The 72,089-nt window shown below is 37.1% G+C and overlaps 3 protein-coding genes and 1 long non-coding RNA gene across 4 annotated transcripts; 3 read left to right on the plus strand and 1 right to left on the minus strand.

Annotated features, from left to right (window-relative positions):
* The first annotated feature begins 22,829 nt into the window (after positions 1–22,829).
* Positions 22,830–23,281, plus strand: LOC138872896 (uncharacterized). The gene is made up of 2 exons (XM_070151315.1): positions 22,830–22,864; positions 22,975–23,281. Exons 1-2 carry the CDS (start codon positions 22,830–22,832, stop codon positions 23,279–23,281), a joined length of 342 nt encoding a protein of 113 aa, XP_070007416.1.
* Positions 23,282–30,871: 7,590 nt separating this feature from the next.
* On the plus strand, positions 30,872–34,040 carry LOC104221549 (uncharacterized). The gene is made up of 2 exons (XR_011401045.1): positions 30,872–30,944; positions 32,656–34,040. It is a non-coding gene; the product is annotated as an uncharacterized lncRNA (long non-coding RNA).
* A 1,125-nt stretch (positions 34,041–35,165) lies between these two features.
* LOC104221548 (probable beta-1,3-galactosyltransferase 2) lies at positions 35,166–39,274 on the minus strand. Its single transcript, XM_009772613.2, has 11 exons — positions 38,794–39,274; positions 37,687–37,786; positions 37,504–37,577; positions 37,211–37,422; positions 37,040–37,103; positions 36,861–36,933; positions 36,637–36,757; positions 36,321–36,408; positions 36,119–36,244; positions 35,893–36,002; positions 35,166–35,660 (listed from the first exon to the last, which is right to left on the minus strand). The coding sequence occupies exons 1-11, from the start codon at positions 38,907–38,909 to the stop codon at positions 35,512–35,514; spliced, it is 1,233 nt and encodes a 410-aa protein (XP_009770915.1). The 5' UTR covers positions 38,910–39,274; the 3' UTR covers positions 35,166–35,511.
* A 5,454-nt stretch (positions 39,275–44,728) lies between these two features.
* LOC138872897 (uncharacterized) lies at positions 44,729–45,377 on the plus strand. The gene is made up of 2 exons (XM_070151316.1): positions 44,729–44,995; positions 45,129–45,377. Exons 1-2 carry the CDS (start codon positions 44,729–44,731, stop codon positions 45,375–45,377), a joined length of 516 nt encoding a protein of 171 aa, XP_070007417.1.
* Positions 45,378–72,089: the final 26,712 nt, after the last annotated feature.

Raw genomic sequence — 72,089 nt, forward strand, 5'->3', positions numbered from 1 at the left:
GAAAATGGCAGGCGAAGGATTGGGCCAAGTCGTCCCATGTGTACCACCTGTTGTGATCTTGTCTGGTGTACCATTCCAAGGCCGATCCACTTAAACTTTGGCTGAAATATGCCATCAACAATTCATCTCTTCCACCTGCTCCTCTCATTTTGCTACAAAATCCTCTTAAATGCGCTACTGGGTCACCATGCCCATCGTACAGATCAAACTTGGGCATTTTGAACCCTGCTAGCAACTGAACATCTAGGAACAGACATAAATCCTTATAGGCCACACTCACTTGACTTCCTAGCCCCCTCATATCTCGGAACGATTGCTCTAAGCTTTTGACCTTTTTGATCATCTCTTCATGTTCGGGATTTTTGGGCGGCTTCTCGGTCTCTGCCGGGATATCAAGATGAGGGGTGTAAGGATATTGTTCTGGAACTTTGAAGGTGGGTTCAAGGGGATAGTACTAGTTGTCGTGAGTTTGGAACAGGGGTTCACTAGAAGATCGGTGTAATGTAGCAGGTGGAGGTGCCACAAAAACAGGTGTAATTGGTGGAGGAGGGTATGGGACTTGTTTGGGTGGTGCAGCTTGAGAAGTGAGGGAAGTGGCTCCATGGTATTGTTGGTAGAGGGGAAAGGCTAGAGATGAGTTCACAGTGGGAGGCTCCGGAGGTTGGGCTGATGGTGGGATATAAGTAGGGTTGGCGGGATAAACTGGTGGTGGGTGCCCCTTCGCCCAGGCTTGGTACATTTCAGTCATCTGCTGCTTCAGCTTATATATTTCTTCCTTCATCGCATTAACGTCCATTTCTTCCACCTCTTTTGATGGGTCGACAATACTTGTTTCCGGTTCCTGGTCGACCATATTCAGCTTGTCTTTCAATCGGGTGTTGTAGGAGTGAGTTGCCAGAATACCAGTCAACTAACCACCTGCCTGAGCTCAATACATCAACAACAACCTTATTAGAGATTAGGCTTTAACATATTGGTAACCACACATTAGGCATGAATGCACCTAAACAGTTAACCAACTCTATTATGTATTTGATTGGTTGCATGCGTCATCCCGGCCTTCTCTTTCTTTTGATTGCAAACTTCCACTTTTCTTTCATTTCTTTTCCTTCCTTTCATTCTCTCTTTGTTTTATTTCTCTCTTGATTTTTATTTTCTCTCTTTTCTTTCTTGTTTTTCCGCTCTTTATTTCTCTCTTTTATTTGGTTACGTTGAATCCTATGGAGATTGCCTACGTATCATGACCCCGCATGAATCAGACCAAGCGTAGTTCTTGGGGATAACTGTGAAGTAAAACATTTTGGGATTTTCAGTTATATATAAAAAAAATGCTATTACAAAGACTGAAACTAACAGACTCGAAAGAAACTAACAGATTCGAGATACACACTCAAAAACAAACAACCCATATACTCTGATAACAGAAATACAGACTCCAAAACAACTGGAAGACTTTAACGGAAAGAAAGCACAAACTCAAGAAATCACGAATACATCAATGCCTCAATTGTCGCTAGGACCCGTGGGGCATCATTCGGCCTTTCTGCGGGCCGACTCGCTAAATCCCCCTGAAGGTGGTAGAGATCTTCCATTACCCGGTGAACAAAAATCATCACAGTAGCGAAGAACATAGATCTCGTCATATCCTCACAGCTACTGCACTTTATTGCGATATAGTTGGTGACCCTTTCGACTCGCTCTCTTATGACGCCCTTCTCTTGCAACAAATGCCCAATTTGTTCGGTTCTGGATTCCAAAGTTCGTTCAGCTACCTGGTTCTGCTCTTGGAGTTGTTGCAAGTCCCTTTCTAGCCGTGCCATTAAGGCGTAACAATGTTCTCTTTCAGCCTTAAACTTTTTGGCTTGTTTAGCCATTTCACCCTCGAGGTTGCCAATTGCCTTTTCCCAACCTGTGACCCCTCTTTCATATCTTTCTTTCATCTGTTGAACGAAAGCTGCACGCCCTTCGGCGCTTTTAGCCAACCTTGCCCGTGCTTTTGCTAGTTCAGACTCAGCTTTCTACAGGTCATCTTCGTAGTCACGTACCTTTTAAGTGAGGTTGTAAATGAGCCTCTCATCATTCCTGCTTCTGCCTGGGCTCTCGGCTTCAATTTTCAACTGTCGAACCTGAGCTCTGAGGGCCTCATTTTCTCGCACCAATATTCTCCTTTCACCTTCGGCCTCTTGTGCCTACAAATCATTATTGAAGGTGACATTTCTCAATTCTACTTGAAGACCATGGATAATGGCCTTATATTCCTTTTCCTTCTCCCCCCAAGCTAACCTCTCTTGAATTTTATCATCAAAGGTTTGAACATGAGGCCTTTTGGTGGGCCTCTCGGGCTTTGGCTCGTTGTTTACATAAGACATTTTCTCAAACCAAACAGCATAATTTGGATCTACTTCCCCCTTGGCGATGTCTGGTACCTGGGTGCCATTTTTTAGATACCGACAGCTGTTCCAATCCTGCTGAACTACAGCCTCAGGCAATGCAGCTTCTGGATGCAACTCTATGACCTGGGTGCTTATATCTTCATCTTCAGGCACAATCTGATACCTTCCCAATTGCCTCAAGACCCTCTGCGGTGCATATGGTTGAATACTCCTTACGCCCATTATCCTTAGGTATCCTTTGGTAGCAGTCATATAGATGGCTTCTGTCCTTGGGAGCCATCCTATAGTCCACTCGACCTGACCTGCGTCAAGAACTTTCAAATGAGAAACTCATGCTTCAAATCCTTATGGTGTGTTGTAATCTTTTATCCTCTCCTCATAACTAATGATGAAGTTGTTTCGGCTCAAACTGTAACTCATGAATCTGGGATGATGGCGAAGATGCTCGATCAACCACATTTGCAGAATGATACTGCAACCTTCAAAAAAATGAGCCCCTGCTTTGCACAAAGTCAATGCTTGATAGATATCTGCCAGCACCAATGGGGCAAGTGTATAATTTTCCTTGGTAGTAAGGATTTGTGCAATTCTAGCCATACAAATATCCACCGTCCCTTTCTCATTTGGAAAAACCATGATCCCCAAGAATGCCACAATAAATGCGAACCGGCAATGAACTTGCCAAAGGCCGTTGTTTTGTTTATTGCTTAGACCCTTTTCGTGCGTTTCAAAACCAGCAGAATGCCGGAACCTGAAGTATAAGAAATGGAAAGCACAGCACCCGTTGCTCACACGCTCCTTATTTGTCTGTTTACTAATATTCAAGAGGTCAAAGAACTTGTGCACCGATGGAGCCCTTGTAAATATAAGTTGTTGCTTCCTCAAGTCCCGTCCGAATTCAATGTTCCCGGCTATCTCCTCCAAAGTAGGAGTGATCTCAAAATCCGAGAAACGGAAGATATTGTGGACAGGATCCCAGAAAGTTACCAAAGCTTTGACCAGATCTTCCCGCAGTTTGATTTCAAAGATGTCTATAAGAGCACCCAAGTGTTGTTTCACCCATTTATGACCATCTTCGTCTAGATCATTCCACCACATACGCAAGTGTAGCCGAGCATGTTCCCTGACCACTTCTGGCGGTTCCTAGATGGTATTCATTTGTTTCTGTGGAAGATTAAGGTTAGGGTTGACTCGATTTGACCCTTTTGTAAACAGTTTTTTGAAGAAGAAAAGAAAAAAAAAAGAGAAAAAAAAAGAACCATAATCTCTTCCCCTGTATGCCAACTTTAGCCAAATGGTTGTTTTTGCAAATGCGGCCCCTTTCCAATTTCACGCGAATTTTGAGGCCGGGGGAATTATTTTATGACCCCTCACAAACTTGTCCATCCTTTTACGAAAATAGCCTTTCGACAACTGAAAAATACTCTGAGGCTACCTCGGCAAGAATGGTTTAAGACAGAGCCGAAGCTGGATCGGCTTATTTTGACCAAAATCAAGATTGCATTCACTCGACCACTGACTCTCTTTTCTTGTTTTTCTTCTCTCTTTTTTCAAAAATAAGGCCGAACCTTATGTAGGTTGACTACGTATCCCACATCTGGTGAGAATCAGACCTGCGTAGTTCAATCAGTTTTGACACATTTGAAAGAACACAGTGTTTGACTCTTTTTGAAAAAAAATTTGGGCAGAGTTTCAGGACGCTTTTCAAATACCGGGATGTTTAGAACCGGGTTTTATTTCCTTCCCTATATCACTCTTGGTTTTCCCCCTTTTTGGCTTTATTTTCCCTGGCCGGTCAGCATGTAAGCCAAAATAAATGTTCACATAGCACGTAGAATGCATCAGGATGGTCTGTTCTTTCGGACATGCCTGTCTAGACGGACTCAACCCCTGTGTTGAGTCCCCTAAGTCAAATGCACATGATGCAAACAAACGTTCCTACAAGGGATCCGGCATGGGGCTATGTTTTTCTAGGTTTAAATCCTAGGGTTTTTGGTCTAGACTTGGGGTACCCGAGCGGACAACTGGGGCCGAGGAGGCGGCGACGTACCGGGAGCATTGAAGTCTACCCGGCCTTGTCTCTTGCCCAGCCTCGTTCTATTTGGTATAATTTCTACAGAAAAAGCGGGCTACGCGAACGTATGCACCATTTCCAGAAGATTCAGATGGGTGGCGTAAGAAGACAGTTATATACAATCTAGATAATATTAAAGTGGTAAACATATAACATTTAGCACAAAAAGTTCACAGAATACAGTAATATTAACAATAAATAAAACCAAGCAAAATCATATTAACAAGCTCGAATTCTTGAACCCTGAACCAGAGATTCTGGGCTCGTTCCCCAGCAGAGTCGCCAGAGCTGTCACACCTCCTTTTCACTACACCCCCGAGAGGGGTGTATAAAGGGAGTTTTTCCAATTAAAGGACAATCGAAACGGGATTTATTGTCAAAAGATTCAGAGTCACCACTTGGGAGATTTATGGTGTCCCAAGTCATCGGTTGAATCCCGAATCGAGGAAAAACTTGACTCTGTTTAACAGTCCGCGAACCAGAAATTCGAGTAAGGGATTCTTTTAACCCGGGAGAAGGTGTTAGGCACTCCCGAGTTCTGTGGTTCTAGCACGATCGCTTTTGATTATACTTGGCTTACTAAAATTGTTTAATTACTGATTTTAGATCCTATGTGCATCTACCTTTTACCGCTTTTAAATTAAAAATTATCTTGAAACGGGTCACGCGTACGTGTACCCTTTTGTTTGGCGCGACAAAAATCATGTCACGCGAACGTGTCCACAACCACGATAGTATTTTAAACGGCCCTAAAGGTTTCTCTACGAATATTTGCTATTTTACATCTATATTATGAAATTAACACAAGATCCATTTGTTACTAAGCGTCTAATTATAGCTTGCCTCAAATTAATTACCACAAATAATTGAACTAACACGATTTAAGGCCTAGGTGTTCAACTATTAGGGAAGGGGGGAAGGGCGTTAGATGTTCAGAAGCTGAGCCACCTCTATTAGTTAACATTAGCAACAATAAAACTTTGGGCTCAAAAACAAGCCCATGACAAGCGAAGACAGCTAGACCAAATTAAACAGAAGCCATCACTGCGAGAGACGGGTTAATACCAATTCTGCATTTACACTATCAAGCACTGATTCTCTTTAGTCTTATGTTAGCGTCTTACTACGATAGTATTCAGAATCTAAAACTGAAATATTAGTAAATTCGTGGGAATAGAGCCTATATATTTGATGGAAACATGCTGCAAATTTTCACGACAAAAATAATTAGATTAATTCGCCACCTATTTTAGCTCTTCTTCAAAGTTAACAACTTAAACTCCTATTCGTGAGGTGTCCATGCTATTATACTTAAAGAATGAATATCTCATAAACAAACAAACCAATTCAAAACTCTTGTTGAGTTCACAAAGGGCTCAATCAATCAGTATAGAAGAAACTGAGAGCACACTCTGTTTTCTCACATTCAATATCAAATCCTTATATTTTCCAAAGACATGAAACATACATTCAAACCAAACAAATTTAATTAGTTAAACTAGTAGTCCCAGTCCATAATTAATACACACATAATTGATTAGTACTCTGGACTCAAATGTACTCCTGAAAGTCCAAATCTAGCATAATGTTAGAATTCCAACTTCAAGTTTCACATTACATGGCTATCAAAGCAAGTAAGGTACCAAACCCCTATTAAATACAAGAACCTTTTCTTCAGATTTAGAGACTAGAGATTCAGAGGAAGAAAACAGAAAGAGATGAACTAAATAATGAATAACAAACTAAGGCCAAGCTCATCAACTCCATTTCCATTTCACCTTTCAAGTCAAGCAATTCACATTATACAGGTTTTAGAGCATGTACCTGGAATTTGCAAAGAGGAAAAAGAGGTGAGAAGCAATAAACAGCAGCAGCAATATGGCAGGATTCAATACCAACAGCCTAGTTTAACCAAAAATAATATGAAGCAGTCCAAAATAGCTCCCAATCGAACAGCACTAAGGCTAATTTCAAAAACCAACTTCTGAAGACCAAATTCCACCCATTCCACACTCAGATAAGTCCAAATTATTTCAAAAATTGAACCAAATCAAAGATTTCTGAAGAAGTTCAATGAAGCAGTAAAAAGAGCTCATCCGTTTGTATTTTCTGTATTTTTTATCTCTTAAAATCTCTTTTTTTTGTCTTCCTTGAAAGGCAAGAAAAGCTGCCTTTATAGGCAAGCTATTAGGGCAGGCTTAAGGAATTCAAATTTTGCAATTAGACCCTTTTACATTTGCAATATAGCTTAGATATCCCTAGGCACTATCAGATTTTCGGTTGAGTCCTAATGACAGCTTCTGGGAAGCTTCCTATTTCAGTTATAGAGAGATTCTTTACCTAGATTTCCCAATTTACCCTTTTAAACCTTGTTAATTACCTTGCCAACCAAACAAACTTGGGCTCAAAACAATCGGGCATCTTGAATTGGGTCAGAAATGACTCAAAAGCCCAAGGCTGGTTCCAAATCAGTCCAAATGAACATTCAAAAACTCAAATTCTGACCCAAAAAGCCCCAACAACACGAGTAAACAATTTGACTCTGCGTTGACTATTACCTTGACAATTATGAATTAAAAGTAACAAGATTCATTAATAACAAGGTTGACACAGCAAAATCAACCCTAAGCGGGTTTGGAATAATTAAATAAAGATACTAACAAAGTCGTGCTTAATGGATCAAAAGCAGTTAAAGAAATCAATTTGGGAAAATAAAACTTAACGGGAAGCACAAAAACACAACCAACTCTCAAACATCACAATTAACAGAGTTTTAATTGAATCGACCAGAAAAAGGAGGAGAGGTGGACCAAGAAATGAAAGACGGACTTACCAACTGAAACTTGAACCTGGGGCTTAGGACTCCTAAATGGCGTCAAATACTTGTTTTTTTATCAAGGAACAACTCTGCATGTACAGGTTTGGGTTTGGATTTAAAAGCTCGGGCTTCAGATCCTTGAATTTTCCGAACAAATATGAGGTTAATCGTGTGCTCTTATGAAGAACACACGAATAAACTCAGATTCGGCATGAAATTTTGCCAAAACTTGACTTGGGGTTTCTGGGGTTCGTTTCTGATCTAAGATTCGAGGAGCTGGGGCAACATTCGAGGGAAACGGAGTGGGGATTCGGAATGAGGGGGTCAGGGTGGTTCGGTGGTGTAATTTTGGTGGCGTTTGGAAGTGGCGCCGCCACCGGACGGTGGTGGGATTTGGGGTGGCTACTAGGGTTTGAGGGCAAGTTTCTGAGGACGGGGTGTTGGAACGATGAAATGAGGGGGGTAGGGTAGCTTTTCTACATATATATATTAACCCCCCCCCCCCCAGTTTTGATCTGTTGGATTAGGCAATATCAACTGCCCAGATCAAGCTTAATGAAATGGCGTCGTATGGTACTGGGGGGAAACCGACCGGGTGAGGCGGGTCTGGGCTTGGGTTAGATGGACGTTGGAGGGGGATTTCTGGGCCGGGTTTGGCCTGGTTTTTGGGGAATAAATATTGGGCCATGGGCAAAATAGGAGAATATAGCACAAACAACTTCTTCAATTCTTTTTTTTTCAATTAATTCTTTTTCTTCTTCTTTTTTTTCAAAAATAAATTAAAATCTTAATTAAATCCTAGGACCTAATTAACCTGAAAAACACTAATTAAAACTAATTAAAGACTATCACAATTAATCACAAGTAAATTAAACGAAAATTACTAAAATCAAAATTCAAATTAAAGAGTGCAAGTTAAACTATTTTTATGATTTTTTCAATTCTTATAAAATAACTAATTTACTACTTAATTCAAAAATACAAAGTTTAATCCTAAATGCGAATGCGATATATTTTTGTATTTTCCGTTAATTAAATAAAATAAATATGCATAGACAAATGCAAACAATTATCAGAAAATGCCACAAAATCCTCAAAAATTCCAAATAATAAAAAGAAATTATTTTGTTGAATTTATGGGAGTAATTCATGTAGGAAAAAAATCACGTGCTCACACACTGATATTATGAACTTGTGTTTATACTGATAATTCATGCAAAACTTGTATGGTTCTCTTTGAATCAGTGTCATTTAACCATGGGTTTTGTTAAAGCTGTGTGAAATCCCGACTATTCAGGCTCTACCTCATTTTATATGCTAAGCATGCTGCTTCTTTCATGACTTTTTGAACCCTTGATTACTCTTAATCCTTATTTTCTGGTTTAATTTGACCCATTTCTATCTAACGTTTGATCCTTACTTCTTTACTCAATTTGATTGAATTTACCTGCCTTAATTGTTTTTCCTTGCCTTGTTTGCATTCCACTGATTGTTATTGATTTGTTTCCTTAATTAAACTGTTGTGCATTTACCCTTAATTACATGTTTTATACCTAAGCATTACTTTATTCTTTTCCTTAAATATTTAGTATGTTTTACCGTTGATTGAACTGTCCCTCGATTAAGGGAAGATCTTGTTAATTTATGTGTGATTTCCCTGATTTACTACTTAATTGATCTCTTACCTTGTTTTGTTAAGTTTCGATTCCTATATAAACCTCCTCTTCTTTTAAGTTCCGAACAACAACCATAACACGAAGACTAGTTCAAAACTCTCTCTTATACTTAAAATTTTCTGCTCTTTTCTGTTACTTGCTGCTTCTATTGAACTAGCCAGCTATAAGCCAAGGCTAGTTATTGCACTACACTACTCTATACTTTGTGTCTGCTCTCCTTAACTGGTATGTTCTGATTTAATTACAAGTTCAAAACTCTACGTGTCCTATCACTTGGATTTTTGATATGTAACTAGCATGCTTAAATCCTGGTTTCACTTAGCATATATGAGTACTACCTATTCAACTTATGATTAACATGTCTGATGACTTGTCTATTGCTTTTCTAGCATGTCTCAATTTGACTCTACTCCATGTATGATTGTCTGTCTGTTTGTTTACCCAATTCCTGATAGTAATCTACTTTGCTAGGTTGCTTACTACTCCCTAAGTACTTCTGACCCTATGTTCAATTCTGCCTAGTCTAACTATGTTCTCACTGTTCGTTCTATGGCTGTGTAATTGACTCCTAAATCCCATAAAGAACTCTAAAAATGAAACTTCTATGCTCTTGTTGTTACATTAATGTGTTCTATGTGTCCCAATTCCCCATACTCCCTGAGTGAAATCTGTGTCTGAATGGTGCTGTTTAAACTGCTTACTGATTTTTCACAAGTTCACTGTTTCTTTCAAAACTGTTTATTACTAATCAATTTCTATTTTTTATAAAACTTCTTTACTTAATTGAGCCCTTTTCAACACTATTTTTTCATATCAAACCATTTCAAAACTAGGTCAAGCACTCTCACATCACTCATAGAGTATTAGGTTCTGCCCCTCTGGCATGTGTACTGCCTTGAGATTCTTGAGATCTCTCTGAACTCTGGCATGTCAGAGCTGGCCCTTCCACACTGTATTTAAATCAGTTATTGTTGAGAAAAGGTCTAGGTGTGAGCACTGCCCGGGACCTTGAGGTCCTTAGGAAATTTTGACACACCTAGACATGATACTGTCTATGGAACTTTGGCATTTGAGGCTATTGGAGGCTTGGGAAGTCATGTGGGCCTGCTTCAGGCTACCTATAGTTAACTTCTTCTTTCTCTTTAATTATTTATGTAATTTATTCAGCTGGTCTGTAATAATTATGTGTAAACAACATTGGGGTGAGTACTGAAAAAGGGGTAGGTAGTTATATCTGTTGGATAATTGGGGTAGGTACCATGCCTATAGGATTGTGTTAATGCACTTGCTATGTTTTCACAATTTTAGAAATCATGTCTATAGGATCTAGATGGCTTTATAATTAGATATCATGTCTATGGGGTGTAAAGGGATTAAGTTCAGTTTCTGTTACAATAGGTATTTACATTTGTTTCACTAGAAATCATGCCCATAAGTTCCAATATCAGCTCTTAACAATTAGATACCATGCCTATAGGAATTAAAATCAGAAATCATGCCTATAGAACTTAAAATCAATCTAGTTAAACAAATTAGTTTAATCCATGTTAGTTCCTTTGAACTGGTTTAATCATCTGTCCACTTCTTTGATGAGTTTTCAAACACTGCCTTAATTTACTACCGCTAGAAAACATGTCTATAGGACCTCAAGTATCTGTTTAAAACTGTTCCTATTTTATTGCATCAATGCAGATATCATGCTCTTAGGACATCACTATTCTGTGTTTAGGCAAGCCTATAGGGCGATTTAAATTTTGCAACTCTGAAACTGTGCTTTGGTTATTTAAAACTGTCCAGATTCAACAGGTTTAATTCAGTAGGCAAGCTAAATAGGATCTTTTACACTTTGTCCTAATTCAATACTGCATAATCCTTGCTCACCTAGATATCATGTTGTAGGATTTTCTCTTAAATACCTGACTGTTGTTTGAAGACGTGCATTCACTTGTTCTATTTGTGGAGGTGACTGTGAGCCTATAATCTGTTCTTTTTAAATGTTGTCCTACTTGTTCTTGATTAACGCCTAGACTTTTATCCTTTAAAACCTTAGAAAGGTCTAGAACTGTCCAAAAGTAGAGGTCCTAAAATACCTCTAAGGCCACAAGGAAGGGACGGGTAGTGCACGCATAGGACATTTTCAAGGTTGCTAGAACGCTTTAGGCTATGATCAAGGGGAGGGAATTGGGTAGAAAGGGATATGATGACTACGCGCTAATGTCACGTGTAGCCCCTCATTGAGGAGTGTTTACCGAGCATTGTGTGGGGTGCTTCTATAGGCTAACCAACCTAGGACCCCTCTTTCCCAATTCCCAATGTTTAAACCTTACTCTTTATATGAAACTTGTTCAAACTCTTTGAGTCATACAATGTCCAACATGCTTTTATTTGCAATTATGTGTTTCAACTACTTATTTGTTAAAGGACTAATTCATAAGTATAAGTTCGGCGGGGACCCACCATTGTGGACCGAGAGGGGTGCCTAACACCTTCCCCTCAAGGTTATTTCGAGCCCTTACCCTAAATCTCTAGTAATGCAAACTATTCTAAGAGTTAATCGCTCTAGGTGCCCTAACGCAGACTTTCTCCGCGGGGAAAAAAAGGGGGCGTAACATGTAGTATCAGTACAACGGACCCCATATACTGATAAGTGTCGAGCCTAACCTTGGCGAAATAGTGATGAGGCAAGGACACGACCAAACATCATAACTTGTGCAGTTCAACAATATCTAACGAAATAACAATTATAGAATCTAAACAGAAATTAACGGGAAGGGGCAACATGTTATGGGGATACCAGAATAAGGAAAACACAGAAGTAATGGAAATGAAATAATTAAGGCACTATAACTGATAACAATAATTAATCACAACAAACATAAAATAAATGCATGCCATCACCCTTCGTGCGTTTACTCTCAATCCTCACCATGCAATTAATAATGAAAATGTGTACGACATCACCCTTCGTGCTTTATCACTTTTCCTCACCATATGAATATCAGAAATGTACATGGCATCACCCTTTGTGCTTTATCTCTCTTTCTCACCATATGCATCAATATAGATGTAAATGTGCACGGCATCAGCCTTCGTGCTTTATCACTCTTCCTCGCCATATGCATAAGTATGAATGTGCACGGCATTACCCTTCGTGCTTTATCGCTCTTTCCTCACCTAAACGGTAGAAACAACAACATTCCGGCAAAGGAATCAACAATAGAAATAAATACATCCCGACAAGGGAATCAGCTATAACCAATCTCGTTCCAACAGTTGACTTCACAAAATAAGTCTCAACTCGAGCCAATACTCAACAATGGACAAATACCAAGAAAATATCATAAGTCTTGTTCAACATGGATAATCATCAATTTACGCATAGATAGTACATAATAAGAATCACAACGATCACAGTATAAGACTCACGGCATGCTTAACACCAACCTATAGATACTCGTCACCACACCTATACGCCGTACACAAGACTAACACGCAGTAACTAAGACGCAATACCTATTCCCTCAAGCTAAGGTTAGACCAAACACTTACCTCGGATTCCACGGCCAAACTCAAGCCTCAAATACCGTTTTCCCTTTAGAATCCCCTTCCAATTCACTTGTATCTAGCCATAATTAACTTAACAACATCAATAAATGCTAAAGAATTTAACTCCAATGCTTAATTATAGGTTTTCTATCATTTTTCCTGAAAAGTCAAAAATCGACCCCTGGCCCACTTGGTCAAAACTTGAGGTTCGGACCAAAACCCGATTACCCATTCACCCACCAGCCCGAATATGCAATTAGTTTCGGAATTCGACCCCAAATTGAGGTCTAAATCCCCAAATTTGTAAAATCCCTAATTTTCCCAAAATCCCTAATTCTACCATGAAAGAACAAGATTTAGGCCTAGAAATCTAATGGGTATTGATGGAAAAATGAAAGAAATGAGTTTAAGAACACAAACCTAGGATTTGGTGTTGAAATTTCTCTTCAAAAATTGCCCAAGATCGGATTCAATGGAAGGAGATATGAAATTTGGATAAAATCACGACCTAGGTTATGTTTTAAAATCACTGGACAGACCTTCTTCGCGCTCACGAAGGGTCTGTTGCATTCGCGATGCTTTGTGGCCAGAAGGGCCTACGCGTTCGCGATGAGATGCTCGTGTTCGCGATGGTCTGTCCCCACTGACCATTGCGTTCGTGGGCCTGGGACCGCGTTTGCAAAGGACATCTCAAGGACTCCCCCAGCCACCTCCATTACACTATGCGTTTGCGTGTGGCCAGTCGTGTTCACGAAGAGCAATCCCCTAGTGCTTCGTGTTTGCGACCAAGGCCTCGTGTTCGCGTAGAAGAAACCCTTCCCCAACCCAGCTTGTACTTCGCATTCGTGTGAGCTGCATCGCGAATGCAAAGAACAAAATATTAGAACACCAGAAGCAGCAATACAGCAGAAATTCTTAAGTACAAAACATCTTGAAACCTATCCGAAACTCACTCGAGCCCTCGGCCTCCAAACCAAACATGCACACAAGTCTAAAAACATCATACGAACTTACTCGTGTGATAAAATCGCCAAAATAACACCTAAAACTACGAATTTAGCATCAAAATCAAGGAAAAATCTCAAGAACTCTTAAAGTTTCCATTTTCACAACCGAGGGTCTAAATCATGTCATATGAATTCTGTTTCTTACCAAATTTTACAGACACAACTTAAATACCATATTAAACCTGTACCGGGCTCCAAAACCAAAATACGGGCCCGATACCATCAAATTCAAACATCGTTAAATTTCCAAAAACTCTTATATTTTCAGTTAAATTATTTTCTTCAAATATTCATTTCTTGGGCTAGGGACCTTGGAATTCAATTCCGGGCATACACCCAAGTCCCATATTTTTCTACGGACCCTTCGAGACCGTCAAATCATGGGTCCATGTCCGTTTACCCAAAATATTGACCAAAGTCAACTTAAATTCAAATTTAAAGGCAAAATTGGCATTTTTCTCAAATTTTTACATAAGAGCTTTCCGGAAGCGCGCCCGAACTGCGCACGCAAATTGAGGAGAAAGAAAACAAGGTCTTGAAGGCCTCGAAACCCCAGATTGGGTTCTAAAATACGAGATGACCTTTTGGGTCATCACATTCTCCACCTCTAAAACAACCGTTCGTCCTCGAACGGACATAGAAAAGTACCTGAGTTGGGGAAAAGATGGGGATATCGGCTCCGCATATCGGACTCGGACTCCTAGATCGCTGCCTCAACGGGCTGACCTCTCCATTGCACACGAACTAAAGGAAAATTCTTCGATGTCAACTGACGAACCTGCCGGTCTAGAATAGCTACCGGCTCCTCCTCATAGGTCAAGTCCTTGTCCAACTAGACAGTGCTGAAGTCTAACACGTGGGATGGATCGTCGTGATACTTCTGAAGCATGGACACATGAAACACTGGATGCAGAGCTGATAAACTCGGCGGCAATGCAAGCCTGTAAGCCACCTCTCCCACTCGATCAAGAATCTCAAAAAGACTAATGAACCTAGGGCTTAGCTTGCCCTTCTTTCCAAATCTCATCACGCCCTTCATGGGCGACACCCGAAGCAACACTCACTCTCCGACCATGAATTCCACATCACGAACCTTGCGGTCGGCATAACTCTTCTTCCTGGACTGAGCTGTACGAAGCCTAACCTGAATGATCTTAACCTTCTCCAAGGCATCCTGAACTAAATTTGTACCCAACAACCGAGCCTCTCCCAGCTCAAACCACCCAACCGGCGACCGACATCGCCTACCATATAATGCCTCATAGGGAGCCATCTGAATTCTCGACTGGTAATTGTTGTTGTAGGCAAACTCCGTTAATGGCAAGAACTAATCCCAAGAACCTCCAAAGTCAATAACACATGCTCAGAGCATATCCTCCAAAATTTGAATAGTACATTCGGACTGTCCGTCCATCTGAGGATGAATGATGTGCTCAACTCGACCCGCATAGCCAACTCGCACTGCACTGGTCTCCAGAAATGTGAGGTAAACTGCGTACCTCGATCAGAAATGATAGACACGGGCACACCATGAAGGCGAACGATCATACGGATATGAATCTCTACCAACCGCTCAGAAGAATAGGAAACTTTCACATGAATGAAATGCGCTGACTTAGTCAGCCTATCCACAATAACCCACACTGCATCGAACTTCCTCTGAGTCCGTGGGAGTCCAACAATGAAGTCCATAGTGATATGCTCCCACTTCCACCCAGGAATCCCAATCTTCTAAAACAAACTACCAGATCTCTAATGCTCGTACTTTACCTGCTGAAAATTCAAACACCGAGCTATATACGCAATAATATCCTTTTTCATCCTCCTCCACCAATAATGCTACTGCAAATCCTGATACATCTTAGCGGTGCCTAGATGAATAGAATACCGGAAACTATGGGCCTCCTCTAGAATCAATTCATGAAGTCCATCTACATTAGGCACACAAGCTCTACCCTACATCCTCAAAACTCCGTCATCTCCAACTATGACCTACTTGGCACCTATGTGCCGCACTGTGTCTCTAAGGACAAGAAAATGAGGATCATTATACTGCTGAGATCGAACACGCCCAAATAATGAAGAACGAGCAATTATACAAGCTAGAACACGGATGGGCTCAGAAATATCCAACCTCACGAACTGATTGGCTAAAGTCTGAACATCCAAATCAAGTTGTCTCTCACGGAACGGATATACGCAAGGCTGCCCATACTGGCTGACTTCCTACTCAAAGCATCGGCCACTACATTGGCCTTCCCCGAATGATACAAGATGGTAATATCATAGTCTATCAATAGTTCCAACCACCTTTTCTACCTCAAATTTAGCTCCTTTTGCTTGAACAAATACTGCAAACTCTTTTGATCCGTGAATACCTCACACGACATGCCATATAAATAATGCCTCCAAATCTTCTGCGTGTGAACAATGGCTGCTAGCTCCAAATCATGAACTGGATAATTCTTTTCATGAATATTCAATTGTCGCGAAGAATATGCAATAACCTTGCCATTCTGCATCAACATCGCACCAAGCCCAATACGAGATGCATCACAATAAACCGTATATGGCCCTAAACATGTGGGCAATACCAACACTGGCTTCGTAGTCAAAGCTGTCTTGAGCTTCTGAAAGCTCACCTCACACTCGTCTGACCACCTGAACTAGGCACCCTTCTGGGTCAACCTAGTCATCGGGGCTGCAATAGATGAAAACCCCTCCATAAATCGACGGAAATAGCCCGCCAAACCCAAGAAACTTTGGATCTCTGTGGCTGATATGTGTCTAGGCCAGTCCTTGACTACCGTAATCTTTTTAGGATCCACCTGAATACCCTCTGTTGATACAACATGACCCAGAAATGCTACTAAACTCAACCAAAACTCACATTTCAAAAACTTTGCATACAAATGACTGTTTCTTAGAGTCTGAAGAATGACTCGAAAAAGTTTCTCGTGCTCCTCCTGGCAGCGGTAGTAGATAAACATATCATCAATGAAGACAATCATGAAGTAATCCAAACAAGGCTTGAACACACCATGAAAGCTACTAGGGCATTTGTCAACCCGAATGACATCACTAAGAACTCATAATGCTCGTACCGAGTGTGAAAAGCTGTCTTAGGGACATCGGATGCCCTAATCTTCAATTGATGGTAGACATACCTCAAATCAATCTTCAAGAATACCTTGGCATCCTGAAGCTGATCAACCAAATCATTAATCCTTGGCAATGGATACTTGTTCTTGATGGTGACTTTGTTCAACTGTCGATAATCTATGCACATCCTCATCGATCCATCCTTCTTCTTAACAAATAACACCGGTGCACCCCAAAGTGAGACACTAGGTATAATAAAGCCTTTATCCAGCAAGTCTTGCAACTATTCTTTCAATTCCTTCAACTTTGACGGGGTCATACGATATGGCGGAATAAAAATGGGCTGAGTGCCCGGAGCCAAATCAATGCAAAAGTCAATATCCCTATCGGGTGGCATACCCGACAGGTTTGCAAGAAATACCTCAAGAAACTCACGAACAACATGCACATAATCTATAAAAGGAACCTCAGCACTAGAATCACGAACATATACCAAATAGGCTAAACATCCCTTATCAACCATACACCAAGCCTTCATATATGAGATAAACCTGCTAGTAGAATGACCAAGAGTCCCTCTCCACTCTAAATGAGGCAACCCCGGCAATGTTAAGTTCACGGTCTTGGCATGACAATCCAATATAGCATGATAAGGGGATAACCAATCCATCCCCAAAATGACATCGAAATCCACCATATCGAGAAGTAGGAGATCTACGCTAGTCTACAGACCCCCAATAACAACCACACATGAACGATAGACACGATCTACCACAATAGAATCACCCACCGGTGTAGACACATGTATAGGAGCACTCAAAGAATCACGAGGCACAACTAGATAAGGGGCAAAATAAGATGACACATAGGAATATGTGGACCCTAGATCAAATAGAACTAAAGCATCTCTACTGCAAACTGAAACTGTACCTATGATAATTGCATCAAAGGCCTCAACCTTAGGTTCGGCGGTAATAGCATAACATCGGGGCTAGTCCCCTCCACTTTGAACTACATCCCTAGGACAGCCACCTGTTGGCTGGCCTCCACCTCTAGCTGCCTGACCTCCACCTCTAACAGCCTGACCTCCACCTCTAAAACCTTGACCCCTACCTCTAACTAGATGAGTAGGCAGTCGAACACCTGATGCTGGAACCATAGCACGAGAACCCTGGTGCTGAGAACTACTCGAGGCTCGAGGGCAAAACCTAGCAATGTGCCTCATATCGCCACAAGTATAATAAGACTTCGGCTGTTGAGACTACTGACCCTGACAACTTGAATAACTTCCCTAAAAACTCTAGAGCGGAGGTGCACTGATAGGAGCTGGTGGTGCAGTGTAGGGCAACTGATCAGAATACTGCATATGGGAACCACAGCCACCTGGAGCACCGTGAGAAGTCTGAAGAGCTGAATGAAATGGCCGGGGAGGATGACCTCTACCAAAAGAATCCCTGCCTCCAGATGAGGCACCACTGAATCTGCCAGAATGACGAGGCCTCTTATAAGACCCCTGACCGCTCCCCTGAACTAGAACCATCTCAACCCGCCTAGCCACATTGGTCGCATCCTAAAAAGAAATCTCGCTCTCGATCTTCTTAGCCATCTGCAATCTAATAGGCTGAGCGAGTCCCTTAATAAACCTCATCATCCTCTCTCTCTTAGTGGGGAGTATCAGAAGAGCATGATGAGCCAAATCAATAAACCTTGTCTCATACTGGGTGACAGTCATAGAACCATGCTGAAGACGCTCGAACCGCCTGCGGTACTCCTCTCTCTGAGTGACGGGAAGGAACTTCTCAAGAAATAGCTGCGAGAACTAGTCCTAAGTGAGAGTTAGTGACCCAGCTGGTCTAGCCAAATAATAATCTCTCCACCATTTCTTGGCGGAACCTAACATACGAAAAGCAACAAAGTCGACCCCATTGATCTCCACTATCCCCATGTTCCAAAGAACCTCATGACAATTGTCCAAATAATCCTAGGGATCCTGTAAAGATGTACCGCCATAAGTAGTAGTGAAGAGCTTGGTTAACCTGTCCAATCTCCATAAAGCATCCGAAGACATAGCTGACCCATCACCGATCTGAACTGCAACACCCGATAGGACTACTCCAACTGGCTGAGCTGCTTGAGTCTAAAACTGGGGAGCCATCTGCTCCAAAGTACGAGTAGCGGCAGCCTGTGCTCCTCTCCCATCATGAGAGACCGATGGTGCTACAGGAAGTATGTCTGCCTGAGTGACACTCTCCATAAGGCCCACTAGATGGACTAGAGTATCCTGGAGTACTGGGGTAGCGATGAACCCCTCTAGGACCTGAGCTGGGCCCGCTGGAACTGTTTGGGCTGAAACCTCATCATCAAACTCTACCTCAGGCTCCGCCACTGGTGCTGCTGCTCTGGGCTGAGCTCTTCCCCTACCTCGGCCTCGTCCTCTGCCCCTCATAGGAGCTGCAGCTAGGGGCTCGGGCTACTGATCAACTGATGAAGCGGTACATGTTCTCTCCATCTACGAAAGAACATAGTAGAAGTTCAATTAGCATTGAGAAATCAAAACGCACGATAGAGATGAATAGTAGTGAAACTGTAATTAACTCCGTAGCCTCTGGGTGATAAACGCAGACGTCTCCATATCGATCCCTCAGACTCTACTAAGCTTGTCCGTGAATTGTGAGACCTAAGCAACCTAGAGCTCTGATACAAACTTGTCATGACCCGAATTTTCCACCGTCGAGACCGTGATGGAGCCTAACATTGAACCCGCTAGGCAAGCCAATGTTACAGATTATTTTACTTTTTTACTTTATCTTTTAACAATTTACAAGTTAATATAAGGAAATAGCGGAAACAAAAATGCAGAAGAACAGAATTTGACAATAACTTAGTAAAATTATGAAACCACAATAAAACTCCACCTAGAACTGGTGTCACAATCTCACGGACTATCTACAAATACTAAAAATAGTGGTCTGAACAAGAAAATACAAATCTGTCACAAAAATAGACAAAACAGAAAAGAAGCAGGATAGAAGGAGATATCAAGTCCTGCGGATGTCTGCAGGACTACCTCGGGTCTCCACTTAACTAAAGGAAGCAACCTCGATCTACGATCCGTAGGGTCCAGTACCGGGATCTGCACAAAAAGTATAGAGTGTAGTATTAGTACAACCGACCCCATGTACTGGTAAGTGTCAAACCTAACCTCGGCGAAGTAGTGACGAGGCTAGGACACGGCCAAACATCATAACTTGTGCAGTTAAACAATATCTAACGAAATAACAATTATAAAATCTAAACATAATTAATTAACGGGAAGGGTCAAGATGCTATGGGGGATACCAGAATAAGAAAAACACAGAAGTAACGGAAACGAAACAATTAAGGCACTTGAACCCATAACAACAATTAATCATAGCAAACAGAAAATGAATGCACGACATCACCCTTCGTGCTTTTACTCTCAATCCTCACCATGCAATCAATAATGAAAATGTGCACGGCATCACCCTTCGTATTTTATTACTTTTCCTCACCATATGAATATTAGAAATGTGCACAGTATCACCCTTCGTGTTTTATCTCTCTTCATCCCATATGCATCAATATAAATGTAAATGTGCATGGCATCACCCTTGTGCATTATTACTCTTTCTCACCATATGCATAAGTATGAATGTGCACGGCATCACCCTTCCTTCTTTATCGCTCTTTCCTCACCCAAATAGTAGAAACAACAACATCCCGGCAAGAAAATCAACAATAGAAATAAATACATCCCGTCAAGGGGATCATCTATAACCAATCTAGTTCCAATAGTTGACTTCACAAAATAAGTCTCAACTCGAGCCAATACTCAACAATGGACAAATAACAAGAAAATATCATAAGTCTTTTTCAACATGGATAATCATCAATTTAGGCATAGATATACATAATAAGAATCACAATGATTACAATATAAGACTCACGGGCATGCTCGACACCAACGTATAGATACTCGTCACCACACCTATACGTCGTACACAACACTAACACGTAGCAAATAAGACACAACACATATTCCCTTAAGCTAAGGTTAGACCAAACACTTACCTCGAATTCCACAGCCAAACTCAAGCCTCAAATACCGCTTCCCCTTTAGATTCCACTTCCAATTCACTTGTATCTAGCCATAATTAACTTAACAACATCAATAAATACTAAAGAATTAAACTCCAATGCTTAATTATCGATTTTCTATCATTTTCCCTAAAAATTTAAAAATTGACCCGGGGCCCGCTTGGTCAAATTTCAAGGCTCGGACCAAAACTCGATTACCCATTCACCCACGAGCTCGAATATGCAATTAGTTTCGGAATCCGACACCAAAATCGAGGTCTAAATCCCCAAATTTGTAAAATCCCCAATTTTCCCAAAATCCTAATTCTACCATGAAAGAACAAAATTTAGGCCTAGAAATCTAATGGGTGTTGATGGAAAAATGAAAGAAATGAGTTTAAGAACACAAACCTAGGATTTGGTGTTGAAATTTCTCTTCAAAAATCGCCCAAGGTCGGATTCTATGGAAGGAGATATGAAACATTGAAGAAATCCCGACCTAGGCTCTATTTTAAAATCACTGGACAGAACTTCTTCGCGTTCGCGAAGGGTCTGTCGCATTCGTGATGCTTTGCGGCCAGAAGGGCCTATGCGTTCACGATGAGCTGCTCGTGTTTGCGATGGCCTGTCCCCCCTGACCATCGCATTCGCGGGCCTGGGACCGTGTTCGCGAAGGACAACTCAAGGACTCACCCAGCCACCACCATTACACTACGCGTTCGCGTGTGGCTAGTCGCGTTCGCGAAGAGCAATCTCCCCAATGCTCCGCGTTCGCGACCAAGGCCTCGCATTTGCGTAAAAACAACCCCTCCCCATCCCAGCTTGTACTTCGCGTTCGCATGAGTTGCATCGCGAACGCGAAGAACAAAAAATATCATAACACCAGAAGCTGCAATACAGCAGAAATTCTTAAGTCCAAAACTCACCCGAGCCCTCGGAGCTCCAAACCAAACATGCACACAAGTCTAAAAATATTATACAGACTTACTCGTGCGATCAAATCGCCAGAATAATACCTAGAACTACGAGTTTAGCATCAAAATCAAGGAAAATCTCAAGAACTCTTAAAGTTTCCATTTTCACAACCGAGGGTCCGAATCACGTCATATGAATTCTGTTTCTTACCAAATTTTACAGACACAATTTAAATATCATATTAAACCTGTACCGGTCTCCAGAACTAAAATAGGGTCCCGATACCATCAAATTCAAACATCGTTAAATTTCCAAAAAAACTCTTATATTTTTCAGTTAAACAATTTTCTTCAAAAATTCATTTCTCGGGCTAGGGACCTCGGAATTCAATTCCGGGCATATACCCAAGCCCCATATTTTTCTACGGACCCTCCGGGATCGTCAAATTACAGGTCCGGGTCTGTTACTCAAAATGTTGACCAAAGTCAACTTAAATTCAAATTTAAAGGCAAAATTGGCATTTTTCTCAAATTTTTACATAAGGGCTTTCCGAAAGCGCGCCCGGAATGCGCACGCAAATCGAAGAGAAATAAATGAGGTATTGAAGGCCTCAGAACCCCGGATTGGGTTCTAAAACATGAGATGACCTTTTGGGTTATCACAATCATTTTGGTGGTAATTGATCGACTCACAAAATATGCTCATTTTACAGCCTTATCACGTCCTTATAATGCCTCCCTTGTAGCCCAAGTATTCCTATATAATGTGCGTAAACTACATGGATTGCCTTGCTTGTGTCAGATAGAGACTCAATATTTGTAAGTTTGTTCTGACAAGAACTTTTCAAAAATTTACAAGTACGATTGAGTCTAAGTTCAGCATACCACACTCAAACGGATGGACAAACGGAAAGGCTAAATCGATGTTTAGAGGTTCACTTGAGATGTATGACTGAAAAAAAGCCAAAAGAGTGGAGTAAATGGCTTTCTCTAGTAGAATTTTGGTGCAACACAAATTTTCAATCGGCCATTGGCATGACTCCTTTTCAGGCTCTTCATGGTTATGAACCCCCACAGCCAACTTTTGAGCTAATTGCTTAATCAAAGGTGGAAGCAATTGACCAATTGCTATAGGAGAGGCAAATCGTAAGCAAGCAATTGAAAGAGAATTTAGCCAAGTCACAAATACGCATGAAATAATATGCTGACAGCAAGAGAAGTTAGAGGGCATTTGAAGTAGGAGACATGGTTTTCATTAAATTGCAGCCTTAACGCCAAACCTCTGTCGTTGTGAGAAAGAATTTGAAATTGGCTTCAAAAAGTTTTGGTCCATATCCGGTCATCAGGAAGATTGGTCCAGTGGCATATGAGCTGCAGCTCCTAGCTGAATCACGGATCCATCCTGTGTTTCATGTCTCTCAACTCAAGAAGAAGCTTGGACCCAAAGTTTTCCCGGCCAAAGATCCCCCTTTAAGCACTCCTGAAGGCCAACTGGTGGCGGAACCAGTGGCAATACTCGATCGAAAGATGATTAAAAGAGGAAACCATGCTGTGACACAAGTGTTGGTGCAATGGGCAAATTTATCTCCTAAGGAGGCAACTTGGGAAGATTTTTCTTTTCTCACCTTGCAGTTTCCAGAATTTCGACCTTGAACTATCAAGGTTCTCGAAGAGGGATGGAATGCAGCGGGTCAAGGTCAGTTGGACTAAAGAATTGGGCCTATTAATTGAAGAACTAGTTAGTTGCTTTGGGCTCAACCCAATCTAGGATAGTTTCCTTATTGTAGTAGTAGTCCACTAGCTTAGGATCTTTCTAGAATTTCCTAAAAGGTGATTGTCTATCCAGACAATGACACTTGTCCTAGTGTCAGTATTTTGTAACGTTAAGGAATATTACTAAGTTGTATATCACTGATTGGTTTAGTACAAGGTCACAATTGTAGGTCCCTAGTATTTATAATACAGCAAAATTAGTGTAACATCATCTTTTATGAAATTAAATCCAATTTCCTATCTTTCTTTATATTACTGCATTTACTACTTTTCATTTAGTAGCTGTTTTGCTACAGAGATGCCCAAATTTTAAATACTATGTAAATATTGATTATTCTTTAAATAATGGTCCTAAAATTGCTATTTGTGAAAATAGCACCCGGATTTTAAATAGCATTTACGTTCAGATTTATTTTTATATGAAAAGTGGCTAAATTTCGATTACTTTTGAAACTGTAATTATTTTACCACTTGTAAATCTGGCTAATTTTGAATTTCTCCCTGGCTATTTGTGCAATCAAAGATAAAAAATTAGCAGGTTCAGGCTGTGACCCAATCAGTTCAGAATTGGGCTTTTTATCGGGTTAATGAAAACATCTGGTTCAAGCCTTCGACGCCCTAAAGTTCCCGTCACCTTTCTCTGGTAAAATCTTATCTCCTCCCAATTTTACTTGTAATGAAGAACGAAAAGCAATCCAGTTCCAGTTGGACGGAAAAATGGGGGCGCAGCAAAAGCAGCAACAAAAATATGGAAAAAGTGACGGCGATGGCGTCGGCGAGGTACGACAAGGCAAAGTCGGCGGCTGCGGTGGGAGCTGACAAGGCAAAGGCGGCAGCTGCTGTTGGAGCAGTGAAGGCTAAGGCGGCGGCTGTCGTTGGTGCAAGCAAGGTGAAGAGCGGAACCTCTTCTGGATTCAAATGGATTAAGGAGAAATTTATGCAGAAGGGAAGCTCAGCTAAATAATTTGGTTAAAACAAAGATACTTAGAAAATGGTGGAGTAGAATATAGGGGTTTATTTGAATGTAATGGCTTTGCAATTAAGGATCTAATTGTATTCAATGGCTATATTCGTACTGATTGTATTTGATTCCTTTGTTTTAATGGAAATTTTGCATTTATTTTTTTCTTTTCGTGTCATGATAGTCATGATAGTGTTATTACAAATGGAGTAGACCTAAACATGACAAACGGGTGGTCCATTTTCACTAAGCTGAATCTTTTCAATTTGGAATGTGACATATTATCTGATTTGGTCCAACAAAGATAGACACAGGACTTCGCTCGATCTGAACCCTAGCTCGGAAGTTGAGCTTGACTAGTCAGGAACAAGTTGGTTCAACCTGAGACTCGAAACATATGCAACGGCTTTTCTAATACATGCTTATCGACAAAACGGGTTAGTACTTGTATACGGTGAAATCGAAGGGTCCAATTCTCATCATCGAGGCACCTCGGATGATCATCTCGAAGGCTCAAGGTTGCAAGGTTATGTTTGAGTTTCCTCCCTCGAGATTCGTCGACGCTCGGCCTAAGGATAATGTTGGCCACGGTTGTGATGGAAACGGAGAGTGTTGAAGTTTGGCAAAATGCCAAAGTCCCACATTGGTTGGGAGTTAAGTTTGGAGGGGATTTTTCCCCTATAAAAGAAGGTCTAATGTTTAGGATTGATACACACCTCTCATTTGCCTTCTCATCTGTTTAAGGCATTTGTATCTTCTCTCTTTAGTATTATTTCACTTGTATTTTTGGAGTGGAATAAAATATTTGGTTGTGTCCGAGGAGTAGGCAAAATTAGCCGAACCTCGTAAATTCTGGTGTTCCCTTTATTGTTGTTTTATTGTCTTATTTATTATTTGGTGGCTGTCATAATTTTTGGTATAGTAGTTGTGACTTATTCACACTATATACATTTGGCTTCCGCAACAATTGGTATCAGAGCCAAGGTACTGTCTAAGTATGCTCTGTGGTTGCAGCATAGTCTGATCTTCCACATCAGAAAAGATTTATCTTGGTAACTGAGTCAAGGTTCTGTCTGAGTATGCTCTGTGGTTGCAGCTTAGTCTGATCTTCCACACCAGAAAGGAAATAATCTTGATTTGTGTCGTCAGCTATTAAATAATATTTGTGTCAAAGATGGGAGACAATAAACAAGAAGAATCTACATCAAGTGTCAACAATACGTCATCATTGGCATCTTCGCTTATGACAAGAATTGTGTCAAATGCGAAATTTGCGGTCGAAATATTTGACGGGTCCGGACATTTTGGGATGTGGCAAGGCGAGGTTCTAGATGTCCTTTTTCAACAAGGGCTAGATCTGGCCATTGAAGAAAAGAAACCAGATGTTATTGGAGAAGAAGATTGGAGAATTATCAACCGTGTTGCTTGCGGTACCATTCGATCCTACCTTGCTAGAGAGCAGAAATATCCATACACAAAGGAAACTTCTGCAAGTAAATTATGGAAAGCACTGGAGGATAAATTTTTGAAGAAAAACAGTCAAAATAAATTGTACATGAAGAAGAGACTGTTTCACTTCACCTATGTTCCTGGTACCACGATGAATGAACATATCACCAGTTTCAATAAGTTGGTTACAGATTTGCAAAATATGGATACAACTTATGATGATGGTGACTTGGCCTTGATGTTGTTGGCGTCACTTCCTGATGAGTACGAGCACCTTGAAACTACTCTACTCCATGGAAATGACGAAGTTTCTCTCAGAGAAGTTTGTTCGGCTTTGTACAGCTATGAACAAAGAAAGCGAGAAAAACAGAAGGGCGGAGAAGGAGAAGCACTATTTGTGAGGGGTCGTCCTCAAAATCAAACGAGGACAAAGAAGGGAAGATCCAAGTCAAGATCCAGACCCAGCAAAGATGAATGTGCCTTTTGTCGAGAAAAAGGGCACTGGAAGAAAGACTGTCCGAAGTTGAAGAATAAGGCCAAACATAACAATGGAAAGGCCATTATGGATTCAAATGTAGCTGATTGTGATGATTCAGACTTCTCATTAGTTACAACAGAGTCATCAACATCATCAGACATATGGTTGATGGACTCGGCTTGTAGCTATCATATGTGTCCCAACAGGGACTGGTTCATGGAATTTCAAGAAGGAGAATATGGAGTCATCCACACAGCGGATAACAGCCCTCTTACCTCATATGGCATTGGTTCAATACGATTAAGGAACCATGATGGAATGATCAGAACATTGATAGATGTTCGATATGTACCGGATTTGAAGAAGAATCTCATCTCTGTGGGAGCCCTAGAATCAAAAGGGTTCAAAATCATTGCAGAAAATGGAGTGATGAGAGTATGCTCCGGTGCACTAGTGGTAATGAAGGCTAATCGGAAGAATAATAATATGTACCGCTATCGTGGCAGTACAGTTATTGGGACAGCGACAGTAACATCCAGTGACGACAAAGAGGCAGAAGCAACCAAGCTATGGCACATGCGCTTGGGACATGCTGGAGGAAAATCCTTGAAAACTCTATCAGATCAAGGATTGTTAAAAGGAGTAAAGGCTTGCAACTTGGAGTTTTGTGAGCATTGTGTTAAAGGGAAACAGACAAGGGTTAAATTTGGTACAGCGATCCATAATACTAAAGGCATTTTGGATTATGTACACTCTGATGTTTGGGGTCCTTCCAAAACACCTTCATTGGGTGGGAAGCACTATTTTGTAACCTTTGTTGATGATTTTTCCCGAAGAGTATGGGTGTATACAATGAAGAGCAAAGATGAAGTGTTGGGAATTTTTCTCAAATGGAAGACGATGGTGGAAAATCAGACAGGCAGGAGAATCAAGTGTATTCGCACAGACAATGGAGGTGAATACAAAAATGATCATTTCAATAAGGTCTGTGAAAATGATGGCATCATCCGACACTTCACTGTTAGACATACACCACAACAGAATGGAGTGGCAGAACGTATGAACCGGACCTTGCTGGAGAAGGTACGGTGTATGTTGTCCAATGCTGGCTTGGGCAAAGAATTTTGGGCTGAGGCAATTACATATGCATGCCACCTCATTAATCGTCTACCATCTGCTGCTATTGATGGCAAAACACCATTTGAAAAATGGTACGGAAAACCTGCTGTAGATTATAACTCTTTGCACGTGTTTGGCTCAACTGCATATTATCATGTGACGGAGTCAAAATTGGATCCAAGGGCAAAGAAGGCTATTTTTATGGGAATTACTTCTGGAGTCAAAGGATATCGCTTATGGTGTCCTATGACAAAGAAAGTAATATTCAGCAGAGATGTTACCTTTGATGAATTTGCTATGGTAAATAAGGTAACAGAAGATACCAAACAAAATGAAGGTGCTTCTAAGCAGGTGGAGTTTGAGGGAAAATTTATTTTTCCTACACAAGAAGCAGAGGAGGAAACAAATGAAGATTACCCTCTGGAAGGAGAGCCAGTAGAGGAGATTCCAACTCAGGAATCTCAACAACAACTTGAATCAATAGCAACCAGCAGGCCAAAAAGAACAATAACGAAACCTGTTCGTCTCATAGAGACGGTTGCTTGTGCAACCTCAATTGTAGCTGATGATGTTCCTACTACTTATAAAGACGCTGTCCAAAGTTCAGAAGAAGATAAGTGGAGGATTTCCATGAATGATGAAATACAGTCCCTTCATCAGAATCATACATGGAGATTGGCCAATCTCCCGAAGGGAAAGAAAGCAATTGGGTGCAAATGGGTATTTGCAAAGAAAGAAGGATTTCCTAACCAATTAGATGTTCGCTACAAAGCAAGATTGGTGGCCAAAGGATATGCTCAAAAGGAGGGAATTGATTACAATGAAGTGTTTTCTCCAGTTGTAAAACATTCCTCCATTAGAATTATGTTGGCTTTGGTAGCACAATTGGATTTGGAACTAGTTCAGATGGATGTAAAAACTGCGTTTTTACATGGAAACTTGGAGGAGGAAATCTACATGACTCAGCCAGAAGGATTCAAAGTTGCTGGAAAAGAAAATATGGTGTGCAAACTTGAAAAATCGTTGTACGGATTGAAACAATCTTCTAGACAATGGTACAAGCGATTTGACGAGTTTATGTTGCGGCAAGGGTACAAGAGAAGCAAATACGATCATTGTGTGTATTTGCACAAGCTTAAAGATGGTTCCTTTGTATATCTTCTCCTATATGTTGATGATATGTTGATAGCTTCCAAGAATTTGGAAGAAATTGATAAGTTGAAGATTCAACTGAAGAAGGAGTTCGAGATGAAGGATTTGGGTGAGGCAAAGAAAATTCTTGGCATGGAGATAATTAGAGATAGACGTTCAAAGAAACTCTGTTTATCTCAAAAGGAATATTTGAAGAGAGTACTTCAACGTTTTGGCATAGATGACAAGACTAAGCCAGTTAGTACTCCACTTGCTTCCCATTTTAAGCTAAGTACTACTATGTCGCCAATGGATGAAGCTGAACGAGAGTATATGTCAAAGGTACCATACGCAAATGTTGTTGGTAGCTTGATGTATGCAATGGTTTGCACAAGGCCTGACATTTCACAAGCTGTTGGAGTTATTAGCAGATATATGCACAATCCAGGGAAGGAGCATTGGCAAGCTGTGAAGTGGATTCTACGGTATATTCATAATACTGTAGATGTCGGGTTAGTTTTTGAGCAGGAAGACAATCAGTCTGTAGTTGGATATTGTGACTCAGATTTTGCGGGTGATATGGACAAACGAAGATCAACTACTGGTTATGTGTTTACTTTTGCAAAGGCACCAGTTAGTTGGAAGTCTACTTTGCAGTCAACAGTTGCTTTGTCTACAACAGAGGCAGAGTACATGGCTATTACAGATGCTGTGAAAGAGGCAATTTGGCTTCAAGGATTGCTAAAGGAGCTTGGTGTTGAACAAAAAGGTATCACAATTTTTTGTGATAGTCAAAGTGCTATTCAATTAGCGAAGAACCAAGTTTATCATGCAAGGACGAAGCACATTGATGTTCGGTATCATTTCGTACGAGAAATCATAGAAGAAGGTGGAGTCACGGTGAAGAAAATTCATACTACAGAGAATCCTGCTGATATGCTGACAAAGGTGGTGACTGCGGTCAAGTTTCAACATTGTTTGGATTTGATCAACATTGTTGAACACTGAAGATTGAAGATGAAGACACAACCAAAATTTGTTATTGAGAGAGAATTGAAAATGTGGAATTTTGCCAAGGTGGAGATTTGTTGAAGTTTGGCAAAATGCCAAAGTCCCACATTGGTTGGGAGTTAAGTTTGGAGGGGATTTTTCCCCTATAAAAGAAGGCCTAATGTTTAGGATTGATACACACCTCTCATTTGCCTTCTCATCTGTTTAAGGCATTTGTATCTTCTCTCTTTAGTATTATTTCACTTGTATTTTTGGAGTGGAATAAAATATTTGGTTGTGTCCGAGGAGTAGGCAAAATTAGCCGAACCTCGTAAATTCTGGTGTTCCCTTTATTGTTGTTTTATTGTCTTATTTATTATTTGGTGGCTGTCATAATTTTTGGTATAGTAGTTGTGACTTATTCACACTATATACATTTGGCTTCCGCAACAGAGAGTTCCCAAGGTACACGGCTAGGACTGACAGAGCTTAGTGGACTACCCTAGCCCTGAATCAGGGTGTCATGTAGCCGTCTCATCCCTTTATCTTTGTAATTAATGCATTTTGTACTATATTAGGATTCTTTTCATATATAAAGGGGATCCTTATCATTTTAGAGACTTTTGTTGCTTCAGATTTATCATTTTAGAGACTTCTGTTGCTTCAGATGCTCCACATGAAATATACAAGAACATTCTATTTGTTTTCTAACATATTCTCTTGATATCGTTGCTTTCATCTACTATCTTCATTATTGTTCTTCATTTATTGCTTATCATTAGCCATAAAGAACCTTCGTTGATTTTATTATAATTGTTAGCCATACTTCGACCGCCTTCGATAACTCCCAGCCGAGCTCCGGAATCGACCTCGAGGCCCTGAATCGACAAGCTCGAGGCCCCCATAATTAGCCTATCGGTTTGGTTATCACTTCACTCCTTACTCTTATCTCGTTTCCAAACTTCACACATAGCATCAACTGCATAACAAACTAGTATAAAAATAGATCACATATTTTTAGAATCCCATAATCAAATTTAATTGTTATTACCATTTTCACGGTAAACAGTACTGGTCCAGTCCGCCCTAGGCCCCTAGGCTATTATAATAATCTCATTTGTTCCCAACATTTTTTACTACTATAGTAAAAATGTTGTTAAAGAGTGTATATATATATAATGACATAACATGCAAAATTGGTTCCAAAAAAATTAACCTTTATAGTAAAGTGTTACAGAGAATGACTATTGTAGATAAGTTTGACTGTTATTGTATCCTAGCTAAGTTTAGGTCAGTCCCTTTGTCATGTCTATCCACACTCCAAGTTTTATGCATGGGGCTAACGAGTCAGGGCCACGAGCTTGCACCTTCTTAAAGCTAAGAATGGCAGAATATCTAAAAAGATTGGCCGCGAGGTTAGTTCTTTTTTTTTCTTTTTCTTTTTCTTTTTCTCTTTCTGGGCAATTCAGAAGAATGGATTTGTTGGGGGACTTGAAAGTGATACCTAGTATTGGAAATACAACCACAACGGATTTGGCAACTTAACAAACTTGCTACTAAACCGCGCCACATCCCTTAATTATTCATTTTGACTACTTTAGCATATTTTCTCATACTAATTTCTACTTTACCTTCCCGGAATTCATTCTCCGGTAAACTCCATTTAAATTCTTCTAGTGGATCATTTTACATATCCGCTTCAGAAGATTCAATTGGATCATTCTTGGCACATAAGAATGGGCCGGGGAAGCAAAGGTAAAGTCCTTTAATAAGATGTCTGTAAAGCTGAAGTCAATGGTGGTACTACTGTGAAGAAATTGAAACTTCGAGCGAGGACGTAGTTTTCCAATAAAAAGATCGACTCCACAGTGTAATTGTAGAGAACTCCTGTCTTGTTTTCCACTTGGTTATTTCCTCCATTGATGTAGTACTTCTAGTTTTGCCTAGCATGGAAGCATTACTAGTCTTGTGGGCGGAGCTTGTATTTGAAGGGATTCTAGTTCTTTTAAGTTACGAGGTTCTAAATTAATAATTTGTACATATTCAAAGAATTTTTAAGACAAATATAGAGCTTGAACTAAAGCTATTGGATTTGGCATAACCCGTAGCCTAGGGGCTGGCTCCGCCCCTGCTCGTGGCAATAAAATGACTTTGGAAATTATGCTTAACAAGGTGAATCGGGAAGCGAACGAGGTGATTATATCCCTAGAACTTTCAATCAAAATACTTCAACGAAACTCTATAGCAAGAAATTATAAATTGTTTCTTGATCCACACAGAAGATTGTTTAGTTGTAATGCCCCGAGAAAAATTTCATCAGCTTGACAAAACCTTGAGGAAGTACTAGTACGTATTATTTTGATCAAATTACCAGCTCTAAAACCCAAAGCACATTCTAAAAGTTAGACAAATAGCCGTTTCAATGAGTTTTCTGATACCATAATTCTGATAACTTTGTCTTACTTGAACCAATTTGTTGAGAATAAATACTCCCATTTACTTCAAACTACCATTCTGAACAAGCCAAAGGAAGCGTGCTTAAAATAGTCATGATTTTTCTGCCCTAGAAGGAAGGGATTGTTGTCTAGTCTTTGGTTGGACAACAATTCCCTACCACAACATAGTACACATGGATCACAAGTACTACCAACTATAGTTTTAATTCAATACTTGGTATTACTTTCAGTTTTTTTAGGGGGCAAAGAGAGAGCGCCAATAAGAAAAGTTGATTTGAATACAAAGTTTTGAACAGAACCAAACATCCTCTGTCCTACTCCATGCCCATTAAATGATATGTATTAATAGCTTCAGTTTTATGTCTCCCTTTTGAGTCTTGCTTTCACGATTCTTTCACCTTCTTTACTTAAATTCCAACTTCCTTTCTTGTTGAGTAGTTGGCTCATTTATTGCTACTTCTTTAATGCTGCATACTTTTCTCATTTCTCCCTTCTCTTAAGTTCAATTCCTCCCTTCACAACTTCCTTTGTCTTCAAATTTTCACATTTCCTCAGTTCTTCATTACTCCTTTGGCCCCTCAAACTCAGTAGTTGCTTCTTTTATTAACTGGTATCTTTTTACATCTTTCAAAATCCTAGTGTCGTTTATTTTCTTTTTCCTTTATAACAGATGATGGAGGAGGGAACTTTTTAAAATTCAAAAGGAAAAACGGATGTTCAGCTTGTAGGTATATCATACGAGATGTTGGTGCGGTTCAATGAGAAAGCAGTTGTCAAACTAGTTTTGACCCTACTTTTTGATTGAGCCGTGCCAATATCACGTGTCACTAGTAGTTGTCATAAGTTTTTTTTATATTTAAGTTCATGAAGGAATACAATGTTGTCAAATATTTTCACTTGGTAGGTCGCATTTTCTCTGCAATAAAAAAAAGACGGTGCACAAAGTATCCGCATTTACGCACGGTCCGAGCAAGGGCATCAATGCAAGGGGTATGATGTAGGGAGCCTACCTTGATGCAAGCATCAGTGGCTGATTCCACTGCTCAAACTGGTGACCTATAAGTTACACGGGGACAACTTTATTATTGCTCCAAGGCTCCCCTTCCCGCGTTTTCTCTGCAACATTCTTTAAAATCTTTATTTCTGTTATTTCAGTGCTTAGTTCTTTCTGTTGTCTAAAATTCTCTGTGTGCTGTGTATAGGAGTAAGAATGAGTCCATTTTTCAGATTCCTGGTTGAGTCAAAGACGGAGAGATTATATTTGCTCTGAATCTACGTTTCTTCATAGAAAGAGAGAAATACTTAAGGTCTCCAAATTAGAAACAAAGGTTGGGTGGTGGATTGGCATAAATCTATATAAGCAGCCTGAAAGGAACAAAGCCAACTAAATGCAGTTTATTTTCATGAGCTCAACTTCTATACACCGATAGCGTGGGAAAAAAAAAAAGAATTTACTTTCAGATTACCCGACTGATAATTACAAGTAATTGTTTACATTAAACGGAACTAATTATCTACTAAAACATAAGATATGCACCTTGCTAACAGGTAAAATTACACTAATAGCGCAAATTGTCAATGTATATAAGTCAAATTATATTTTCAGCAACATTTTCTAGTATGAAAGTATAGGATATAAAATAAGGGCATAGCTCTTTGTGTCAGCCATGCACAATACCTAGTCCTTTGAGCGTTTGCTACTTGCAATAGTCATTTTAAAGAGTTATGCTTTGCCTATTTTCCCAAGGTATTGTAGAGTCCCAATTTAGTTCCAACACTTTGATATTTTGCTATTTACTATTGCTGTTTCTCTTCTTTTTCCCAAACCAAAATAACATATCTACAGGAAATTTTGTTCTGCCTTATGTCCAGAAACATTTGGAATGTAAACAGAAGCAATGTTGCTATTTGCGATCAAAGATTCTATAGTATGTGTCTTTCGTGTATTAGCAGAAAATAGACTTACCACGTAGAACCATTAAATGGCGACACGTGTTAGTAAAGTAAAGAGTGACATGTAAAATGCCCTCGGGGTTAAACAAATTTGTATTGTGCCTATTAGTTTCCAAACTAAACATAAGAGAATATTCTCGGGTCTGCTTAAACTATGTAAAGACTAAAACCATGTAAATGATATGGCAAAGTTTTCTTTCTTCAACATGCCTTCCTATTGCAATAGCTAAGGCTTCGTTGGTCCTATTACTATTATAATTATAATTGTATTAGAAAATAAGACTGAGGCAACCTTTTGTTCTTATTAGCTATTTTTGCTCCCCGTGTTCTATTAGTTTCACTACATTTAGCTTTTAAATAGCAGGGACCAGATAGCAACTTCAGTCAATCTTCGGGGACTGAATTAGTAATTTATTAGTTTTCATAGTCCACAGGAAGTTAGCAGAAAATTTCCCTCTCATTGACGCCATCTATTCCCCTACTTCCATTCTAGCTCTGAAAAGGTTCTTTCCAATTTAATGCCATTGTGAAAGAATTTAGACATCATTCCAATTGAATTGACAAATGTGTCATATAATACATTTAAGAGAGACCTGCAATAAAAGACTACTGTTTTGAACTATTACTAGTTGAAACATCACCTAATACTTGTTAGTTGAAACATCACCAAATACTGTCTATTAATGAATCCCTTACCATATATACTTTGAGTGAAGTATTGGCAATATCATTCCTTAAGGGGTCGTTTGGTACGACGGATAAACAAAAATAATCCTGGGATAAAAATTTCGTACCACCTTATTCCAGAATAAAACAATAAAATAGACAATCCCAGGATCAATACAACATACCAAACACACAATAAAAAGTAATACCATAATAACTAATTCCAACATAACTAATCCCAGCGTAACTTGTCTTCAAAGTTCAAACCAAACGACCCCTAAAAGTTTCTGTTCAACTACTATGTGAATATGCTTTACCAAGTAGCAACAACGACACAGTTGAAGCTGGGAACAAGCTCTGCTCCCCACTCCTGCTATTACTTGTATTATCAAAGAAATTATAGATGTTATATTATGCAATGTTCTTCCTTATTTTTACCTAAAGCTTTCTTGAAAACGAGATTGGAAAGACTTTTTTCACTTTAATTGGGGTGCATTATTGGAGTAAAACACCACATTTCAGCAAATATAAGTGTATACTAGTTGGTGCAAGGGAAGCAGGTCCACCAAAAAAATGACTTGCATTTATTAAGATTTTGTAGTCCAGTGAATTATGACTTACATCTCAGCCTAGTGGCAAACAAGAAGAAAAGAGTGGTGAGAGCCATTGCCTGCTTCTCATGACCGCTTTTGCAGCCGTTCTTCTCTACAAAAATGGAGAACTTTACAGCTAGGCCTTGGCACTCTTTCTTTAGAATTCCCTCTCTTTCTCTTCCCCGAAATCCTTCTCTTGATCTGTCCGTGTGTATAACATGTATATCTGTACTCTCGAGCAATAAAATGAGAAATTTTTTTGACATAAAGCATTGACATCATCTCCTTCCTGAGTTTGGAAGAAATGCATGTGCTCAGATTGCAGCTTTCCATAAAGTGTTCTCCCCTTCCCCACACCGTCTGTGGACCTCCTTTAATCTGTCGACGGACCTGCATATCCCGCTGCAGGTCCAGTCAAATGAAGCAACACAGATGTTGCCTGCCTGAGCCTTCCATTCACAATCTGCAGCAAAAGTGTTTTGCTTTAAATAATACTATGTGATAATAGAAAGACGAAAACTGAATAGGTGTACGAGTTGCAACACAATGGATTAACTAGGTTCAACATAGCGCAATCACATTCCAAGCTTTTCACATGATTCTCATCCTTTCCATCTCTCTCAGCCAACATCTTGAGGGAGATAAAGTCTTATTATGATAGCACATTAAGACGCATTAAAAGGAGAAAGCTTTACCTGGTGGAGTACCACAACATAATCTGCGATCATCTATATGGTGCACGTCAAGTCCAATAAACCAAGCTCCCAGAGACACATCCTCATTGGCATATTTATGTAGTACATGCCTGCAACAATCGAGAAGATTATGATCAGAATTTCAAAACAAAAGGGGAGGAAATCATTCTATTTGATTGTGTTCAGTCCATATAACTAGAAAAAAAGACAAAGGAAAATACTGAACTTGTTTACTGATATGTAGGAGGCCAGGTCCTTTGAAATGGCATATATTTGGCCTGTAGCGTGACGGAAGTACTTGTTTCCCGTCTCCCCAAATTTCCAATATTCTGGTTCATGGTATCGTACTCCCCTGTTCAATGGAAAATTATAAGATGCTAAAGTAATGGAATTTAAATTGAATTCACTAAAGAAAATAAAACCCTTACTTCTGAGCTAGCACGGGACCAGATTTCATGCACCCAATGTACACACGAGGCTTCTTACGGTGCCTCGCCAGTGTTTCTGCCAGTGTACCTGCAACAGAAGTAGAAAATGAGCTTGATATAGCAAAGAAAACAAACTAGTCAGGGGACACCACTCATATTTGCGCTGACGAGTTAGTAAACTTGGACAAACTTTAGCCAGCTTCCTCTTAGGATGTATTCCATAAACATTTATCACGCTAATTTATTATGGGAAGTAAGACATGTAAGATGATTATGCTATTGCCAATGTGGAAAATAATGTCACAAATTCAGTTACCTATATTTACATGGACATCATCATCAACTTTAACGTAATACTCTGCATCCCATAGCTTAACAGCAGTAGCAAAATAAGTCTTTGTCTTGGCAGACAATTCTAGATAACCCTCGACGTGATCCTGTTCAAAGGCAGCAGCGTTATGTTACCAAAGCTTATTTATGAGGACAATTTCAAAAGAATAGAGTTAGTACATATTGGGCTAATTATAGAGAGAGGATTACCAAGCGCAAGAAATCACCATGCTTTTGGTCCTCAGCTTCAATAGCTCTGTCCAATATACCCCCTAACGTGGCACTGCATGACAAGTTTATAGCTTTATTAGTCCGCAAATTTAAAGTCTATGCTGTCTATACATCTGCAGATAAAATCGCTAAACATTTGCAACTTCTTAAGTACCTACCCATGACCAATGACAAAGCGCATGATGATTCCTTTCTCTTCTTCCAGCTTCTTTCGTTTTTCACCTATTTACGACATTATTAACAAGGTCAGATATCAGACAGAAGCAATGTCCACCAAAAGATGAGTTACATAAACTAGAAGGGGAAAAGGGCGTGGGAACAGCGGATACCTTGTGGCATCCATGTAGCACGAACTGAATCCCTTCTTTTTCTGCTACTAAATGCGGTATTTATTCCAACCACCACAAAATATTTTCTCTTTCTAGGTGAATCACCCTTCTCAATGTCTTGTGATAGAGGTGCACCGCTAAGAATCGACTCCTGAGTGGCCTTTGCAGCTGCCAACTCCATCTCCAAATTTGAAATTGTTTTGTCTAGTGTCCTGTATAAGATATGCAGTCATAGGAAATTAAAACTTACTAAACAATAATAGGAAAGAAAAAGAGTGTTGAGCAACACTCACTGAAGAGCATGATGTGTCTTAGAAACTTCTCCGAAAACATCTTTGGATACCAGTTTTACATCTTTCTGCTGCAACTGAAACAACACAAGATAACATCTAAGAAATCTACTATGGGAATTAAACAAGAAATTGAGGCTCAAGTTGGAGATTTCGATTAAAAAAAACTAGAACAGAAATACTCACAAATTTTGTATCGCAACCTTCTGAAACTAAGTTGAGTCTTTCAGCCTCTACTGCAGTTGTTCTTGTAATACCACCTTTTGTTTCAGGAACCGTCCACATTCTGCAACATCAGATACTTATTTTATTATGGAATATACCATTTTTCAAGAGTTTATATTCACAAAGAAAGATCATTCCACATAATAATTGCAAAGCTAGAGTAAAGAGTGGTGTTTCAATATCAAAGGAGTAGTGTTGTAATATTCTAGAATGCTCCTACAACTAACTGTTGTTTATAACAATCAGCACTGTATAGTTTACTAAATCCAAATCCTTTTTGTCAAAATACCGAAATCCTTATTCTTATATGACATTCAACATATTATTATTTACAACAACAATAAACCCAGTGGAATCTCACAAGTGGGGTCTAGAGAGGGTAGTGTGCATGCTGACCTTACCCTACCCTGGAAGGTAGAAAGGTTGTTTTCAAAAAACCCTCGGCTTGAAAATAAACAACATATTATTATTTAATTCTAAAAATAATTAAACATGTTTGCGTACTTGTTCAGTGTGCAAAGGTAAAGAAGAAATGAACAGTAACAAAAAGGGAATGCCAGAAAAGAGGATAAAAGGGGACAATGAGGGAGAATAACATAGCTTGAAGTTTTCATGGTTTAAAATCTGAACTTTTCATTAATTCTGAAATAAGGAATAAGCCAACTGGTGATCAAAGGTTATTTTGAGGCCTAAAATATACACTTCTGTAAAATCTCAACCAGAATGTGACTACAGATCTACAACTGCTATACCATTTTATTTTGCACCAGTACCATTATACAAAAGGAAAATATAGGAAAACCAGACAGAAGACTCAGAAATTTCAAAAAAAAAAAAAACAATGGAACAGCATCAAAACTCCAAGATTATTTTGCTTATATAGAAACAACACCACAAAATCTCCTTTTGAAAGAACTAATAATATTACAAAAAATTCTTCCTGATAAACTACCAGATTCAAAATGGCGCAATTTAGAAAAAGTGAAGACATCAAAAATTGGTTGAATTCACATAGGAGAATCTAACAAGAGAAAATGAAAATTTCTGATAAAAGGTAAATTAATTTACCTGGCGGTGAAGAACATTCCAGCACAAAAACTACCTATACAAAGAAAAAGAGTCCATTTTTGAGAAATAACACTTCTTGATTGCGTTTCTACTAGTCCTCTGTTCTTGAAAGACATTTCCAATCTAATTGACTCTTAATTATCCTCAGCCAATCTACCTTTCTGGTTAAAACCCCATATGCCGAACTCAAAGAAAGAACCAAATCGAAGACACCCTCAAATCAAAAGAAGCTATATTGGCCAAAAATATACACAGAAAACTGTTAGTATATGTAAGTTTTTGAATTCTTGAACACAAACTTTGAGGAAGATTCAGAGCTATAGGAAAGAAGGTATAAGAGCTATAGCTATAGGAAATGAGGCTTAAAAAAGGATGCCTTGTTCTCACTTGTAATTTGTTCCTTTCTTTTATCCTTTGCTTTGTTCTCCTCTCTCCCCCGCTATATTATAGTATATACACAACTACTAGTACTACACTTTGCAGGTAAGCTACTTGGAATAGAAGTGAGAAGACTTACTAACTGTCCCAGTTTTGATATACTAAATTTACCAAACAGTCCTTGTCCGGACTACGGACCATTTTCCCTTACTTAATTTGAGATGGGGGTTCTTGAATAACTGTAACAGTTTCTTGGTTTTTTTGTCTTAGTGTGACATGAATGCCCTTTCCTTCTTTAACTTTTTCTTTAATGTGAATATATGCTTTGGCAGTTTTGTTTCAGGGACAATAGTTTATAGTGACAGGCGAATCAATACAGAGATTAATATGGAGGAGCAAAAGAAAAATGTTAAAAAGTGAGAAATAGCCATATTTACATCTGTAATTAAAAAAATAGTCATAGTTTTAAAAGTAGTCAAAATTTAATCATTTTTTTATATAAAAATAAAATCTAAACAAAAATATTCTTAAAAATTCGAAAAAATTCCAACATATTATGTTGGAGTTCGACGTTTTTACATATGAGATAATGTGATGGAGTTCCAATATAATATGCTGAAAGTTTATGATTACATAACCATCATATTATGCTGGAACTTTCCGTGTGCTGGAGTTCCAACATAATATGTTATAGATTTATATGCATGGGCTCCATAATCCCGCATATTATGCTGGAACTTTCCGTCTTTTGACAAAAAAAGTGGCTATTTTTCAATGACTTTGCAAATGTTGGCTATTTTTCAATTACTAGTCCATGCTATTTTTCACAAGAAAAATAGGTTAATTACATGAGTTTTCTTGACATGTGGTAAGTACTCATTCATCCTTAACCAGAGGTCTCGGATTCGGGCCCTGAGTATGGAGTCATCTTTGTTAGGGAGCATTTTACCCTCCCCTTCCAATGTGAAATTTTCTGGCGCAAATCCAAATTTAATCGGACTCCAATGCAGGTACCGAAAACCGAATGGGATACCAAGAAAAATCTTGACATCTGTAAGGACATTAGGCTAAATTCATTTTCATGTGCTTGTCAAAAGGAAAATTTTAGCTAATACTCCAGTGCAAGTTTGGTAGTATTTCTGTGTTTAGCATTTACTGTTTTTTATTGAAGGGGAAATGATTTTCCAATTTCCTAACTTTGTTTCTCTTGTGGGCCTTAATCTAGTAAATTTCCTTTTATGTATTAAGAAAATTAATTACACTCGCACATTACATGATCATTAATTTGTTATACAATACAGCCTTGATGTCGCTAAGAACAGAAAATAGTTTTCTTTGATTTTATTTTGTGTTGGTTTTGTCTTATTTCTTGTTTTTTTGTTTTTGTTTATGTAAAAGCTTGGATATGGTTTTGGAAAATTGTTCCATACATATTTTCGTGACTGCTTAAACTTGGGTTCATTATTTGCAAAGTGGAAAAAAAAAATCTTGTGTTATGTATTCCGTTTTGTTTCTACTTGATTTCTTATTCATAAATAAATAAATAATAAAAAAAACTAACATAAATAGCTACTCACCAATCATTTAAAGGGTGATTTGCAGCTGTACCTTATTTTTATGTCACCTTTTAACATATACCCTATTTTTAAAAACTATTGATTTCGTAACTAACTAACAAAAAATCCGTAATAATATGACCATTATACCCCTTCCAAAACATATAAAAGTTGCATCAAGCATACCCAGATTCAAATTCCAGATCTCCTCCGTATCTCCTCCATCAGTCCGTTTCTCCTGAGATCGCCTCTCGCAACCAGCTTCAAATTCCAAATTCAAATTCAAATACATTGTAAGTATTCAAATTCATCTCCAGAATTCAAAATAGTTTTTGAATTATATGTTTTCTGATTGATTGATTGAAGTTGTTTGACGAACTTCACTGATATGCTGAATTTGCATTCTAAATCTGTTTGACGATGAATTCTAACATTCTAATCCGACAAATATGCTGAAATAAGCTAAATTTATTTAGTTCATATCTAAAAAATTCAGCAAAACGAGCTGGCAAATAACACAACAAAGAAAAAATTATACTAAAACATTATATGAGTGTTTTAATATTTAAAACACATATGCACAAAAAACTTCAGCATAGGTGCTGAAATTTTTTTGTTAATATTTAAAAGCTGAAGTATGCCTATTACACTGGGTAAAAAAATAAAACATAAATTAAAATTTCATATTGCACAAAAAACTTCGGCATAAGTGCTGAAGTTTTTTAGTTAATATTTGAAAACTTCAGCAGGAGGAGCTGAAGTTTTCCTATTACGCTGGGTAAAAAAAATAAAACATCAATTAAAATTTCATATTGCACAAAAAAATTCAGCACAGGTGCTGAAGTTCTTTAGTTAATTTGTAAAAACTTCGGCTAATGGAGCTGAAGTTTTCCTCCCGCACTATGTATTTTATTATCATTTTTTGGAAAAACTTCATACCAAAAAATGCTTATGTTTTCAGGAATATGTAAAACATTTTTCATATAATTTTTTGTATGCTGAAGTTTTTTTAGTTCATCTGCTTAAAAATACTTAATATTTTGTCATGCAATATGTAATTTTCGGAGAAGTTTTTGTTAATTTTTATGTTATTTTCTAAGTTTAAAAAGAATTTTTAGTTCATGCTTGAAGTTTTCATCAAGCACTGTGTATTTTATTATGATTTTTTAAAAACTTCATACTAGAAAATGCTTAATATTCGAATTAGTTTTTGTTAATTCCTGCTGAAGTTATATAGTTCATTTCCTCTGCTATTTTTCGAGTTTAAATAGAATTAATATTAAAAAAGTACAGAAAAAAACTTAAAACAAAAACTGAATATTTCATTAAACATCAAAAAAGATAAATTAAATTACATAAATAACAAAATAACATAAATAACAAAAAGAAAAACTAATCGTTCATATCATCATCATCATCGTCGTCGTCACTACCAGATGGACGAGCATCTTCATCAGCAAGATTATCAAATCTTGCATACATCACAAGCGTATCAAGCTTGTTGTTAATTTCTTCCAACTCCCTGTCGTACTTTTCTATGAGCTGATCCAGTTTCAGCTCAAAAGCCTCTATAATGTCTTACTTGATTTCTTCCACTATTTGCCTGATGACAGCATCCATTTTTCTCCTTTTTGTATTTTATGTCTGCTAAAATATATGTGTTTGAGTGAATAAACTCACAAGGAATAGCGTGCTTATATAGGGGAAATATAATTATTATACTAACATATACCCCCAACGCAAATATAATTACTACTTTAATTGTGTAGGTTACTCATGTATACTATGCAATTAATACTGAAACATGCTCAAGTTTGTTGAATTCATTTGCTAAAACTTCAGCTCAATGTGCTGAAGTATTTGGTTCATTTCTAAAAACTTCAACACTTAATGAGCTGAAGTTTTTTTCCCTGCATTCATGAATCTCTGTCATACAGCTTTTTCAAAAAAAAACTTCAGCTGATATGCTGAAGTTATTAAGCTTATTTTAAAAAATTCTGCACCTAATAAGCTGAAATTTTCTGTGCACGATTCATTAATTATGTCATACATCTTTTTCCAAAAAGTTTTAGCAGAAGATGCCTAAAAATTCTTCTGTTCACTTTCCTAATACTTGCCACTAAACATGAATCTGCAGGATGAGTTCGATTTGCGTTGTTATAACTTTTAATGGGAGTTGGACTCCTGATTTCAAATACTTGGATCATGATGCAAAACTTGTTCTACTTAATAAACACATATCATTCAATACTTTCCTGAAGAAAATTAGTGAAGTTGCAAATATTGATTCAACCAGATATGCACTAAAAGTATGGTTTGATATCAAACTAAATACAAGCAAAGGAATGCTTGTAACTTCTAATGAAGAACTCAGTATCTGTATACATTTGCTTACAACTGATTTACCCTACAAGAATTGTCATTTCATCATCGAAAAAATACAACCTTCAGAATCTGCAGCATTCAAACAATTTCTTGCATATACGATAGATTCAGAACCTTTTGCTGATTATCAACATGAAGTAGGACAACCAATAATGGAAGTAGACAACGAGCAACAACTTTCTAACATTACAGTTGCTTCAGAATATATAATGCTGCAACAATTACCCCCTCCTCCAATAAATTCAAACCAGTTTGTCGATGACCAAGAAGAAGAAGGACAGTTAATAATGCAAATTGACAACCAACACACAATCCAGCAAAGCTTTTTGTTACCTTCTGCAATGATAAACAACAACGAAGATGAAGTAAACATGGAGCTTATACCGATAACATCAGATAGAATTGAAGAAATTGCTGAAAGTTTTTGTGCTTCTTAGAAATCAAGAAAAAGAGTGAGGAGAAAGATGAAAGAATCTCCACCATGTAAAATACTTAGGCACGATGCGTTGCCTGAGGAAGTAAGAGTTGGATCATTTTTTGAGAACAAACAAAACATGACTAAATTTTTCTGCAGCTTGGAGATAAACTAGAAAGTTGAATTCACTGCTATTAGATCATGTTCAAAGAGATACGAGCTGAAATGCATCGTGGACAAATGTGGTTGGAATGTACGTGCTACCAGAATAAAAAATTCCACACTATTCAGGGTGATAAAATATCATAACATCCATGAATGCTCGGTTGATGCAAGAAAATCATATCAGAAGCATGCTACATCAAATTTTATAAGTGAATAAATTATAATACATGTTCGAGACAAAAAGATAGAGGTTACACCAGCCTTTGTAGAAAATGAAATAAAAAAGAAATTTGGAATTGACATTGGTTATCACAAGGCATGGCGTGCTATTCAAAAAGCTGTTACTTGCATAAGGGGAACACTTGAAGAGAACTACCAGATTCTTCCTTCATACCTACACATGATGGTGTGCAAAAATCCAGGAACGTACACAAGCATAAAAAGAGATGCGCAGAATAGGTAAGCAAAACAATACTAACCATCATCCTGAAGTTTCAAATGTTTCTATTTGAAAAACTTCACACCTTATGATTTGTTTTTTGTGTTTCACTGTACAAATTTGCTTACATGTTCTTTGCTCTTACAACATCAGTAGCTGGTTGGTCCTACTGTAGACCCGTTATTGCAGTAGATGCAACGTTTTAAAAGTCCAAATATCGTGGTGTTCTATTTGTTGATGTATCAAAGGATGCAAACAATCAAATCTTTCCTCTATGTTTTGGTGTAGCAGAATCAGAAAAGAATGAGGCATACATTTGGTTCTTCGGGGAAATGAGAAAAGCAATTCAAGTCCGTCGTGAATTGGTTTTCTTGTCAGATAGAAACCAATAGATTGCAAATGAGATTAGAAAAGTTTTTCCTGGAAGCTCACCATGGTATCTGCCTCTATCACTTTGAAAAAAATTTAAAGCAAAGACATGCAAAAGCCACGGTAATAAATCTTTTTCAAAGTGCTGCAAGGTCATACAAACGTGAAGATTTTAATTAGTTAATGTCCCAACTCAAAAGTATTGACAAGAAAACATACAATTACAATATGGAAGAGCCTCTAGAGAGATGGGCTCGATCATGGTTCCCACAGCGACGTTATGATATGCTAACAACAAACATGGTAGAATCAATAAATTCTGTTTTACTAAAAGGGAGAGAAATGCCTATTTTAAGAATATTAGATTTCATCCAAGAAAAGTTGGGAGAGTGGTTTTACGAACGGAGAAAAAAGGCAAATAAAACTTTTCACAGAGTCTCAATATGGGCAGAAGAAGAGATGACTAAGAAGATGGACTTGGCTTGTAAAATGTCTGTGAGTATATTTATTAACTTCAGCTTTTTATATCTGTAGCAGTGATTTACTGCTTACATTAAAAAATTTCATACTTTTTTTTGAAGCAACAATACACTAATATAGTTTGTCTTAATTTTTTATTCCTTGTTAGGTGTTCAACCTTAATTCAATGTTATTCAGAATAAATAGTGAAGAAATCAAATTCATTGTGGACTTAAAGAAGAGAACTTGTGACTGCCTGGAATTCCAACTTGATGAATTGCCCTATCCACATGCAATTGCTGCTATTAATAAGAGATATCTACAGAAATCTAATTACTGCTCAAATTGGTATTCAAAGGAAACATGGTTGAAAACATATGAAGGACATGTGAATACCGTGGGAGATCAAAAATCATAGGATATACCACAAAATGTACAATTTGAGATCACAAAACCTCCCGATGTAGAGATTTTACAAGGAAGAAGACAAAAGAAGAGGCATATACATATGACTGAATCAGTACCATTCAAGTCTACCAAATGCAGTTGATGTAAACAAGTTGAGCATAACAGAACAACTTGTTTGTCTTCTCCAGCACCTCATCCATATTCAAAGAAACACACTGAAAAATACTCCAACCTTCAATAATCCTTGGTCTAAATTTAGACTTTCATTATTGTATGACATATTTGAAATGTGATTTGTTTTCATAGGAATAAAAAAAGCTCTTGTACTATTTTATATACTACTAAAGTACAAATCACTCATTTTTGTTGCGCAGGCTTACAGGTTTGGTTACATTTTAAAAAAGTACGCAATGACTTCTGTGAGAAAAAACTTCAGGTTACATTATGTGAAATACATATCCTTAACACAAACACACACACATATACACACACTCAAACACATACACATACGCATACAACACACAAAAGAAAGGCATGTACAAACAAAATCTTCAGCATCTCTAAGCTGAAGTTATAGAAAATGAACTTAATAACTTCAGCATATTCATTACAAAAAAGCACAGCATAAAAACATAAAAAAGAATTACAAAAACTAAACATAAAAACCAACTAAGAAGTATAAAGCAAATACTAACAAATAACAAGGATAATGCAATAGAAAGCTAAGAAGAAAGAGGATGAGAATTACATTGATACAAAAAGAGATGAGAACAACACACAAAGTACAAATAAAAACATCAGCTCTCTGGGCTGAAGTTATACAAAATGAACCTAAAAACTTCAGCTCTCTGGGCTGAAGTAAACAAAAAAACACAACATTAAAACATAAAAAAAGGATAACAAACACTAACAATCATCACCACCACCACCACCATCATCATCATCACAGTACTCCTCAATTTCTCTAAATATCTCATCATTATTAGTATCGGAGATAACTATAGGGTAGTCGGGCAAAAGACTATTGAATCCAAGGAGATCAATCTTCAACTCGTCGAATTCATCACGTAGCTGACTTTGTTCGACGATTACTCGGTCCGTAAGAGGAAGAAGAGTCTTCAGGTTATTTTGCAGCTTGGAATAGTCGTTCCAGCTGGGAAACTGAAAACTATCAAACTGCTGCACAACCTTGTCGAACGGGGTTGAATAACCTCCACAACTACGTTCCAGGTTAAGCCTGTTCTGGAATGATTCATTGGCAAAGAGTTTTGGTCTGATTCTCTCCCAATCAGCCTTTATTTGATCCCACAAAAGCATAAGATTAGCCATCGGTTTGTTATTGTACTACTCACACTTCAAAGTCTCCCGCTTCTGCATGATTTTATCAATATTAGGCTTCCTATTTCCGCTTCCACCAGACATTTTTTCTTTAACAAAAATTGAAAGACTAAGGATGAATATAAATTTAAAGGAATATGATGGAAGTCTATAAATGACTATGAAATTTTCAAGTGAAGAGATTGTTAATATAGACAAAGAGTTCACCTAATCAATTAAATATCTATAAATGTAAAAGTAACTTTTCAGGTGTTTTTACTGTTTTACGTTCAGAGAAATTGAATGAAACAAGATAAGTAGGTGGTAAAACAAGTATGTGGTAAATGCAAAAAAAAAATATAACTTCAGCCCTAATAAGCCCACAGTTTTTCTATAGTAAAAAAATAACTTCAGCCTGAAAAATAACTTTTCGGATCATTTACTATATGGTCAAACAAATTTAAATGAAAAATAAAGTAGGTGACAAAAGACAAAAAGTAGATAGTAAATATAAAAAAGATAAGTATCAACTTAAAAAAATACCAAAACATGCTGAAGTTTTTGTCATAAGCTTTTTCAAAAACTTCAGCCCAATGTGCTGAAGTTATTTAGTTCATTTCTAAAACTTCGGCACATAATAAGCTGAAGTTTTTCATCGTGCATTCAATAGTTTTGTTATAAATGTTTTTTCAAAAACTTCAGCTCAATATGCTGAACTTAGTTAGTTCATTTCTGAAAACTTCAGTACTTGATGAGCTGAAGTTTTTCTCCTGGACTCGATAGTTTTTGTCGTAAAGCTTTTTCAAATAACATCAGCTCCATGTGTTGAAGTTATTTAGTTCATTTCTAAAACCTTCAGCACTTGATAAGCTGAAGTTTTTGTCCTGGACTCGATATTTTTTGTCGTAAAGCTTTTTCAAATAACTTACGGAGAAAAAGCTTAAGTTTTTGTCCTACATTTGACACTTTTGTTATGACTTTTAACCAAAACTTCAGCTTAAAAGGCAGAAGTTATTTACTTCATACTGAAGTTTAGCATATTTGAATCAACCCAAGTATACTAAAAAACTGTAATGCGAATAGAACAAAAATTTAAAAGACATCACATAAATCACAAAAAATAACGTATATTCACACAATCCAATTTTGTTTTCGCTTACATCCTTGAAAAAAAAATTAGTTTTTTGTTTACAAGTTATTCTCTATTCAAAAAATTGACAGAGTGTCTTCATATTCTCCATAGTCATGTCCTAGTTGCTCTTCTTGGGTTTCTTAACAAAACTCCATGAACCTTACTGTGTCTTCAACTGATTCACAAAAGCGGCAATACGAGCATCTTTCTTTACCACCTTGTACGGACCTCTGAATTACATTTGCCATATTATTGCATTTTCCACATATGTGCATCTAGGAGGACTCACTAAGTGTGAAAAGGCGTTCATGCAAATTCGCTGCAACACCATGAGTTATAAGACAGTCACCCTCCATTTCACCAAATTTAATTCCACCAAAGCGTTTTTTGTCAGACACATGTTGACAAAGTTTAGTACTATGATTTTTTTAGCAACTCCCGTCTTCTTTCATAAGAAAAAAACAAGAAAATGTTGGCAAAGACATGCTTACTGGTGTGCAGCTGGGAATTCGTGGGAAGCAAAAATAATGAAGATGAAGTCCAAAAAACTTCATATGTGACGGAGAGTGGCCACATCAGATACTCGAGCTCCAAGACAATTTTACTAAAACTTAGATTTATCAACTAGTAAAAAGAGCAAATTGTCCTGAGCTCGAGTGTTAGATCTAGCCACTCTCCTTCACATATGAAGTATTTAGACTTTTCCTTCTTTATCTTTGCTTCCCAAGAACTCCCTGCTACACCTAATAAGCATGTCTCTGCCAACATATTCTTGTTTTTCTTTGAATATAAATTTAAAGAAATATGATAGAAGTCTATGGATGAATATGAAAATTTTTAAGTGAAGAGATCATTAATATAGTCAAAGAGTGCACCTAATCAATTTAATATCTATAAATGCTGAAGATATTGTTAACTGTTTTTTCTTCAGAGAAATTGAATGTAAGTAGATAAGTAGTTGGCAAAACAAGTAAGAAGTAAATGCTAGTAGTTGGCAAAACAAGTAAGAAGTAAATGCTAGTAGTTGGTAAATGCAATAAAAAAATAGTAAAAAATAAGGCCACAAAAAGTATGTGATATAGGTGATAAATGACAAAAAGTAGCTAGAAAATGCAAAAAAGATAAGTATCAAATTAAAAAATACCAAAACATGCTAAAGTTTTTGTCGTAAAGCTTTTTCAAAAAACTTCAGCCCAATGTGCTGAAGTTTTGTAGTGTATTTCTAAAGACTTCAGCTCTTGTTAAACTGAAGTTTTTGTGTTGCATTCAATAGTTTTTTCATATAGCTTTTTCCAAAAAACTTCAGCCCAATGTGCTAAAGTTTTTTAGTGTATTTCTAAATTTCAGCTCTTGATAAGCTGAAGTTTTTGTGTTGAATTCAATAGTTTTTTCGTACAGCTTTTTCAAATAACTTCAGCCCAATGTGCTGAAATTTTTTAGTTTATTTCTAAAAACTTCAGTCTTGATAAGCTGAAGTTTTTGTGTTGGATTCAATAGTTTTTTGTACAGCTTTTTAAAAAAACTTCAGCCCAATGTGTTGATGCTTTTTAGTGTATTTCTAAAAACTTCAGCATTTGATAAGCTGAAGTTTTTGTGTTGAATTCAATAGTTTTTGTCATAAAGCTTTTTCAAAAAACTTCAGCTCTTGATAAGCTGAAGTTTTTGTGTTGGATTCAATAGTTTTTTCGTACAGCTTTTTCAAAATAAACTTCAGCCCAACGTGCTGAAGTTTTTTAGTGTATTTATAAAAACTTCAGCGTTTGCTAAGCTGAAGTTTTTGTCCTACAGTCGACACTTTTGTTATGACTTTTAACCAAAACTTCATCTTAAAAAACAGAAGTCATTTACTTCATGCTTAAGTTTTTTCAACAAAAATGTACTTAAAATTCATAATAAAAGACACAAATATATTTGTATGAACAAAAGTGAAATAAAAAAATACTTAATGTATATTCACAAAATACAAATTATGTGCAACCAATCCTCTAATCAAAAAATTCACACACAACCTCTTCAAAATCTCCATAATCATGTCCTTATTGTTCTTCTGGAGTTTCATAGCAACTATCTTTTTTCCACTTTCCATGAGCCCAAATATTGGCAGCCAATTCTCTCCTGAAGGTCAACGACTGACTTTGATCGAAATTGAAGACATCTTCTTTATTCAACCGCATATCAATTAACTTAAGAGCAAATACACCACAATCAACACTACAAAAAGAAAATAAAAAATAGTTAACACAAGGGCAAAAAATAATAAACATAAGATGCATGGTAAAACATATGCGAAACACGTACTTCTTAGTCTGCTACGGTGAGGTCATCCACATAATTTGAAATTTTTCCACAGGACTAGCCCCATAAAATTTATTGTGTGCCCCAAATTCCAAGTATTTGAGACAGTGTGGGATCAACCGGGCATAATTTCTGACATGTTCAACCACACGCTCATATGTTACACTGCCCATGGAATCATACACATATATAATTTTATCTTTAAAGTCCAGAATTCCAAAAAAGTAGTGCGTAGATCTCTGGCCCGTCATTGGCTTAAGTCGAAATGGAAAGAATACTTTTCTGGCAGATGCCCATGAGATACCACAGGAAAGGTCGAGGCCTTTTACGTAGTTGGCCACCTTTTCATTCGTTGATTCTTCCTCAAACAAACTAAAGTCCGTAAGTGGCCGAATAACCGCTTCTTCTTCTTCTTCTTGAGCCTGTTGTTTGGATATCCTTTTTCTCTTTGATTTGCTCTTTTTTCGATCCTCCATTCTCTTTTGCTTCATTTTTCTAATTTTATCCATCTGTTCTTCTAAAGGATGAATATCAGCCAGCTTAGTCATATACTGATCAAAAATTAAATCTGTTACTGCAAATCTTGATTTTGGATAAGCTGGAAGGTGATAGCAATATTTTTTGTGCAAGTAATATATGCCCACATCCATATGCTGCAAATGAACAACAAGAAATGATAACATGTGAAAAAACTACAAACAACATGACAAAAACTTAAGCATATTCAGTTTGAAGTGTTAGAAAATAATCTAAAAAACTTGAGCATGTTTGATTTAAAAGTTTTGAAAAAAACTAGAGAATGCATGTCAAAAACTTCAGCATGGTTAGGCTGAAGTTTTAGCAAATAAGCTAAAAAACTTCAGGATTTTAGTATGAATAAAGCTGAAGTTTTCCAAATTACAGTACAAAAACTTTACTATAAAAAATAAGCTGAAGTTTTGGGAAATATAGTTGAAAACCAATTTAAAAAATAAACTTAATAACTTACTTCATCCGCAAGATCAGAGCTAGGATCCATAAGCTCGGTAAAAAATAATTTTCGAATATCAATTCCAGCTAATATGAATGGATTGGAATCATATTCACTGGCATCCATCTTCAACCACTCTATAAATCTTTGCATCAATCCACTGTCTTGATTAACATAATGGAAGGGATACCTTCGTATATTCTTTCCTACTTTCCAATCTTTCCCCCTTTCCTTTCATTTATGAACTATGTAAGGAGATCTCAACCAAATACTCTCCATACGAATCCTTTTCCCTTTTTTATCTGGTTTTCCTTTTGCTTGCTCTTCCTGCTATTCCGTCACAACTAACTGTTGTTGTTCAGCAGCAGGGGGAAAAACTACAGCTATCGTGGCAGATGCTTGACCAACTCCCTACTATTCACAACGTTTTTGTGTCTCTTCACGAACAACAACAGCAGCAGAATTACCTTCTGAATTAGTCCCTTGTGTACTACCAAGTGAAAATGAATATAAATTGAAGTTGGGGATATCACTGGTATCACACATAGGAGAATTGAAAATCTTCCTTCTCTTAGGTTTTGGAAGAAGTTCCGATGCATCAGATGAAATCTGCAAAAGCAAGGAAAATATAAACATAAATAAAACTGATAGAAAACACACATTAGGCAAAAAAAAACAATTGTAATCGAATTGCAGAAAAAACTACCTGGTCTAAGTGTTGCGACACAGATGATGTTTGTATTCCAACAGATCTTGTATCTTCATGCAAATAAATAAATAATATTGACTAAATTTTATAAAATAATACCAATACACTTCACACCTGTATGTGAGGTAACATGTGTGAATATATGTATTTCTCTTTTTTCATATAGTAGCATAAGCTCACCAAATTCTTTTTGAGCTGCCTCGAGTCTTTTTGAAAAATCATTCAAAAACATAAAAAGAAAATAAAGTATGTAAAATTTCAAACTATAAAAAATATACTTCGATCAAATATAATAAATTCATGATCTATAGAATACCTTGACGTTTGTCTTCCGCTGTGGTTTCCCCAGGCTGCATGCCTTTGTCGATATCAGCATTTCCAGCTTCATTCAATTGTGAACCAACGTCGAGGAGCATTGGAGTATTCTCTAGAAAGTTTTTCTCAACTCTACCTTCATTCAATTCAGCATCATCAGAGAGTTTTTGAGTTGTGTCAATTGAGGCACAACTAGTTTCAACTTCCACTGCATATTCATAAAGAGGGGTAATAGATCAACTAGTTTTTCTATATATATAACATAGAAAAAATTTATACATGTAGCAAAAAATTCACTACAGGATATTATAAAAAAAACATTTAAAACTTCAACTCTAAGAAAGCTGAAGTTAGACAGTCACAAACAAAAACTTCAGCTCTAGAGCTGAAGTTCGACAGTTAGAAAAACAAAAACTTCAGCTCTAGAGCTGAAGTTCACCAGTTACAAACCAAAACATTCAGCAAAAAAATATGTTGTAGTTTTTACAAAAAACACAAACACATTAAACAAAACTTCAGCTCATATCTAAGGTATCATTGAAATATTATAAACTTCACACTTTGTACCTGTAGTAACAATTTTCTTTGTATCACCACCTAGAAGTTCTTTGCAAATAGCTAGTAATCCTGCATACCGATCGTCTTTCCCAATAGTGCTAGACACATCACTCGCTTTCAGTTCTAAAGTACAAACAGGTGCTTGATCTCCATCGCCAAACAAATTGCCTTTTCCAATATCACTTTCCAAAGCACAGCTCGGTGCATGTTTTTCAGTGCCAACAACTTGATCATCTACACCTTTTTTGATCATCATTTCCATCTTTACTCTGTCTACAAACACTGGATTGCTCCTCTCCACCTTGTTGTTGAACATGTTGATCGCCTTCAACAACTGCTTCCTTATATGTAGCATTATCATCTGCGATTTACGCAATGCATCATGAGCAGTATGTTCTTCAGTCTCAACAACTTGATTATCTGCACCTTGCTTGCTTCCAATATTCTCAGTTGATAACTGTGCTTCATCATTTCCATCTCTGCTCAATCTATCAGTACTGGAACGTTCCTCTTCAACTTGTTCTTGAACATGTTGATCGCCTTCAAAAGCCGATGGATGTTCGTAACAGTCGTTCATCCTATCATATTCTCGATGGTTACTCAAATAAAAATTGCCATCGTCCATTCTATTTGATTTGTTGACAATCATAAACAACTATTCAAACTTCTTATCGAAATATTCCTAGAAAAAAATTACTAAGAATGATTAATCTGAATAACATCAGCAAAAATAAAAAGACTTCTTTATAAATTAGCTTACCTTCACTTTTACAAAAACCGCATCCATAATAGCAGATCGCTCCTCCTTTTTAAACTTATCAAAAACTTCGTTCACGATCGTGCTTCTTTCTTTTTCTGCATGCTTTTGAACCTCCGTCGTTAACCTCTAGAATAGATACACAACAAAAATTCAGATATAGAAGAAAACTTCAGCTCAAAAACATGTTGTACTTTTACAAAAATAAAACCAAAAAACTTCAGATCAAAACTTACAGAACATATTGTCTCAAGTAATTCATTGTCATCAAAGTCAGATGTAGAACATGTAGAACGACTCTGGGTACGAGATGATTCGCCAATAAAAGGAGTTTGTTCGGTTCTTTTGATCGATTCCGACTACACGGTGATTCACCAATGACATGAGTTCGATTCGCTTCTTTTGATCGACTCAGAGTACGTGGTGATTTACCAATGACAGGAGTTCAATTCGCTTCTTTTGATCGACTCAAAGTACGTGGTGATTCACCAGTTGAAGGAACTACATTAACTACCTTTGAACGAATCTGGCTGCATGGTAATTGTCCAATTAAAGGCATTGAATTCAATTCCTCTTCTGTAGTAATTATATCCAATACCCTAAAGTCGCGATATCTCTGTTTAATACAAAAAATTATATTATGAGGAGATAAAAACTAACACATCAACATATTAACACAAAGACAAAAAAAGTAACTTACTTCATGAGTACTGAACATATGATAAAGTTCGGGAAATTTAGGCTCTCTCACACATACATAACGTAACATCCTGGGGACCTGAGGGGTATCAAGGTACTCATCCTCTCTTATATACTTCTCCCGAACATCTGGGAAGCACTCATAGAACCAAGCACATAACGGATATGGAAATCTACCAAGTTTATACTCAGTTGTATGTAATTTGTTCTGCTTGTCCAATGCATGTTTCAGTGAATAAATGAGCTTCTCATAAGCCACATTACCCCAAAGATATTCAGCACAAACCTTATCATCTTCAACAATAGATGCGTACTCCTCCATCACAGATGACACAGTATTTTTCCCAAACAAAATAGACTCTACAACAAGAAGTTCCATAAGCTTAACAACATCATCATCACTCTCGCATACGTGTACGTGATTCACAGCATTCTTTGGAATTTCATTGTGAGTCATAAAACTTCAAATATCCTTCAAAGTCACACCCGACTTACCAAAATAGCGCTTCAGAATATTGCTCTCTCGATTAATTGGTTTTTTAACATTATGTGTTGTGATCCGCAAACCACACATAATGTGAAATTCTTCAAGGGTGAAGGAACATCATGGCCAAAAATCTTGAAAATAATAGAGTCTCGATCATTCGTGAATATTCGAGAAAGACACAGATAATGAACCAACTTCATGCTGTATTTGAAATTCTCCATAGCCATAATGTATCGAAATGTACAATTATTAAGCTTATCCCGTTGTGCAGGAGTCAAGAAAGTTGCAATTAATTTCTTCAAATCATGGTTCCCCTTCCAGTAACCCTTAGAGTTAAACCAATCTCTAAACTCAAAATATCTTTGGCCTGGTCTTGTAGGTGGAGGAGCAGGGACATAAGGACCTGGGGGTATTATAGGTTGTCTAGGTGTTTTAGGTGTTTTGCCTACTTTAGCTGCATTAGGATCTTTAGGTGCTTTAGGAGCCATCTGTTCAAAAAAAGTAAAGGATACAAAAAATTAACATCAGGATATTATCAAAAAGATCAGTTAAAACTTCAATACCTAAGAAGGCTGAAGTTCGATAGTTACAAAAACAAAAACTTCAGCCCTAGAGCTTAAGTTCGACAGTTATAAAACAAAAACTTCAGCTCTAGAGCTGAAGTTCGACAGTTACAAAACAAAAACTTCAGCTCTAGAGCTGAAGTTCACCAGTAACAAACACAAAAACTTCAGCTCCTAAAGCTGGACTTCACCAGTTACAAACACAAAAACTTCAACTCCTAAAGCTGAACTTCACCAATTACAAGCACAAAATATTCAGCAAAAAAACATGTTGTAGTTTTTACAAAAAACAAAACTTAAATTCAAATCCAAAAATAATGCCAAAACATAAAAAAAAATTCAGCTCCTATCTAAGGTGTCATTGAACTATTATAAACTTCACACTTTAATAGTATCATCTATTTAACTCTCAAAATTTTTAAAAATTTGGACGTCTAATCATAGAAGAATTTATAGAATTTTCATCAACAACGTAAACACTCGTTCAAAAAACCTAAAAATACAATCGTAAAAGTAAAACTAATGCACTAATCAAACTAAACCCTAAGAAAATATTTTATCATAAATACATGACTATCAAAACCAAAACCAGAAATTAAATCGTAAAATAAAACCCAGAAAGTTAATGCAATGTACCTGTGATTAAATCGTAATGTGGGAACAACGACGACTAGCAGTTGAAAAATCAAAACGACGACGAAAACCGTTTGATTTCAGAGAAGAACAAATCAAAAAACGCGAATAATGAGAGAGAGAGAGACAGAGATAGTAGAGGACTAGTGTCTACTTGGAGAGAAAGTAGTCTTTTAATAAAGAATGGCAAAATAGTCTTTTCAAATGATTTTTAACAAAAAAAGAGTACGGGTGCAAACACAAAGACAAAGCGGCTACAGGTTAAAAAGGGACGCCCAAATAGGGCGCCCCATGCAATTTTTACTCATTTAAACTAAATATAGTCAGCGATGTAATATATATATTACATCGCTGACTATATTTAGTTTAAATGAGTAAAAATTGCATGGGGCGCCCTATTTGGGTGTAATCCATGTGTGTGTGTAATCTATGTATACTGACTAAAAAAAGTAAACCGTGAATTGGACCGGCTATTTGTGTTAAGACCCCCAACAATTGTGTTAATTAGTTGGCAAAAATTGAATTTATACTTCTTTAAAGCAACCCATTATTTTGTGAAAGAAGAACTTAACTGTTGTCATGTGTAGTATATTTTGCAGCCTCAATGTATTTTTCATGAGAAAATTATATAACATTAGAGATTTCCTTGTCATTGGGATTATTCTTTTTATGTTAGAATTGTCGTATTAAATATGAGAGAAACAGAGAGTACCTACTCTGATAGCAACATAAAATTCATTATTAATAAATTCAATCTTTCTATAGCTACCAATTGGACTTGCTGTATAATTCACGCGTTTAAATTATATTAAAACCCTTTATATCCATTTGTTAGGATGGTTTTGGTTACAAAAATACAAAAAACCAAAACTGAATTAAACGTATAGCATAACAATGTAATCCAATAATGAATATATAAGAAGAGTTGTTAACCAAACAAAAAAAAAGGTGTTTTTCTTTTTCTCAAAATAGCAATAAAGAGTTTGACTACTTGTGGTCCTTTTAGTAGAGAAGCTACAATAAAGCCTTGAATGAGACATATTTCTCCTCTCTGGTCACAATAATTGGAATATAATATGTACAAAAAGATTAGTTATTCCTTTCTCGTATATAAAAATATAAGTTGTATTTTAAGATTATCAAATACAAAAAGGGGGAAATTATATTGTATAGATTCATACTCCAATTCCTTTTTGGTCTTGCACATGACGGTATTTGATTTTATCTTCAAAATGCAATTGTTCTAAAGAGGTAATATTTTATAGATATATAATCCATAATGACATATTATGGAGAGGATAATTCAAAGATGTGAGAAGAATTTATCGTCGTTAGTCATCAATGAGTACTATGCTAGCGCTTGGACATAGATTTAATTGAAACTTGGGGCAAAAAAATTGAAGTTGTGTTAAAAAAAATAATTTTTGAAAGTTAAAATTGTATTTGGACATGCATTTTATTTGAAGAAAAGTTGAATTTTTGTGAGTACAATAGCAATTTTCACCCAAAAGCTGTCATAAACCAATTTTTGGGAACTTGATTTTTTTTTCCCCAAAACATGATCATATTTTATAAACAAACAATGATTTAAAAAAAAAAATGAAGCCAAAATCTATAACCAAACGGGAGCTATAAATGTTACAATAAGTTGATGGGATCGATCGTTATTTAAGTCAACTTTGGAATGTGACGATTGGTCTTTTACTACGTTTAAAGTAAAATAGTATTACTAATAAGAGGATTGAAGTTAAAATAAAAAATTATACCTTATTTTTTAAAATAAAAACTTTTGAATTAAATATATTTAGTAACTAGGACAACTAGTATGGACCGTAGGGAGTAGTAGTAATAAGTGCTTATTATCTACTCTAGGTTGACAAATTCAATGAAGCTATACCGCGTTAGATTTCAAAGTCAATGTGGTCTCGGTAGTTTATTCGTCTAAATAACTCAGTTGACTGCATTATTACATATTACTTTGTATTGACTTCAAATATATACAGCGGTAAAAAAGCAGAAAACGGTAATAAACGATATTGAGTTTTAACCTCAAGGCTTAGATCTTTTCTCTTTTATTTTTCCTCTTCAGTATTCACAAGTCCCACTCTCATTTCAAAATCTTTTAAAATATTAACAATTTAAAAAAAAAACTTTTTTCACAAGTATGCAGGAGAAAAAAATCAGCTGCCAATAATACACAGGAGTGCGGTTTGTAGTAGTAATGGTTCCATTACGTTTTCACCTTTTATTTCTATCTCTAACATTTTATTTGAAGGACTCAATAATTCTATGTCAAAATCAAATATTCTTTTTTCTATATGTGAAAGGTTTGAATAGTGAAGTGAAGAGTTTTTGGCCAATATTGTCCCTTATTTTTTAGTATAGGTCTATTTTGGTCCTCCAAATATAACTCTTAGCATATTTAGTCCCTTACGTATGCTAAAGTGGAGCATCTTTAATCCCTTATCTTTGAGGGTAGGATTATTTTGGTCCCTCAAATATAACCCTGAGCATATTTAATCCCTTAAGTATGCTAAAATGGAGCACCTTTAGTCTCATTGACAGAATGTGTTAAAAACTAACGGTGTTAACCAACTCTGATTCATGAAACAAATTTTCAACTTTGAAGCAAAATGTTTCCTCTCCTTTTATTGGATAACGCAAATTATCACTTTAATTCCTCATTTTTAGATAATGTCTTCTAAAATTTTGATCTTGAAAATATATAAAATTTGTATATTATTTTTTGTGTGTGTGTGTGTGTGTATATATATATATATATATTGTATGTTAATATACAAAAATTATACAAATTTTATATACTTTTTCGGTTACAAGATATAAATAGTTTCTAGCGCAAGCTAAAAGTGAGAATACAATCTGGTTATCCGTTTGCTTCAATAATATGCCTAGAAGTGATCTTGGCAACTTCATTTTTTTCAAATTTTAACTTTTCTTTTTTGGAAAAATCAACCGAAATTTTTAAAAGTAGAAGTTTCAGCATTAAAATCTTAAATTTATCAGCTATGTACTATTGCTGGGTGTTGGTTTATAAAATATTTTTAATAAGCAAATTAAAAAGAAGGTGAATGTCGAAACCAACCTTTTAATTGATCTTGGACAGATTCTGTCAGTGAGACTAAATATGCTCAGGGTTATATTTGAAGGACCAAAATAGACCTACCCTCAAAGATAAGGGATTAAAGGTGCTCCACTTTAGCATACTTAATGGACTAAATATACTCAAGGTTATATTTGAAGAACCAAAATAGACCTACCCTCAAAGATAAAGGACAATATTGATAAAAAAATTCATGAAGTGAACGTGAAGAAATTCAACTCCGGCATAGTGTTGCATTACCAGATTTCCACTTTGGAATTAATTTGTTATATTACTTTATAACTATATAACAAAGTCAGATTCATCGAAGATCATTAGCTTCTTCGTCAATAGTACATAACATTGACAGTTGACTGGAAAATTTAAAAATACACACACAAAAAAAACTCTTGACTTTTTATTTCTTATACCACACCACTCTCAAACAATTTGGAACTAACGCAATCTTTCAAAAAGAAAAAAAGGAAAAACAAAAACAAGTCTTCTCCTAATGACCCCATATAGTGCTCTATTTGGTATTCTAGCTCAACCACTTTCTTTTAAAACTAAGCTCCTTAATCATTGGGCTCTTTCATTAGTAATAATTTGACGAAATATATAAGATGGCTGATATAAGTTAAATTATTTTCAGCAAAACGTCGGTAGCCGTGAAAATTTTGTTATCTTATTGTAGATAAATAAAATGTTTGTATAATTAGTCTCTTATTTCATATGTTTTCGGGTAATTACTCATTCATATATTTTGTATAATTAATCTCTTGTTTTCAGTATTGTACAATGTTTGTATAATTAATCTTTGCTTTCATAATGTATCGTATTATATTGAATTGTTTGATGAATACAATGTTTGGATAGATTGTATTGTTTGTCGTTGTTTTATAATATCATGCACCAGCAATATGAAGAATAAACTTGCAATATTATAAAGAGAAATTATGATACAAGGTAAAAGCATTATATAAAAAGGTACGGTAAATGATAAAATAAAATTATTTAAGAATAATGAAGGGTGAAATCAAAGAAAAAGATAAGGTAATGACGCGACCACACCAAATCGGTCGTTATATAAAGTGGTATATTTTATCGTTACGTAACGACGGATTTAACAATACGATACAATAATATTTAAGTAACAATCAAAACAAATATCGTATTTAAAGTAACTATACCAATACAATAGGTAACAACCTCCAAACAAAGTGTTAAGACAAAGAAAGCATCTGATCATAGTGAGGTCTTGTTACCTTGTAGAGTCTTTCATTTTCTAGTATCATTAAACAAAGGAGTAAGAAAAATCAAATTAGATCTTGATCATTGGATTTCAAACTCGTAAAATTGTCATTTAAATTGTTCATTTGTACTAAGTTCTTCCTCGTCCTCCAAAATGAAACTAAACCAAAAGATTTTTGAAGGGTAAAAAGAGTTGTTCGGTAGACAAAGTATTTCGCATTCACATTGGTCTGAAAATGGATGCACCTTAAAGGGTATGATTTAGACATACTACCATAAAAGCATTAGTAGCTGTTTTCACAGCTCGAACTCGTGACCTATAAATCACATAGGGATAATTTTATTATTGTTTCAACGCTCCCCTCCTAGATTTCTGAAGGGTAAATGGACAGAAAATTGTACTTCCCCATTTCAATTATTATGTTAATCCATTTGACTGGGTACGAAGTTTAAGAAAAGAGAAAAGACTTTTAAATTTATGGTGTAAATAAAATATATATATTTTGTGTAACTATAAATCATTGCATAAAAGTAAATTATTTTCAAATAAGGAAAGAGGTTGTTCTTTTTAGCATGGACTAAAAAAGAAACGGAGAGAGTATAATTTAGGAAGCATATTAGTAGGGCCTTCTTCTTAATGTGTTAAAAGATCATTAGCTAATTTGAGGTTGAGGAATACCAAAGGCACGTGACAGTGATCTAGAAAGTGAGACACGTGGCCCGCAAACATTAGTGTTCACTTTGCCAGAGGACCTTACCTTGTAATTAATCAGGTAACAGCCTCCATTTTGTATCCACATGGAAGCTGGAAAACTCTGCTAACTCGGGGGTCCCACTCACGAGCTTCCTGACACGTGTCATTATGTTGTGATCTCTACCTCAGTGGCCTTCGCCTTTAAATGATTCTGTGAACAACAACTGAAGACCGACATCCCGTCCTGTGCTCTCAAGGCTAATATCGTCTTTTTGTCATCTGTTTAATGGCACCGTTACTTTTTACGATTTTTAAAAATATTTTATAACTATAAGAAATTATGATTCTTTTTAGCTCAGGAATTATGATTATATTACTCCAAATGCGAAATGTCTTATTTTATGAGGCAGTGCAAAGAATGACTAACGCTTTCTTTTCCTTGAATTTGAAAACTATATGATCTAAACCTCTACATTTATTTTTGCCGATATGATTTATTGCGATTCCGTTAATAAAAATTATGGGAATACCCTTTGCTAGGGCAGAGAAAGTACTACGTACTACAACTGTTAATAGTAAGAACGGTCTTAATATATTAAGAGTGTGCCTTTTAAAAAAAAAAATCGCACTCTGTTATACATATCTTCATATAAAATGAAATAAGTGAAATACTTTTTATATGTTTTTTGATATAAAAGTAATATCAATATACCAGCAAAATATTAACTTCTGAATTCACACAAAATTATATATGTTGATCCTCATATTTCCAATTCTATTGCTCTACCCTTTAGCATTCATAACTACTTCTAAAACTCTGAAATAGGAAAACCTTTTTTTTTTAAACCCGTTAGATTAATCAAAAATTACATTGGAAGTTCTGTTTTGAGGATTAAGTGTTTTCTGTCGAATGCAACTCTATTTTTAAGGTTCAAATTCGAGAAATCTAGTTAATTATAAAGGATACTTATCATTCACCACCTGCAACTATTAAACGTATCTTCTTGGGATAAAAGACCTCGGGAACGTGCATCTAAGACTCATCACCTAAATGTTAGTAACAAAATACTCCAATGGAGCAGTGAGTTCCACTCTATAAATTTTTGAACAATTATAAATAATTTAATTGGATAAAATTGACCAGCAAAGAGCACGCGGTTGGTAGGGTTAGAACGAGACAGATTCCTCAGGTGTCGGCTAAAAGAATTCAATTATTACAATTATTCATGGCTTAAATTAATCATCCTGCTGTACTTGTAATGCATTTTTGGATTTTTCTCTAATTTCAAAAAATACTCTAGCATTTTCAAATTTCCATTGGAGTATGTTATAGTTTATGCTTATTTATAAAAAATAAGCAACCTATATTTATTATTATTTCTACTCAGATCTCTAATCTCAAGGACAGTTTCACGTACATTTAGTTGGAAGGCAAATTTTAAAATGCTATTCTTTGGGAAAAAAACAAATGCAATGCATGTGAATTGTATGAAGTAGTGTGAAGAATTATTTGAGAGCTTTTGTACTTATTATTCATGATAATGGTGCATGGAATATGATGTGACATCATAAGCAAAGAGTTTTATAGGGAAAAAAGGCACATGAAATCTGAAGGTATCATATGGACAAGAGGAGGGAACTAATAATCAATGATAAAAGTAGAGGAAGGAAAATAATCAGTACTCCTTTTAGATTTAACATTCCTATTGTACAATTTTGGAGCTTCTTGTTTATCGAGGGTCAATTTTGTCAAATTTTTATGTTATATCAGACAAGCTTAATTACAAGAAAATAACAATATAGTGCATTTCTCTCAACTCAAAATAATGAAACAATCTTCTTTAAAATACTAGTCCATAGTACGCGCGTTGCGCGTGTACCCATATTAATATTTAAAAATATAAAAAATTTCATGAATAATATTATTAAATAATATATTTGCATTATAAAATAAAAATTAAATAAAAATATAAGTTCTTGAAAGTAATTAATGTTGATCTTATTAATTAGTTAGCTCAATCAAGAAATAAATCATGTCCCGCAAATTTGATGTATGAGTTTTATATTCAAAGTCATCAAGATAAATAAATGTTTTTGTTTGTTTGATATTCTTTCAACGTAAATGTTTCAATACTGTCTTAATATAAATTTAATCATGTTTCATTCAAAATATATTCGAGTTTTAATTAAGTAATATTTCGATTCCCTAGTATAAATAGTATTAAGTTTCATTTTTTAAGAAAAACAAATAAGGAAAAGTAACGTGGAAAACTCCTAAATATTAGGATTGGGCAAAAGTATCATGAATTAAATTATATGATTACGTTTGATAGATCCAATGAGGATAGAATCTATAATAAAATTATTATTGATTTTATGTCTTATATACTGTAAGATTTTTTAACTAGTTAAAGTAAGAAAATATTTTATAACCTAAATTTTAGTTGATTCAAAATACTAAATGTTAGGAATATACTTTAAATTACAGTTTTGTCCAATGTGGAATCTTTTTTTAAAGGGTAAAAAAAGCGAACGACATTTCGCTAAAGGCCTTCGTGCTTTTAATATAATATAGATATAGATTAGTCAAAAAAGTTTATTTAGCTAGATTCTCGAAAAATTAAGAAGTGGCGAATATTTTGGAACAAATGGGCTAAGCATTCTACATTCACATAGGATTCTGGAAAGGGCCGCACCCCAAAGGGTGTGATGTAGACAGTCCACCTTAATACAAATACTAGCGTCTACTTTCACGACTTGAACTTGTAATTTATAGGTCACAAGAAGACAACTTTACCGTTGCTCTAAGATTTCCCTTCTGAATATTTTGGGACAAGTGGAGTAAATTTAATTAAGAGAACCCTTAAATTCATCAATCCATGCTATAAAATATGGAACAATTACTCACTTTTATGTAATATGAATATAGGATTTAACTTTCACTGATAGTATAATGAAAATTTTACATTGTCACTACTAGAAATACGATAAAATTTGAGCGTGCCACGATCCTAAAACCGATCCGGTCATGATGGCGCCTACCGTGAAACTAGGTCAGCCGACACAACTCCCGAATTAACCGTTTAATCAATAAAAGACATTTTTAAGCTTTTAACTAATCACATATCTCATAAAATAAGTCTAAATGAACAGTGCACAATAAATATACAAGTCCAACATCGAGGTGTCACAAGTCACGAGCATCTACTAAGGTCTAAAAATATACTAAAACAATCTAAGGAATACAAGAGGGAGAAGAGCAGGGCTGCAAACGTCGGGCAGCTACCTTGCTAACCCCAATAACTCTGTCACTGAGCAATCAACACCCGCTATCGGGTTAAGAAATACATGAATCTGCACACAAGGTGCAGGGAGTAATGTGAATACGCCAACTCAGTAAGTAATAAAAGTAAATGAAAGCTGAGCAGTAAGAAAACACGTAAAGCACGTCAAAACGCTACAACAAATGCATGACATTTTCAACACAGTACAGAAATCATTTACTTCGTAAATCATGCTCAGTTTTAGTAAAACCTTTTAAAACAACTTTCAATAGTTTCGAACGAGTGATAAAACAGTGAGTAAAAATAATAGAAAGGTAAACAGCCCCTCGGGTAAAACATGTACCATAAACCGTCCATCGGGTATAATATCAACAGAACCAGCCCCTCGGGCTACCTCACAATAACTCGTAATCAGCCCCTCATGCATAACATGAATCAAGAACCTCCCCTCGGGCAAAACATGGATCAAGAATAGCCCCTCGGACAATAATATATAACAACAACAGCCCCTCGGGCTACATCATATCACTCACACTGGGTACTCGCGCTCACTGGGGGTGTACAGACTCCTGGAGGGGCTCCTATAGCCCAAGCGCAATAACAAGACATCTCATGGCATAATCAAATAGGCCCTCGGCCTCATAACAAGCCACCTCGTGGCATAACAAATCAGGCCCTCGGCCCCATAATCATGAATTAGTATAATATTGTTGCGGCGCGCTGCCCGATCCTATAATATCCTCAAAACACAGGCCCTCATCCTCACTCAGTCAGAAATCTCTCAAGCCACTCGGGCAACAGTAAAATATGATGCTCAGACCAAAATATCACTTAAAATATCAAAATGGAGTAAATATGGCTGAGTTATGAAAACAGTGGAATACATCATGACTGAGTACAAATATGTAGTCAAAACAGTGAGGAATAGTAGTAAAAATCCGCTAAGGGTCCAAAAGAGTTGGCACGAGGCCCAAATATGGCATTCAGCATAAAATATGGTAATAATTTCCCAAACACAATTATATCAAACAAGGTTTAATCAAATACGTGACTTAATAGTCATACGGGATAGACTAAGTCACAATTCCCACGGTGCACGACCCCATGCTCGTCATCTAGCGTGTGTGTCACCTCAAAGTAGCACAACAATGTGAAATTTGGGATTTCATACCCTCAGGACAAACATTTACAATCATTACTTACCTCAATCCGGTCCAAACTCTAGCTTGCGATGCCTTTGCCTCTCGACTCGGCTTTCAAATGCTCCAAATCTAACAAAAAACATATCCATACTATCAAAATATGATACGAAAATAAAGCCCACTCGAAAATAACAACATTACACCATGAATCCCGAAATTGGCCAAACCCGGCCCCCGGGACCACGTCTCGGAATCCGATAAAAATTATATCAATAGAATCCTTATCCTCTCACGAGTTTGTACATACAGAAATCATCAAAATTCTACATCAAATCCCCAAAAGAATTCTCAAACTTTTCTTCCATTTTCCCCCAATTTTCACTCTAATTTCTCAAATTAAATGTTGAACTTCAAGACTAAATCATGGAATTAAACCAAATATGAGTGAAGAATACTTACCCCAATTGCTCCACTGAAAATCTCCTCAAATTTCACCTTCTCCCGAGCTCTCTAATGAAATTTTGGACCAAACCCTTGATTTTTGAATAAAATCTGACTGCCCAGATATTTTCTTCATCGCGAACGCCACATCACCCTCGCGTTCGCGAAGCACAAAGCTTCTCTGGCCAAAATTCTCTCCATCACGAACATAAGGGCCCACCCGCGAATGCGAAGACCACACAGCTCGCCCCTACGCGAATGTGATACCCTGGTCGCGAACACGTATTTGATCTCCTGAACCTTCGCGAACGCGGGAACTGCATCGCGAACGCGAAGAACAACCTTCAGCCTCACTCAACAAGACTTTGCGAACACGAGGCCCTATCGCGAACGCAAAGAAGGGATTTGTGCAACTAAAATACCAACAAATCTGCCAAGTCCAAAGTCCAAAAATTGATCCGTTAATCACCTGAAACACACCTGAGGCCCTCGGGACCTCAACCAAACATGCTAACATATCCCATATCATCATTCAAACTTGTTCCAACCTTCGGAACGCTCAAAATAACATTAAATCATCAAATCACCCTCGGATTCAAGCCTAAGAATTCCAAAAACTTCCTAATTCCGAATTCGATAAAAAAGTCTATCAAACCTCATCCGAATGACCTGAAATATTGCACTCACGTCACAAATGACACAACGGACCTTCTTCAATTTTCGGAATTCCATTCCGACCCCGATATCAAAATTTTTACTACCAACCGGAAAATGCCAAATTTTTAATTTCGCCAATTCAAGCCAAAACCTTCCACATAACTCAAAAATATATTTCGATCACACTCCTAAGCCCCAAATTACCTAACGGAGCTAACCAAATCATAAAAATTCTAATCCGAGATTATATACTAACAAGTCAAAACTTGGTCAAACCTTTCAAATTTTCAGGTTCAAATTGAGATCTGTTCTTCCAAATTCATTCTGATTACCCTGAAAACCAAAACTGACAATTTACATAAGTCATAATACATCACACGGGGCTAGTCATGCCCGAGAACTGGCGAGCGAAGTGCAAAGGCTCAAAACGACCGGTTGGATCGTTACATCCTCCCCCACTTAAATATATGTTCATCCTCGAACGTGCTTAGAGTTGTTCCAAAAATCATCAAATCGTTGTGTAACCTTACTATGCACATACCCGGGGGTGATCCCATGTCACCCTATCCCATATGGGTCTGATAGCACAACATGTTTGAAATTCCACAATCCGTCCTAGCCCATAAACCTTGGAACCACATTTCCACTTATGAAATCATCTACAAGATCATAATCTCACATCTATACTCTGAATAAGCCCGAACAAGCTGTAACAAACCATACCTGCAACCTCAGATGCAATTACATAATACACCACATAACTCAAATACTCATAGCGATACTTCTAATCACAACAGTTGCTCAGAACAACCGAATATCGATAATAAACCTCTTATCAAATAAAGCCTCATTCCGACAATTCCACATACTTCCAATGATAAATGAAACACGCAGAAAGTCATAACCATTCCTCAGATCAACCATTCGTGAAGCCACTTCTCCTTTGGCAATGACCATAGCAAATTTCTGAGCCGAACATCGATATTATCCTTCTAACATGCTGAAACCAAATCCATTTGTATTCATTTTAGATCCCAACGATCTCATCTAATCCAACATAACTACTCTGATGACATGACACATCAATACCATCTAAAGCCACAACTCGTGCAATCCGCACACTAATAAGCAACAATCTGAACATACTCAAATCATGAAAAATAACTCAAATGAGAGAGCTGTACCGCAAGCTCACCAGTACCACACTACCACCACAATACAATGCTAAGAACCCATCACATGTCGTAGAACCATAACACAAGAATCTAACCCGAAGGATCATACCTCCACATCACTTGCTGCAATGCGCGACCCTATCCAAACACTGGTCCACCTGAAACACCTCAATTCACTATGCTCAAAATCGATAACCACGCGTAATTTGAGTCTAGAACCAAAGCAAATCATCATAACCACGGCGAAGCAATTGACATAACATTACACAAACCCGAAAGGACACAACCGATACGCCATCCGCTGAGTAATACCCAATACTCTTCCCACTCGAATTCCACTGAGAGACCCCAACAAAATCGCACCACATGTGCCTATAACCAACAAATCCTAACGCCTCGCAACACGGAAAGGTAACTCATAGATCTCCCTAGATCATTAATAAGCTTAATAACAATCGAATCAACACATCCATCAACAATAACAACTCAGAGTCAACCAAACCGACTTGATGCAGAACACACATCCATATTGGCCTACCAATGAACCCCTTATCAAGGAGTTCATGAAGCTGCTCCTTCATTTTTAAGCCTTTAATTAATCACATATCTCATAATGTAAGTCTAAATGAACAGTGCAGAATAAATACACAAGTCCAACAGCGGGGTATCACAAGTCACGAGCATCTACTAAGCTCTGAAAATATACTAAAACAATCTAAGGAATACAAGATGGAGAAGAGCAGGGCTGTGAACGTTGGGCAGCTACCTTACTAACTCCAATGACTCTGTCAATGAGCAATCAACACCCGCTACCGGGTTCAGAAATACCTAAATCTGCACACAAGGTGCAGGGAGTAAGGTGAGTACGCCAACTCAGTAAGTAATAAAAGTAAATAAAAGTTGAACAGTAAGAAAACACGTAAACCACGTCAAAATGCTACAACAAATGCAAGACATTTCCAACACAGTACAAAAATCATTTACTTTGTAAATCATGCTCAGTTTCGGTAAAATCTTTTAAAGCAACTTTTAATAGTTTCAAACGAGTGATAAAACAATGAGTAAAAATGATAGAAATGTAAACAGCCTCTCGGGCAAAACATGTACCATAAACCGCCTCTCGGGCATAATATTAACAGAACCAGCCCCTCGAGCTACCTCACAATAACTCGTAATTATCCCCTCGAGCATAACATGAATCAAGAACCGCCCCTCGGGCATAACATGGATCAAGAACAGTCCTTCATGCAACAATATGAAATAACAACAGCCCCTCGGGCTACATTATATCACTCACACTAGGTACCCGCGCTCACTAGGGGTGTACAGGCTCCTGGAGGGGCTCCTACAGTTCAAGCGCAATAACAAGCCATCTCGTGGCATAATCAAACAGGCCCTCATCCTCATAACAAACCACCTCGTGGCATAACAAATCAGGCCATCGGCCTCATAATCATGAATCAGTACAACACTGCTGCGACACGCAACCCGATCCTATAATATCCTCACAACATAGGCCCTCGGCCTCACTCAGTCAAAAATCTCTCAAGCCACTCGGGCAACAGTAAAACATGATTGTCAGCCCAAAATATCATTTAAAATATCAAAACGGAGTAAATATGGTTGAGTTATGAAAACAGTGGAATACAACATGACTGAGTACAAATATGAAGTCAAAACAGTGAGGAATAGTAGTAAAAATCCCCTAAGGGTCCAAAACAGTTGGCATTCAGCCCAAATATGGCATTCAGCCCAAAACATGGTAATAATTTCCAAAACACAATGATATCAAACAAGGTTTAATTAAATACGTGACTTAACAGTCATACGGGACAGACTAAGTCGAAATACACAATGGTGCATGACCCCACGCTCGTCATCTAGCGTGTGTGTCACCTCAAAGTAGCACAACGATATGAAATACAGGGTTTCATACCCTCAAGACAAACATTTACAATCATTACTTACCTCAATCCGGTCCAAACTCTAGCCCGCGATGCCTTTGCCTCTAGACTCGGCCTCCAAATGCTCCAAATCTAACCAAAAATAGATTTATACCATCAAAATATGCTAAGGGAACAAAGCCCACTCGAAAATAGCCAAATTACACCGAGAATCCCGAAATTGGCCAAACCCGGCCCCTCGGGCCCACATATCAGAATTCAATAAAAATCACATCAATAGAATCATTATCCTCTCACGAGTCTATACATACAGAAATTATCAAAATTCGACATCAAATGTCCATTCAAATCCCCAAAAGAATTCTCAAACTTTTTTTTCATTTCCCCCTAATTTTCACTCTATTTTCTCAAATTAAATGATGAAATTCAAGACTAAATCATGGAATTAACCCAAACATGAGTGAAGAATACTTACCCCAATTGATCCACTGAAAATCTCCTCAAATTTCACCTTCTCCCGAGCTCTCTAATGATATTTTGGACCAAACCCTCGATTTTTGAATAAAATCTAACTGCCCAGATATTTTCTTCATCGCGAACGCGACAATACCCTTGTGTTCACGAAACACAAAGCTTCTGTGACCAAAATTCTCTCCTTCGTGAATGCGAGGGCCCACCCGCAAACGCGAAGACCACACAGCTCGCCCCTACGCGAATGCGATACCCTGGTCGCGAACATGTAGCTTGATCTCCTGAACCTTCGCGAATGCGGGACCTGCATCGCGAATGCGAAGAACAAACCTGCAGCCTCTCTCAACAAGACTTTGCGAACACGAGGCCCTATCGCGAACGCGAAGAAGGGTTTTCTGCAACAAAAAAACACCCGCAAATCTGCCAAGTCCAAAGTCTAAAAATTAATCCGTTAACCATCCGAAACATACCGAGGCCCTAGGGACCTCAACAAAACATGCCAATATATCCATATCATCGTTCAAACTTATTCCAACCTTCGAAATTCTCAAAACAACATCAAATCATCAAATCACCCTCGGATTCAAGCCTAAGAATTCCAAAAACGTCCGAATTTCGAATTCGATAAAAAAGTCTATCAAACCTCGTCTGAATAACCTGAAATTTTGCACACACATCACAAATGACACAATGGACCTACTTTAATTTTTGGAATTCCATTCCGACCCTGATATCAAAATTTTCACTGCAAACCGAAAAATGCCAAGTTTTCAATTTTGCCAATTCATGCCTAAACCTTCCATGGACCTCCAAAATACATTCCGATCATGATTCTAAGTCCCAAATCACCTAACGGAGCTAACCAAATCATAAAAATTCCAATTCGAGATCATATACTAACAAGTCAAAACTTGGTCAAACTTTTCAAATTTTAAGCTTCAAGCTGAGAACTATTCTTCCAAATTCATTCCGATTGTCGCACCCCATTTTTTCCCCCTTCTGTCGGAGATCAGACCGTGTTTCGACATTCATGGGGTGTAATACTCATTTCCCTTTTGGGAATTGGGTATTTTGAAGAGTCACCACCTAACAATTTTAAGGTGCGTTAGGGCACCTATAAGGTTCAACTACAACTATGTTTGATAACCAGAGATAGGGTAAGGGCTTGAAATTATCCTAAAGGGAAGGTGTTAGGCACCCCTCAGGATCCACTAGTGTGGTTCCCGGCCAGATAGTTTTTTGTGATTTTGTGTAATTAGCAAGTAAACAAATAAAGACTCAAGTAATAAGGGATTTAAGTTTAAATACACAAGTGCAAACAATTATTGAAAGGTAGGGTTTTGAAAAAAGTTATAATCTAAACATGTTTGCAAATGTAAAAGGGGTCCTAGGTTTGTTTGTAATGTGGATCACCTCAATGCAATATCCGGTATGACACTCCTCAGAAGAGGGGATACACGTGGTATTAGCGCACCGGTCATCATGTCCATATTCATCCTTCCCTCCCCATGAAGGTATTAAAGTGCGGATTGGTCTCGACCTTTATTGCATGCTACTACCCGTCCCATTCCAATCAGATCCGGAGGAATTTTTGACTACTATTCCTATAAGAGTAAGAGTTTAGGCTGACCCTTAGGTTTAAAGGTAAAAAGGCTAAGACGACATAAAAAAATACGTAGGACTGCATCTTGAGGGGGGAACATATAAACAATTAGAAGGCTCATGTATACCTCCGCAAACAATGCATATAAATAGCATGACTTAAGCACAGTTAAGGTCTGAATTTTAAAAATCTTAAAGCAGTGTTTGAGTCAGAACCAGATTCATTATATAACTCAGAAAAGAAGTTCGAATCAGGCCTGCCAGCTGGTTGTAGCAGTTGGTAATTAAACAAAGGCAGATTCCAATTTTATTCGAGTAATTACCTAAGGCTTGCCTAGGCGTAGTAGTGATGTCCTATGAGCATGACATCTATATTGATTAGGAATACAGTAGAGCAGTGATTAATCTTAGATGGACAACTTGAGATCCTATAGACATGCTTTCTAATGGTATTAATTTAAGGTAGTGTTTGGAGACTTATTAAAGAAGGTGTAGATTAATTAACAAATCCAATTCAGAATAAACAACGTGAACTGAACAACTTCTCCAACTAAATGGTTTTAAGT

The sequence above is a fragment of the Nicotiana sylvestris genome, chromosome 7, assembly GCF_000393655.2.
Source record: "Nicotiana sylvestris chromosome 7, ASM39365v2, whole genome shotgun sequence".
In the NCBI taxonomy this organism is placed as follows: Eukaryota; Viridiplantae; Streptophyta; class Magnoliopsida; order Solanales; family Solanaceae; genus Nicotiana; species Nicotiana sylvestris.

What these genes read in the sequence shown, in the direction of transcription:
- LOC138872896 (XM_070151315.1), top strand. Translation starts at nt 22,830, where the DNA reads ATGCTGACAGCAAGAGAAGTTAGAGGGCATTTGAA. An exon ending in GAAGTTAGAGGGCATTTGAA is followed by an intron (nt 22,865 to 22,974) that starts GTAGGAGACATG and finishes TCCGGTCATCAG; the next exon opens with GAAGATTGGTCCAGTGGCAT.
- LOC104221548 (XM_009772613.2), bottom strand. Translation starts at nt 38,909, where the DNA reads ATGTCTTTCAAGAACAGAGGACTAGTAGAAACGCAATCAAGAAGTGTT. An exon ending in CGCTTTGTCATTGGTCATGG is followed by an intron (nt 36,934 to 37,039) that starts GTAGGTACTTAA and finishes CTTGTCATGCAG; the next exon opens with TGCCACGTTAGGGGGTATAT. An exon ending in TGATGTCCATGTAAATATAG is followed by an intron (nt 36,409 to 36,636) that starts GTAACTGAATTT and finishes CTTCTGTTGCAG; the next exon opens with GTACACTGGCAGAAACACTG.
- LOC138872897 (XM_070151316.1), top strand. Translation starts at nt 44,729, where the DNA reads ATGGAAGAGCCTCTAGAGAGATGGGCTCGATCATGGTTCCCACAGCGA. An exon ending in ACTTGGCTTGTAAAATGTCT is followed by an intron (nt 44,996 to 45,128) that starts GTGAGTATATTT and finishes ATTCCTTGTTAG; the next exon opens with GTGTTCAACCTTAATTCAAT.